The sequence below is a fragment of the Nelumbo nucifera genome, chromosome 8 (assembly GCF_055504915.1).
Source record: "Nelumbo nucifera cultivar China Antique chromosome 8, China Antique-T2T, whole genome shotgun sequence".
Taxonomy (NCBI): domain Eukaryota; kingdom Viridiplantae; phylum Streptophyta; class Magnoliopsida; order Proteales; family Nelumbonaceae; genus Nelumbo; species Nelumbo nucifera.
The window spans coordinates 19,880,185-19,951,725 of record NC_142656.1 but is presented as its reverse complement, the minus strand read 5'-3'; the positions used below and the strand labels follow the sequence as shown (position 1 = coordinate 19,951,725).

The 71,541-nt window shown below is 40.4% G+C and overlaps 5 protein-coding genes and 1 long non-coding RNA gene across 8 annotated transcripts; 1 reads left to right on the top strand and 5 right to left on the bottom strand.

Moving 5' to 3' along the window:
- Window positions 1-18,994: 18,994 nt before the first annotated feature.
- LOC148789723 (class V chitinase-like) lies at window positions 18,995-20,612 on the bottom strand. The gene is made up of 2 exons (XM_088893544.1): window positions 19,484-20,612; window positions 18,995-19,302 (listed from the first exon to the last, which is right to left on the bottom strand). The coding sequence occupies exons 1-2, from the start codon at window positions 20,502-20,504 to the stop codon at window positions 19,283-19,285; spliced, it is 1,041 nt and encodes a 346-aa protein (XP_088749670.1). The 5' UTR covers window positions 20,505-20,612; the 3' UTR covers window positions 18,995-19,282.
- A 15,298-nt stretch (window positions 20,613-35,910) lies between these two features.
- Window positions 35,911-37,467, bottom strand: LOC104610679 (class V chitinase CHIT5a-like). Its single transcript, XM_010277410.2, has 2 exons — window positions 36,234-37,467; window positions 35,911-36,132 (listed from the first exon to the last, which is right to left on the bottom strand). The coding sequence occupies exons 1-2, from the start codon at window positions 37,333-37,335 to the stop codon at window positions 36,104-36,106; spliced, it is 1,131 nt and encodes a 376-aa protein (XP_010275712.2). The 5' UTR covers window positions 37,336-37,467; the 3' UTR covers window positions 35,911-36,103.
- Window positions 37,468-40,300: 2,833 nt separating this feature from the next.
- Window positions 40,301-43,769, bottom strand: LOC148789722 (uncharacterized). The gene is made up of 2 exons (XR_016079341.1): window positions 43,366-43,769; window positions 40,301-40,912 (listed from the first exon to the last, which is right to left on the bottom strand). It is a non-coding gene; the product is annotated as an uncharacterized LOC148789722 (long non-coding RNA).
- Window positions 43,770-46,751: 2,982 nt separating this feature from the next.
- LOC148789720 (Golgi SNAP receptor complex member 1-1-like) lies at window positions 46,752-64,627 on the top strand. Of its 3 annotated transcripts, none has more exons than XM_088892721.1 (4): window positions 46,752-48,039; window positions 48,702-48,932; window positions 49,116-49,283; window positions 52,534-52,877. In XM_088892721.1, the coding sequence occupies exons 1-4, from the start codon at window positions 48,001-48,003 to the stop codon at window positions 52,633-52,635; spliced, it is 540 nt and encodes a 179-aa protein (XP_088748847.1). In that variant the 5' UTR covers window positions 46,752-48,000; the 3' UTR covers window positions 52,636-52,877. The 3 variants fall into 3 exon arrangements, with proteins under 3 accessions (XP_088748847.1, XP_088748848.1, XP_088748849.1); XM_088892722.1 differs by lacking the exon at window positions 52,534-52,877 and adding an exon at window positions 63,441-64,627 and having other exon boundaries at window positions 46,764-48,039; XM_088892723.1 differs by lacking the exon at window positions 46,752-48,039 and adding an exon at window positions 48,046-48,573 and having other exon boundaries at window positions 52,534-52,896.
- Window positions 52,993-54,605, bottom strand: LOC148789721 (class V chitinase-like). The gene is made up of 2 exons (XM_088892543.1): window positions 53,479-54,605; window positions 52,993-53,297 (listed from the first exon to the last, which is right to left on the bottom strand). Exons 1-2 carry the CDS (start codon window positions 54,497-54,499, stop codon window positions 53,278-53,280), a joined length of 1,041 nt encoding a protein of 346 aa, XP_088748669.1. The 5' UTR covers window positions 54,500-54,605; the 3' UTR covers window positions 52,993-53,277.
- Window positions 64,628-67,681: 3,054 nt separating the features above from the next.
- Window positions 67,682-69,294, bottom strand: LOC148789719 (class V chitinase-like). Its single transcript, XM_088892540.1, has 2 exons — window positions 68,168-69,294; window positions 67,682-67,986 (listed from the first exon to the last, which is right to left on the bottom strand). The coding sequence occupies exons 1-2, from the start codon at window positions 69,186-69,188 to the stop codon at window positions 67,967-67,969; spliced, it is 1,041 nt and encodes a 346-aa protein (XP_088748666.1). The 5' UTR covers window positions 69,189-69,294; the 3' UTR covers window positions 67,682-67,966.
- Between the last annotated feature and the right edge of the window lie 2,247 nt (window positions 69,295-71,541).

Here is a 71,541-nt window from a genome sequence, read left to right as displayed (position 1 = left end):
AATCCCCACAAAGCCACAGGACTTGATGGTTTCACCCCTCTCTTCTATCAACATTACTGGGACCTAATCGGAATAGACATTCACACAGTTGTACTTAAATTATTTAATTCAGAATCCTTGCCAAAAGAAATAAATGATACCAATTTGGTTTTTGTTCCAAAAAATAACAAACCAATTGACACATCAAGTTACCGTCCTATCAACCTGTGTAATGTCCTCTACAAGATCATAACTAAGTGGATGGTAACAAGACTACAACCTATATTACAGGAGATTTTATCTCCTTACCAATTCGAATTTCTCAAGGGTAGACAAATCTCAAACAACATTCTATTAGTGAAGGAGATCTTGCATAAGATGAAGTATCAACAAAGAGGCAAAAGATATATTGCCATCAAACTCGACATGTCAAAGGCATTTGATCGCATAGGCTGGTCCTTTCTATATCATGTGCTTAAAAAATGAAATTCCCAGACAAATGGTGTAATATGTTACATCAGTGCATCTCCACTACTTTATCAAATTAGCAAGTGAGTCACATGATCATTAAGCTAAAGCGGGGGGTAAGACAGGGTGGCCCTATATCTCCCTACTTATTTATAAGGCATGGAAGTCCTCTCTCAACTGCTAAACAAAGCCTCATCAGAGGGGCAACTAGAAGGAGTGCAGATTAGTCGCAATAGCTCCCCCATTACACATCTCCTATTTGCTAATGATTGCATACTTTTCCACAAAGCTGAGGTAGAACAGGTCAAGTCTTTTACCAATCTACTGAAGTCTTTCGAGATCATGTCCGAACAGAAGATAAATCATGCCAAATCCCGCCTATTCTTTAGCAGAAATGTTCCCCGCCAATATAGGAGAATCCTTTCCCACATGCTACTAGTAAATCACTGGTTGGTACCAAGTACCTTGGTACCCAAGTTGGCTTAAACTCCCACCACCTCTCATCTCACAAAGAGATAACAGACAAAATCTCCTCCAGAATCAACTCTTGGAGATCCAAACTTCTGTCCAAAGCAGGAATAACCACCCTAGTTAAATTAGTGCTTCAATCCATCCCAGTGTATTCCATGTCCATAGAAATTCTTCCCCAAGCTGTAGGCTCTCAAATTGATAAGATGACTAGAGCATTCTAGTGGGGTAACTCAAATAAAAACACAAAACACAGTTTCCTGGAGCAAGATCTATAGACCAAAGATGCAAGGTGGCCTTGGATTAAGATCCTTCAATACCATGAACAAAGTCATGTTTAGTAAGCAAGTGTGGAGACTACTAACTGACTCTAATGGGATTTGGAGCTAGCAAGTAAAAGCTAAATATTTCCCACATTCCTCTTTCTTTGTTGCCAAAAAAGGCCACCGCAATTCACCATGGTGGCAACAAGTGCATCAACTGATCAGTAAGTTACAAACAAATTTGTTATGGACTATCAAAGACGGAAACTCCATTTTAGCAATGTCAGATCCATGGATTCCCACACTACCAGGTCACATTCCGCACTTGAAAGAGTCAGCTAACGGGGATCAAGTACGAAACCTGAAGGTTTCTCACCTAAAAAATGTTGTTACATGGGATATGTAAAAGCTTCTTCAACTTTTTCACGACCACACTATTCGACACATCCTTCACATCAGCCCGGAACCAAGTCTCTCCTCAGATTTCCTAATTTGGAAGCATAATGCCATGGGTGTCTTCTTTGTGAAATCAGCCAATCAGCACTTTAAATCATTAGAGGACTCTCCTTCAAACGCCTTCTGAGTGGAAGCTCAAAGTTCCTCACAGATTCCAGGTATTTCTATGGAAGTTGTTGTCGGATGGTTTGCTCACTAAAAACAAGTGCGCGACATGGCTAAGGGAGACTGAGAGGTCTTGCACTTTCTGCAACCTCCATGTAGAAACAACCCACCACCTATTTTTCTAGTGTACCTTCGCTTGTGCAGTCTGGTGTGAAGCCCAAATTGGCTTAAACCCGACTCTCATACAAAATCAGCCCATGCATGTCATTATCAAGGACTGGTTCCAAAGCCTCAATACACGCCATGGTAAATCACAGGTAGTTCAAAGTCTAAGCTATTTCAACATCATTGCCTATCACATGTGGAAAGCACAGAACAAACGCATATTTGATAACATCGTGCAAGACACAAAGCAAGTGATCAACTCATCTTTGCATTATATACTGGACGAGAACCCAAACCCATTACAACCCCAACATAACATCAATCCATCTCGTAGATATAATGTTCCAACACTTTTTATTGATGGCTCTTTTGATCCAGATACAGGTCATGCAGGACGAGGGTTCCTCTTCCAATTTCCCAGCGAGCAACTTACCATCGCAGAAGGCACTCCCTGTTGGGCGATCAACAGTTATGATGCTGAAATCCTAGTGTTATTAGGAGGCTTAAGAGAAGCCCAGACAAATAGAGCCAAACAACTATGGGTATTTTCTCACAACAAAGCTTTGGTGGAGCTAGCAGCAAATGGTAAGGTATTGCACAAGAACCACCTTAAAAGATTTATCTCTTCTTTTGATACTATATATATTTTGTGCATATCTATAGACATATCTATAGACAGGATAACCACATGGCCCACCTTTTTGCCTATATATCATGCAAAGGACAATTAAAGTTACACTACAACTCTCATGTATATAATCATGCTTCTTGGTAGGGTAAATATTACCATCCTAGCACTTCTACTATTTCCTCTTTTTTTTTTTAAGTAAATCTGGTAAACAATATACTAGCTACAACTAGGGGTGATTATTTCAGCCTGACCCAGCCCAGCCCAGCCCGGAAAATCTGGTTTTGGGCCTAGATTTTTTGTTAAGGCCCGGCCCGCATCAGGCCCACAAAATTTAGGGTCGGGCTTGGGCCTAATTTTTTAGGCCCGGCCCGGATATTTATAAATAATATATACATATATATATATATATCTTTATGTATATATGTTATTTAAAAATATTTGATAATTGATGTTTTATATATTAAATAGAGATTTGTAGGAAATTAAAGATTTTAATCCTACAGCCTTAGATCTTACCAAATTCTAATCTAGTATTTAATGGAATATAGAAATTATTAAACCTTAATCTTCTCGGTTGTCTCTCTCTCTCTCTGTGGGAATCGCTACAAAAAGCCTTTTTCCACCATTAATCATAGAATCAAATCCATGGAATCCTCTAGAAACATTGGACAAAACAACGAAGTGAACGTCTCCGGGGGGCAGCCTCACTTTCCGCCTGTCTACATCGGTCAGTTCACCATACCGCTTACTGCGGCTGGGGTCCCAACGCTGACCATGCCTCAAGCGACTACACAGGTAAACGCGCCACTCCCCCCAGTAGTTGGCGCGACCTTCGCTGAACCGTCTATGGTTCCCCTTGGAGCCGGGCAATCCCAGCTTGACGACCTGGTACACTGTGTTCGGGCCATTCAGGTCCGAATGCAACAGGTCCAGCAGTATCAACACTATCAACATCAAGTTCTCCATCATTTCTACCAGCAACAGTATCAGCAGCAATTCCCTCCTCTGCAACAAAATTAGCAACCGGTTCCACCCCGGCACCCAGAGGTACAGTATCAATCTCGCCGGCAGAACACTCGCTCTCCCCTTCAAGGCAAGACCTCCCAAGTTCCACTTCCTCTTAGGAGTCAGGTTTCGTCCCGCGGCAGGAGGGACAGGCAAGTCACCCCGCCCGCTTCACAGGGCAACATGGCAAACAGGTTAGGAGATACTCAGCCCGCCAAAGCCATTTTACCCTGGCCCTCGCATCATGAAGGTTCGCTTGCAGGGAACCGGTTTGGGGTTCTGGCCATAGACTCAAGGCTAGGCAATTCCATCCAAGGCAGTCATGCACAACAACCAAAGCCACTCCGCGCCAGAACGGTACCCGAACACACAGAGGTCAGCAACACCAATGCGGAGCCGATCAAGAAGCAGCAACGAAGGCATCGCAAGGCACGCCGAACTACAGTTCTTAGCCAGCTCACCGGGACCAGCCAGCCAGAGCAGGTAAAAGGTAAAGAGGAGGCAAGCTCAGTAGCCACAAAGACCGCTCCTCTCCTCTCAGGGTCATCTCCTCTATCCTCCGAGCTCCTGGCGACCCCGATGCCGAAGGATTTCAAAATGCCTCTGTTGGACAAATACGATTGATCTTTTGATCCAAACAATCATGTGGACTCCTTCTAGTCCCAGATGCACCTAGCTGGGGCTGACGAGTCTTGCATGTGCGTGGCCTTCTCCACAACGTTCAAAGGAGTAGCTCACACATGGTACAGGAACCTCGCGCCAGGGACAATCAAAAGCTGGACGCATTTCGTAGAGATGTTCACCTCGCACTTCATCACCAGCAAGAAGTGCCCGAGGTCCTAAGAAAGCCGCATCAACGTAGTCCAAAGAGAAGGGGAGTCTATCAGAAGCTACATTAAACGCTTCAAGTGGCATGCAGCGAAGAAAGTTATTACCCACAGGGAATTCAAGTGGCATGTAGTGGCCAACAAGCCGAAGAACATCACCAAATTCCTCAATCTCGTCGATCACTTCATCGGGACCGAAGAAGAGATGAACCAGAAGAATGAAAATCAAGCAGAAAAGAGGAAAAGAGAAGGTGACAACACAAGTAACGGTGGCAGCAAATGAAGAAAGAGAAAGTCCCCGACTAGGGGTGGAAACAAATCCGGGAGCCGATCTCCTTCACGATCTCATAAGTCAGGTCGGTGTTCCAGAACTCCGCCGATTGAAAGGACGAGCTACATGCCCCTCAACGCGAAGCGATGAGAAATTCTTATGGCGATCAAAGACGCCTCTTACGTGAAGTGGCCACCTCGGTTGAGGGGAGATCCCGCCACTAGAAACATAAATGTATATTGTCATTTTCACAAAGACCATGGTCATAGCACCCAAAGTTGTAAAAATCTCTACAATGAGATTGAAGAGCTCATCCGTCGTAGATATTTAAAAGATTTCATATAGAAAGGAGACAAAGATCAGGCTAACCGCCAAACAGACCGACGGGGGGAGCAGAGAAAAAATGCTCCTGAATCCACCATCAGGCAGAGTGAGCAGCCACCAATGCAGTTACCAGAAGAAAGACCAATCTGCAGAGTAATCAACATGATTACTGGTGGGTCCATCATCGCGAATTGCACCTCAACAGAGGGTAAAGCCTCAGTTACAAATGGAGCCTTAGTTACAAAGAAAAAAAAAAAAGAAGGCTGGTAGGTGCATTTACTAATATTTGTTTTGTTATATTTTAATTCAAAATTCGAATCACTCAAAAGTCACATGCAAGTGTTTGGAACCGATATTGTATTCTTTAAAAAACAACGCCATGTCAGCAATACCTCATTTTTTTTTTCTTTTGCTAGCATGAATATGGTAATGCATGCTGTGGCATTGAAAAATGCCAATGTGGCAAAAACCAGCAATAGTCCCAAAAAAAAAAATAGAACAAATCATTTATTAAAAAAACGATATTGGTTCCAAACATAGCCATAGTTTACTTACTTTTTATTGTCGATGGAACAGTTAGTCGATGGCAGCACACATGTTGACCAATAGGGATTATTATTATTATTATTATTATTATTATTATTATGCAGCATGGGATGATTTCTATAATGATGCAGCATATCCACTTAACATATCTTTCAATGATGCAGCATATCTTTCAATGCAAATCCACTTAACATATTGGTTGAACCTGCAAATCAAAACACATAAATATTAGAATTATATTCAAGTATTTTAACTTAAAGATAGGAATAGTAACTAAAATTTACATGGGCTGATGGGCTGATTTCTAAGCAATTAATTGGAATATCAATAGTAGTTCAAAATATTCTATAGCATCCATAAAGACACACTACAAGAAAAATGACAACACTGTCGCTAAAGGTCATCAAAACTGCTGCTATAGCCTTTACCGGCAGTCGGAAAAGTGCTGCTAAAAGAACTGTCGCTAGACGTTCTAGCGGCAGTTTTTGCGGCTGCCGGTATAAATACTAAGATGCTGCAAAAGGTTGTTTTTAGTGGCAGTCATGACTGCCACTAATGCTCATCCGACTGCCGCTAAAGGTTGTTTTTACATCCGACTACCACTAAAGATTGTTTTTAGCGGCAATTGGCAGTTGCAACTACCGCTAAAAACCAAGTTCGACTGCCGCTATATATTTGCAGCGTGCTTTTTAGCAGTAGCCATGGACTTCTTTGGCGACAGTCGCGGCTGCCGCTAAAAGTACTTTTTTTTCCAAATAATCTATTTTATATTTAATTTTCTTCAAATTACCTATTTTTCTATATATATTCATTTAAACCGAAATAAAATACAAAAGATGAAAATACATCAATTACAAGAAAATTTAAAAAATCATTCTCCATTCAAACTATTTGAATCACAAATACATCTTAATTTCAATTTAATATTTTCTTTTGGCAGCCCGGATTTGATCTGCAAGTGAAACTTCTCTTTGCATTTTTTCTCTTCTTATAAACTCAAGATCCATATATTCTTATGAGGGACAGAAAGTCTAATGTACTCCTGGCTACTTAATGGCATCTTCCTGAATTTCTTCATGTCCTCATTGTACTGCATTATGTCATAATTTGAGATCCCATAGGAATTGTAGCCTGCTTTGCCCAGGTCTGATGCCTTCATCCATATCGGCGTGTTTTCCTGGAGAGAATAACAAAATTGAATTATTAGCTCAGTGAGCATTAAAAAAATTGCAGTCACAAAAAGATCCATGAGATAAGCCCACCAGGATGAGGTGAAATCTTCCCATCTAAAACCAGAAAATTCGCCATGTTATTGGAAGATGCTAAATATGCTTACAGTTCACATCTTATTGGATTGGAACAATCTGGTCCAAAATATTTATTAGATTGGATTGGACCTGGTCCATCCATAACAAAATTATATTGGATTGGGTTGGATTAAGCCAATATCTAGTCCATCGATATAAGATAAGAATATATGTGTCACTGGTCCAAAGTAGAAATGTATAATGACAAGAAAATCCTTCCCATAAATGACAAAATTAAAAAATCCTTCTATCAAATTTAAGTTTTGAAAAATACCAATGCCCATATATATAGATTCTACAAATTCCAATTATCACATCTAGATCCCCATTTTCAACTGTAGCCTCTCTTCAAACAAGAATAAGGTTGAAACTCAGAAGACCAATTTGTTTTCATAAAAAATAAAATTGTATTTTTGGTTCAAACAGAAAAAAAAACAGTATTTTTTTAATAATAATTGATCATTAAACTTAGCTTCCCACTATTTCTTTCTTCCTTTATTTTTCTTGTAAAAATTGATTTCTACTCCTTTTATAGACTATTTGGACTTTCTACATTTTCTCCAAACATGATTATCCTAGACCCAAATAGCATAAAGGCATTTTGATCTTGCAAAACTCTAAATTGGTAATATCAGTGTATTTTTTTATTTATGAGAATTTCCAAAAATAATATGAAGGCATTCTATTAACCCTTATGATAATATATAATGAAAGGATGTTTATATTAAGCAAACATAAGTAACAGGAATCATCTTATTATCCTCACATTAAATAGATTTCTCAGCTGCTTTTTAAGTGGCTTCTCACAAAATGGAATTAACCTGTGATCCTAATCAATGCCATTAACCTCTTGTGATCCCCAACTGCTCTCCACCGCCACCGCCCACCACCAATTTTAATCTTTCATTCCTCTACACCAGGAAGTCAGGAACCCTCCCCGTTTTAGTTTAAAACTTCTTCAGGGCTCCAGTACAAAGTGTGTGGTTAAGTTTGGAACTTGGGTTCTTAACTTTCTAAGACTAAGACATCAACCACACCAAGTTGTCTCTGATGACAACAAGATTGCAAATATAGTACCACATATCAACATACCATGTCAAAGCAACAAAATTCAAATCAAAGGAAAGTGCTCCAAATGTTACAGAATCTGGTTCGGGGGAAGATATGAGAAGCCCCAGACAAGGATTTGTTTTATAGTCATCCAACTCTTAAAGTCTTGACAACAAATCCTAATAAACACAAGTGATCATGTTATATGTTGTAATTCAGGGAAAAGATCTTCTGTATTGGCTCTTGCCTGTCTTCCACTTCATATGAGATGGACTCCCTTTTTTGGAATCACCACTCACAGGCATGAACACAGTAATCCATCAAAAGCCAATTTGCACTTTCAGTGAGACAAAAGGGAGACCAAGTGGGCTCTCCAGTAACATTTGAAAGACCATTAAAACAAGGTGGAAATGATCAGAATGCATTAATTGCTTGTTCATTTTAGACAGCAAAATTTAAGGTCATAAATAAGTTAATAAAATGAAAGTAAAAACTTTAATGGAATACCTTCTTCTAATGTTTCCTGAGTACGGAAAACAGCAGCATTGTTTTGCATTATCCGTTGCATATTCAAACGGATTTTTGAAGTAGGCAATGAACCATTTGAGTTTCTTAGTTTATCCAGCCATGCAATGGTTTTTTTCTCCAGCATCATTTTCCAATGGCCTTTGTTTATCCCATGTGAAGTTTTCAAGTAGATGACATTAATTTAGGATATAAGTCACAGGAAGAAAATTGTGTAGATGATGAAAGCTAACCTGGTTTATGGCTGCATAGAGTTGCACATCCATGTCATAACCAAGTAGTTCTCCTGAACCCACTTGGTATACATTGGGTCCTCATTGGAAGGTTCTTTCACATCTCCCAATAGGTAGCTAAGTTTTCCCCTTCCCCCAATAGCCATCATGGCCGATTGGGCCCATTCCAAGTAATTGGATCCATCAAATCTCACATTTGTAATCTGAAACGCAGTCTCAGACATATTACCAGAATTGTTGTTCCCAAAGATACCTTCCCCCTGATTTTTGAACTCCATTCTTGGTTAAGAATCAGTAATTAAGAATTATTAGGGCTACTACAATGGAAAACAACACTTAAATAACTGATCATAGTTAGAAATCTGTATGAAATCAGTTCAAACCTGATTTGAAACCAATCGACAGTCAGAATATAATCAGTCCGATAACAGTTCTCACCCCCAAAACAGGCTCGGAAGCTGAAACAGGTATAGAAACCACTTAGAAAACAACTTGTAATGCTGAAGCAGAATTAGGGTTTTAATCGTAGGGTTAGGAAAACCTTTGTAAGAACATAAACAGTGCTCAGCCGCACCTTCCAAAGGATTCACAGTCAAGTCTGGCCGTAGGGTTAATGCCAAACCCTAAAAAAAACCGATCGCCTCTAAGAAAATAAAGGAGAGTTCGGCCGCTCCTCCCAGATAGGTCCAACCTATCTTGACTGACAGCAATCTCAAGGGAAAAATAAAAACTTACCTAGAAAGCTCTGATCGCTACCTTCAATCGTGGCATGTACCCTAACCTTCTTTGATTCTTCCTGATTACCAAAACACTCTCCAAGCCTCTACAAGCCTTTGGACAACTGCGAAACCTTTCTGGTAACCTCCAAGAATCAGCCAACGAACAGTCCTTTGTAAGCTTCCAGCCCTAGACAGTTCTCATGTGGTCGGCTAGAATAGACACACATGAGAAACCCTAGATAGGCTCTGATACCAAGTAGTCGATCAAGACTACAGTCAGTCTTGGATTCCAAAAGATTTCAGATTGAGAAAAGCAGAAGGAAAGAGGGAGAAGAAGAAGAAGAAAGCAGAAGTACACAAGGGTTTTCAAAAGGATGGACAGATCGAATAAATCTGCCGACGCCACTCTCTCAATATTTATATGTTATGTTCACTAATTGTAGGAAAGGGCAGAATTGCCCTTAATGCTTACATGGCAAATAAAACAATAATAAACTGAAAAAACAACCTGTCTAAAATAACTACCAACTAACGCTGACATAACTAACAAAGATTACATGTGCTGTCATACGAACACAGTGGAGACCACAGCCGTGGGGCCCACATCAGTGTTCTCTACACCTCTCTTAAATTTATTGCTGCTTCACGATCTTCAAAGTTACATCTTGGTTCATTGAGAACTCACTTTGTAACACACCACTGTCATACATGATACATCATACCAAAAAGGCTAAGTATTATTTCATCTATTATCAACAAATGACTACTAAGTAAATACAAATGCTAAGCATATGTCCACAGCTGCATTATTCGTTTCAAAGCACAAGGATTTAAAGACATGGCCAATGCAATAACAGATGAAAGAAAACTGATCAAAAGTGGGAGTAAGAGGTTGTTCCAACTAACAATATAAAAGTAATGGAAGTCTTGAAGTTTGCAGCTTCTAGATTTATGAATTCCAGAATAAGAATGGCCACCATAACTAACCAAAAAAGAAAAAACTAATGGCCACCATAAGAAATCCAAAATATGAGTTTGTGACTTTGGGTCATAGATGGGAAAAAGGTTTTTTGGTGAAGAAGTTTAACTTGAAAATGGAAGTGATCATGTGGGTCTGACCCCATATAAACTTAGGGGGGTGGGAGCTAGCGGGTTTATTTAAAGAGTAGCCCCCTCAACCCCAAGTTAGGAAATATAATGGTTAATTTGGGCCAAAATATCAGAGTAGCTTTTCTTTTTTTTTTTTCAATTTTTGGGTAATTAAATTTGAGGGTAGGTTAGTTGACTGGAATATACCCACATGTATATAGTTTTAGGCGGTTAGCTAGGGAAATAATTAATAGGGAGGTGGTTATCAGCAGTTAAAAATTAAGCTTCATTTGAACATTATTTTGGGGTACAATAGTTCCTTTCCGAGTTTAAAAAATTTATGCACACAAATTCTTTGTAAATTGTAATGAAAAGGGAAAGAACCTAGAAAGATTGTCATGTAGAGGCTGTATTTGAAGCTGCAGTAGGAAATGCTATATCTATAATAATAATCATTTTCAAGATAATAAAACAAAACACCATGCCCTTATACTGGGTTCAAGTTAATACTAGTAGTTTGGCTTTGTCTTCAAGTTAATACCATTGCAAATTGACAAGTAAATACAAAGATTTATTATTATGTCCCCAACGCTTAATAATATATGGCCAGAAGGCTAAAGGGAAATCCATGGCATGACACTATAATTTCAAGGTTCAGCTCCCAATTACAATATTTTGGGTGTGCATTCACGTAGGTGCATACAAAACAACCCATTAACTCCTAATTGCAAGAGGGCTTATATCTAGCAAACATGATACATTTGAATGCAATGCTCAGAACAACCAACAAACATAACCATGGTAAGTTAAAGGATGTTAGATGAAAGTATGGAAATTTTGACTTGGCCCATTAGCCTCTATTTCCATGGGAACTTACCTTTCCAGATGAAAACCATTTTGTCTGAAAACCAAATGAATAAATTATTAAGTAAATAAACATAAAATGAAAAAATAAAAGATATGAAAATGTACTCTGCCTTTATACAAAAACACAAAAAAATAAAAAATAAAAAATAAAAGAAAACACTATTTTAGTCTTTGATGGAGCTTTCTAACAATAAAAACACAGTAGAAAAAAGGCCATTGAATGTGTGAAACTGTAAATGTCATTTCACTAGAAATTTTAAAATCTCCCATGTCAATAATTTTCCCTAGCTAATGTTGGTAATTGGAGCAAAATAAATAATTTGGCCCAAGCTATAATAGAAGTTCATACTAGGAAACAAAGCAATTAAAAACATGGTATCAAATAGAGGCTTCTCTACATGGTCCATCAAGTATGTGATCCCACTATAACCTAATTATTAGGAGCACAAATCAGGGTTGTTAATGCTTCAAAAAGAAAAAGTAGGGAACTAGGAGACTTTCTCATCCCAATCAAAAAGGTTTTCAGAGCAGTTAACATTGATACATCTGCAAAGAAGACCATGTACAGCACTTGTAAGAAGTGATCTCTTACAAGTTTTAGGGGCTAAAAGAGCTAGGGGCAGGCCAAAAAGGACTTGGGTTGAAGTGGTAAGGAAAGGACATGGGCAGGATTTAGGTAGCCAACTCATATAGTTTGTAACAATGAAATTATCTGCCTCTTTGTTGTCATCTATGAAATTTCCAGTGCTACTAGATCCCCAACGTTCATCTGCAAAATATGATTTCGTAGCACCACCTACATTTTCATCTCCTTCATATTTGTTTCCATCATCAATTGTTACCTCAGGCCCTCCACAGTTTATATGTAATGAGGACCAATTTGCAAATAACAAGCATGGTATATAAATGTTGATAAATATCAATAATAAAAATTAAAGCAAAATATCGTTTTTTCTCTAAGTGATAAACTATGCAATATCCACACAATAAGACAAAGAGATTTCATTACCAACTGTAAGTCATAACTTGAACCTTGGCTATAGAATTATATTTAGGAGCAAGAAGCAAAAACTTTCATATATAGTTGGCAATGTTAAACCTAGTAAGTGAGTTTGTGGGGCTAGTCACAGCTGGGTGCACATGGGACCCATTGGTGCAACATGTAACTTGCACCTCAAGGGATGCCTCATGACCAATTCAACACTACTGGATTGGCCCTAACCCTTCAAATTCATTAATTACCCTAGGCAAGGGCAGATAAGCCAATAAAAGCTTGGCTATATTCCCTTCAATGACAATGAGGAATCACGTACTGCTCTTACCTCTTAGAATTAGAAACCTTCTGTTGTTGTAGTTATTTATAGAATCTAACAATAATTAAACATGAAAGAAAAAACAAACTTACCAGTTAGGTTTCATGCTTCGAAACAAGTTTCTTGGAACAACAAGAACAAATTAAAAGGAAAGAAAAATTAGTATTACAAATAATTTCAACCTTGTTTGAAACTAAAAACTTGTTTTGATGGCAAAGTTCCTGAAAAGTTATTGGATGAAAGTGACTTGCAATCACAAAAAAAGTTATTAAACTGAACCATAGAGTAAATGAAGATTTTTGTTATAAAGAAAAAGATGTAAGCACAAACATAATAAAAGATAGATATGATAATAACATATCTTACAAATTCTTTAATTTGATTAGATCCCCAAGCTCCGGGGGAATAGCTCCAGAAAGTTAATTGGCTTCAAGGCTCCTATAAATTTAAATTTCTTTTAATTTGAGATACTCTAAGAATCAATACAGAATTCTTGAAACATAACCTATTTAAGTGGACTTAAATAAAAATAAATAAATAAATTTACAAGAAAAAAGACTCAAAACTCACAGGTATGTGAGATTGGCCATTTTTCCTATTTATTTTGGAATTTCCCCTGATATGCAGTTCCCAACAAGAGATCTATATGAATAGAACAATTCTCAATTAATTTGTAGATAAATAATCAAAAGCTAACTCTGATTTCTAAACAAAATGATATCTTACATAAGTTGTATGTTCTTCATAGAAGCCCATTCAACTGGTACTGCTCTGTTGGGGTAATTACGTGTAAAATCACTGTAAAGGAGAACAAAAATTGCTTTTGGTCATTATATTTAAGCTTTTGTTGGTCAAACATAATTTTTTATTAAAGAAACTAATAAATAAATTTATACAGTAAGAAATAAGACATTTAATGTAAATGAAATAAATTTGTAAATTTGTAAAAGTTCTTACCAAATGGTTGCATTCGGTAGATATGATTCTCAAAACCATTCTAGCCATCTCAGTATAGCATCTTCAAGAACAGAACATTCTCAGGTTAGCCCGCAGATGGCACCCTCCTGGTTTGAGCAATACGAAACCTTCAAAAACGGGCAGGTGCTGCCAAATGAATGATGCACGGAGGATTGCAAAGAGTGCTACCCAGCAGTTCTTCTTTGGAAAGCCTTCTGAAAGTTAGTTTTCCTATGTATGCTTCAACAGAGCAAGCAAATGCTGTTGGTAGTATCTGGCAAAGTACAAGCACTACCTTAGTCGCAAGTGAGCACTTGTCTCCTGCTCATTCTTGGCCACCAGATGTCGGTGAACAAACTCTGGCAGTTGTGAGGCCAAAGAAGCCTAAGAGTGTAACATCGGAGCTCCTACCCTGGCATAAAGAAGTTTCCCCTTCAGTCGCACAAAGGCATCTTTCCCCTTCTTACCCAACTTCTCCATGAACAATGATTTCAAATGAACCTTTGTCTTGCAGAAACTACGCGACAGGGAAAGGAAACTTTTGCCTCCCCGCGTTTATCCTATATCATTCATTTAACATTAAACCGGTTTAAATCTGGCCGGTTGAAAAATCTACCAAACAGATTCTTATGGGCCGCCGCGTTAGCTTCTAAAACTGATGTAGCGGCGGTCTATAGAAGACCACCACCTCAGATATTACTATGGCAGCGGTCATTAAGACCGTCGATTCTAAATCGCCGCTTTTGACTGATTTTCTTGTAGTGAACCCAACTCTTTCTAATTGACCCAGTAGGTTGCAGAACCCATATTGCAACCACATGGGTTGGCCAGACTTCACTACTTTCTTTTGCCAAAAGCTTTTATTTTTTCGATATTGAGGTCAATTCAGTTAAAAAGGATCATACTTTATAAAAATTTTGCCTAATAGACAGATTGATGGACAAATACAATACATGTATATGTATTCACATACATAAATCAAAGACAGGCTTTTTTATGGTAAGAATGTTTCCGTATATTCAAATATGATCAATGCCTCGATTTTAATTTGACCCAACCCGAAGTTAAGCCGGATCTGAATCGGAATTCGTACGAAGTCAACTCACCCTAACCCTAACTTGAACTTCAACCTTACCCAACCCAAGGTTTTTGAGTTGGTTTTGGTGCATGCGCATGCACTACAGGGTTCAAAATTTATAATCTTTGTTGCGATTGGTACGTTGAAAAGATCAATTACTGCTCAGATCAAGAACAGTTGACTGGGAAGCATTTGTGAGAGAAACAGGTACTGGTCCTCTAAGACGATTCCCAGTTAGACATGGCTAGTTCTTGAAGATTTGGAATCGAAAGCCCTATGTTTGTTGGAAAACAAAACCAATTCCATTAAATTCATCAGCAGATTACGTACCAATAAGCTCCTTTGGAATACTTGTTCGTAAGATGTTGGAAAACAAGCGAAGCCTTTCTAATTACAATGATGTAAATTGTTACTCTACCCTTGTTCATGTCTGGTCTGTGGGTTATATATATTAATTTGCAATTTGCTGAGATGGTGAACCAGAGACCTTTTAATATTATTCCCTCGGGACAATTGAAGATTGATGAACTGTTGAAGATTTTCTGATATTTGGGCCGGTGCTCCAAATGCAAAAACATGCAAGACCTCGGTTGACCCTCATTACCTAATTTCAAGTCTCTACCATTACCCAAGTGGCCTCTTGCAACAGTTGTGTCAAACTTGGAAGCAAAAGAATTATTATTTGAGGAGGAAATTCAGATTAATTCGTTGTGTTTGAACTAGACTCTCTCTCTCTCTCTGTTTAGGGTATATTTTTTTCCTTTTAATTCCTCCTTTAGACATAACAGTTAAAACAATAATTGATAGGAGATGGAGTTGTTAATTAATTAGTACTTTTTGAAAACAAATTAAGGAAAGGTTTTAGTATAAAGCATAAGCCTCAAGGGAGGTTTAATTAGTTTTTTCAAAAGTACTTCATTTATTGATATTTCATTAAACCAGCAAATTAAAATGACAGCATAACAACTAACTGAAAAGTGAAGGAACACAAACAGACTAAAGACCAAATACTATAGCACACAGGGCAGGAGACACAGTAGCAAACTAGAGATCTAAAACACTACAACTTAAGGAGGACTGTTAAAACTGGTAGCCCTGTCTTTATTTAAAATATAAAGATCAATGATCGATCCATAGCAATCACAGCATCAATCCACGTATTGAGCAATCGCATGCAGTTTAATCATTTCCACATTACTGAGGCTGCAAAAGCAAATTAAAGCAACATTAAACAATTAATAATATAATCAGTACTGCTGCATGTAAGTAACTACTAGGATTTGAGAAAGTAGTCATCTAATTTAATTTGTCTCTACAGGCGATTTTTCAAACGTCTAAGGCGTTTCCATGGGTTAGCAACTTAAACATTAGGGAGTGGCCGACCCCAACAAACGTCTAAGGCGTAAGACATTTCCATGGGTTAGCAACTTTCTACAGGCGATTTTTCAAACACTTTAGTAGTATTGTAGCTCCCATCACTGAGTGTTTGAAAAAAAGAAAGTTTCAATGGGAAGAAGAACAAGAATAGAGTTTTGCTCTCATCAAAGAAAAATTATGCACCGCTCTTGTCCTTGCATTACCAAGTTTTGACAAGCTATTTGAGTTTGAATGCGATGCCAATGGAGTTGGCATAGGGGTCGTAATGTCACAAGAAAAGAGACCAGTTGCCTTCTTTAGTGAAAATTATGCGAAGCTAGGAAGAAGTGGTCCATTTATGACAAAGAATGCTATGTTGTTGTTAAAGCACTGAAAACCTGGGAACATTATTTAATTGCTAAAGAATTTGTTCTCTACACCGACCACCAAGCTCTTAAGTATCTCTGTAAGCAAAAACAGTTGAGGAGTGACCTGCATGCAAGATGGCCTGCTTTTATTGATAAATTCCCATACAAAATTGTGTATAAGGCTGGGCAGCAAAACACAGTGGCCGATGCTCTAAGTAGGCGTGTAGCCCTCATCAAGACTCTCAGCATTGAAATAGTGGGCTTTGAATGCTTAAAAGATCTGTACGCCCAGGATGAGAACTTCAAACAGGTGTGGGAAAAGTGCATAAATCGACAGCCAGCAGATGATTTCTACATCCACAATGGGTTCCTTATGAAGGGGGAACAATTGTGCATCCCTTGCACCTCCCTGCGCAAGAAGATCATCAGGGATCTGCATGGGGGTGGATTAGTAGGACACCTCGGAAGAGACAAAATGATTGAAGCAATCAAGGGACGTTACTACTGGCCTAAATTAAGGAGGGATGTGACTACCATTGTGAGTAGATGTTATATTTGTCAGACAGCTAAGGGACAGACCCAGAATACTGGCCTCTACATGCCTCTACTTGTTCCTACTGCGATTTGGGAAGACTTGTCCATGGATTTCGTGCTAGGCTTGCCAAAAACTCCAAGGAATATGGACTCCGTCTTCGTAGTGGTTGACCGGTTCTCCAAAATGGCTCACTTCCTCCCATGCAAGAAGACCGCAGATGCAACAACGACAAATAAGCTATTTTTCAGGGAGATTGTCCGTTTACATGGGTACCTAAGACCATCACGTCGGACCGAGAAGATCCTTAAGAAGATCAATGACAATGCCTACGTAGTGGACTTGCCAGATCACATGGGTATCTCCAAAACTTTTAATGTAGCTGATCTTCATCGTTACTTACCAGAGGCCACACTTGCATATCCCAGTCATGACTCGAGGTCGAGTTCTTTCCAAGTGGGGGAGAATGATGGAGGGTCAGCTCACCAACCGACGACAGCACCCTCTAGAGTCCTTACATGATCCAACACCTATAGGATAATGGCGACAGCTCCATGCATTGGATAAGCATTGAGGGCGGTGGCTATCGAACGGTGGATATCAAGGCAGCATCAAGGAGGACTTTGATCCTAGCTAGAAGACTAAGTGTTTTAGTTGTTTTAGATCTTTACAACTTTTCTTTCCTAGTTACTCTATGAGTTTCCAGATGTATTATAAATATAATTATTTCCAAGCGAATAGACACACAAGAATTCGCCAACTTCTCTCTCTCTTCCAAAGGCTCACGCCTAGTTACAACCAGCTTCAGGACGAAGCCTCGTGTTCGCCCGGTGCTTGCATAGTCAGCCTGGTTTATTGCTTCCACGCTGCATCAAGAAATTATAATAAATTTCGAAGTAGAAGTAATCAAGTTATTTAATCAATATGGGGTGCAACATTTACAGCATATAGTGCTTTTCACAACATCAGTACTGTGATACCTGTTTCTGAATCAAAGTATTTGTATTATATATAAATGATTAAAAGAAAACTTCAACTTACACATAATTTTAACTTTATCTAAATTCCATGTATTTGAAGGGATTGTATAAAAAATATTACAATTCCTCAAAATCCTGAAATAGAAAATTAAAATTAGCCACTACATTATTCATTAGTAGAATCTCTAATCAACACAAGTTGTAAAAGGAGGAGAATTTAACATTCAATGTTTTTATTCCTTTCATTTTACCCAGATTAGGAAAAGTTGATTGATTCCCATGTATGTCACTTAATCCTCCTGTAGATCAAAATTACAGCAAGGATAACTATAAAAGTGTGAAACTTTCAACTTGTAGATTATTGAATCGCAAACTAAAGAAACTACAAATCAGTTAAATTTTGTAGTTGAAGAGATCAATTACTGCTCAGATCTAGAACAGTTAACTGGGAAGCATTTGTAGATCAATGGGTCCTGTCAATTGGTTGGAATACTTGTTCGTAAGATGTTGGAAAACAAGCGAAGCCTTTCTAGTTACAATGATGTAAATTGTTACTCTACCCTTGTTCATGTCTGGTCTGTGGGTTATATATATTAATTTGCAATTTGCTGAGATGGTGAACCAGAGACCTTTTAATATTATTCCCTCGGGACACTTGAAGATTGATGAACTGTTGAAGATTTTCTGATATTTGGGCCGGTGCTCCAAATGCAAAAACATGCAAGACCTCGGTTGACCCTCATTACCTAATTTCAACTCTCTACCATTACCCAAGTGGCCTCTTGCAACAGTTGTGTCAAACTTGGAAGCAAAAGAATTATTTCACGGAATGCACTCAAGCATGAATTAATGCTTCAAGTGCTGTGAGGTGGGTACGAGCGACCATTCTTAATTTGAGGAGGAAATTCCGATTAATTCATTGTGTTTGAACTAGACTCTCTCTCTCTCTGTCTCTCTGTTAAAGGTATATTTTTTTCCTTTTAATTCCTCCTTTAGACATAACAGTTAAAACAATATTTGATAGGAGATGGAGTTGTTAATTAATTAGTACTTTTTGAAAACAAATTAAGGAAAGGTTTTAGTATAAAGCATAAGCCTCAAGGGAGGTTTAATTAGTTTTTTCAAAAGTACTTCCTTTATTGATATTTCATTAAACCAGCAAATTAAAATGACAGCATAACAACTAACTGAAAAGTGAAGGAACACAAACAGACTAAAGACCAAATACTATAGCACACAGGGCAGATGACACGGTAGCAAACTAGAGATCTAAAACACTACAACTTAAGGAGGACTGTTAAAACTGGTAGCCCTGTCTTTATTTAAAATATAAAGATCAATGATCGATCCATAGCAATCACAGCATCAATCCACGTATTGAGCAATCGCATGCAGTTTAATCATTTCCACATTACTGAGGCTGCAAAAGCAAATTAAAGCAACATTAAACAATTAATAATATAATCAGTACTGCGGCATGTAAGTAATTACTAGGATTTGAGCAAGTAGTCATCTAATTTAATTTGTCTCTACTTTAATTTCTGATGCATATTAAAGTAAAGAAATGAAGAATTTGGATGGGTGGGACTTATAATACGTACCAACTCCCGAAAGGATCCACTCGTCGTCATCAGTGACGTTCCAGGCGAAAAATCCACGTAGTCCTTCCCTACTAGCATATTTAACCTTGGTTTTAATTGCCTTTACATCATCATAGCAAATCCAAGTTGATCCAGAATGACAGTAATTGGTCCCCATGTCTGCTTTGTATAATATTGCTGCTTCGTTTTTCTGAATGAAGGCATCGATTTCTTTGTAAGACATTTTACCGTCAGCGGTAAAGGGGCCAATTGCTGGTGCACCCAGACCATTTTTTGCAGGGTCAGCGAGCTTAAATGCGAAGCCATAGAAATTCAAACCCATAACTATTTTATCACGAGCCAACCCGGCCCTAATCCAGGATTGGATGCAGGAACTCGTGCAGAGTCGGCCATGCCGCTCGTATAGAGGGGCATGAGAACTAGTAACCTGAAACGAATACGGCATGTAATAGTCATAAGCCTTAACGTTGACCCAGTCCAGATTCTCCTTCATTGAATCAACTGGGTAAGTTATTCTTGCACGGCCTGCACGACGTTCTGGGGAGTGATAAACAGATGCCGTTAAGAGCAATTCCGCCGGCTGGCTAGCGGAAGTTGCCTTGGCTTTCACGTTAGCTCTCCACTCCTTCAAAAGTAGACCCAGGTTAGTCGTATCATCAGTTTCGGTATCGAGGAAATTCCAGTCAAGGTTGAGCCCATCGAATGAATGTTTTAGAGCAATTTCTATGGAAGAATCAATGAATTCCTTCCGAGAAGTGGCATCACTTGCCATGGAAGAAAAATAGTCAGCTGGGGTGTTTTCTCCACCAATGGAGAGAAGGGTTTTAATACTCGGGTTGCTTCGTTGCAGTGTGGTTTTGAAGGTGGACAAAGTGATTTGGTCTTGGGGAGGGATTGTAACCTGGTTCTGAGGGTCTAAGTCTGCGAATGCATAGAAGAAATGTGTAAAGAAAGATGCATCAATGTCAGACACTGGGATTCCACTGTCTGGGAGCCAGTAGCCGGCCTTAACCACTGCCATGGAATGAAGCCGAAGGAGGAGAACGAACACAAAAGAGGAAAAGAGAGACTGTCCCCTATTTTTTTTGGAAGCCTGGAAGGGATAGTTTATCTGGATAGAATGCCTTTCAGAATGAGCATATTTATAGACAAAAAAGTCAATTCCATTCCTTAGGCCTGTTAATTAATGTTCCTTACTTCCTTAATTACAAAATGAAAAAGATATAAGACCGTAGGGGCATTCATTAATAATTGTTATGTTGTATTTTAATTCAAACTTCCATTGAGTCACATGCAAGTGTAGGATTAATTGGCAAAATAACGTTATTGAGAGGTTGTTGGCATTCATTAACCATTGTTATGTTGTATTTTACGTTTTGTGGTTGTTGGCAAAATTTAATTAATGCATGTTATTGAGAGGTTTCCATAATCGAATGGATTAATTAGGTATTAATTTATAAGATGTAAGATGTGTTATCCTGATAACTACCTCAGATTTGTCCCCATTAGGGAGATTTTTCCTTTTCTTTTTTTTCTTTATTTTAAAAGTTGAATAATTTATTTTCAGTAACTACCTCAGATTTATCCTCATTTGGATTATTAATTTTAAAAGTTTAATAACCTATTTTCAATAATAACGTCAGGCTAACATTTGGATTATTAATTTTAATGTTTGGACCGGTCCAATTAGGCATCTTACAGAATCGATGCCGTATTATTACAAAAGCAGGATAAATTACAGATGAATATCCTATACTTTAGGTCCATTTCCATCAACTCACATTACAGATTATTGTCAAGTTACTGATATTCCCATATTTTTTTTTTAAATTGTTTAAATCATAAATTTTAAAAAGACCAAAATAACCATGATTAAAAGTTGGGTTCTATTCGATTTGGGCAATCGTGGGGAGAAGAAACTATTGCTGCCGCGGTTAGAAGAAATTGTTGCCGCTGCCTGAGAAGAAACTGTTGTCGCCGTGGGGAGAAGAAACCATTGCCGCCACCTGAGAAGAAACCATCCCCCTTCTCACTAGCCCTTTTACCCATTTCGACATTCCCATGAATACTACAAGCCCCAAGTAAGCTCTGCAATGCAGATAATCATGGCTTTGTTGACACCTGACGCACAAACTCCACTACCTCATCAAGCCGCCATGTCTTGCCCAACATATCCACAACACATGAATAATGTTTAGGGGATATATTGATGAGGCCGGATTTGGCATTGTGACACATGGCACCTCGGAACAAGTAGGTGACACCCGGAACCACTTAAATAACTTCTTGCCTTAGCCAAGTTGATGGTGTCCCACCTGGCGGCGTGGCCCAGGCGCGAACTGGCGACCTGGCACTGGCGCCGACCTGGCGACATGCGAAACGTGCTCGCCGACAAATTCGGCATGCATATCCTAACACTCCTACGAACCTTGGAAGTTGGCCCATGTGCCAAATGATCCGGAGGGTGGTCAACGTGCATGGTGGTTGCCTCAGGGAATCTCGGACCACTTAGACGATTTCTCAGAAATCTCAGATGCGGTGCGTGAATCCCACGCCAAACTATGCCTATATAAAGGCACCTACCCCAATGGCATAAGGGGGCAAATAAGCATATTCTATCTCTCATACTTTGTGATTTTTAGCTCGCAGTCTACTATGAGAGTACTGACTTAAGCATCGGAGCGACCTCGTTGTGTTAGCCACCCCGGGTCCTCTGACATTGGTTCCTCGCAAGTCTAAAGAACTACGAAGCTCAACATTCAATCCAGCTCGCCACCAGCCAGCTCGGCACCTAATAGGCAGATCGGCTCTCTGGTCAGCTCGTCACCTAAACTGCCCAGCTCGGACCAGTTCGGCACCTAACCTGCCCATCTTGGCTCAGTCAGCTCGACACCAAATCTGCCCCCAGTTCGGCCTGGTCAACTCGGCATCCGGGTCCTCATCCAGCAAAAGTTCTCCACTTCGGCCTCTAAGTCATCGACCACTTGAAAGCAGACCAAATAACGAAGTACTTAACACAAAAAATTGACACTTCACCAAAAATTGATTCATCATATATGGTTCAATGTGATGATCTTTGACCATTGAATCAAATACTCGACAACCCATATCTACCATCCCACGTTTGCCACTGGCAATTAGGCGAAACTGCTTTTCTTCGCATTTCCTCAAACAAACCCATAATTGGTTCATAGTCCCCATGCCTTGAATAAAAAAACTTGGCTTGGTTGATTGAGGTGATTCACTGAATATTTTCTGTCTCTTCAATGCTCCCACGCTTTGCATACATGTCGAGGAGCGCACCAGATACAACTGCGTTGGTATTTAACTCAAGTTTGATTATGCAGGAATGGCACCGTTGCTCTTGCCTCATTGATACAGATTTAACAAATCCAATTGCACTTAAAACACTACCAAAAGTGAATCATCTCGATAGGATTCTAGTATTGTTAAGGAAAATGTTTGTAAAGCTTCTTGACGCATCCCATTTTGTGCATACCTAGAAATTAAAGCATCCCATGATATGGTCTCTTTGTAACTAATCTCACCAAAGATCTTCTTTGACTCCTTTGTGGACTCAAAGCTCTCACTTTCTAGTTTCCATTTTCTAGGAACTGAAAGACTATGCAGGAAGTTGATGACCAATAGACTAAGCAGCTCTACCAACTTTATTTCAACTCGGATAAAGCCTCATCAGTCCTCATCGCGAGGTATCCTCTACAAAGATGAGCTCTTCGTGGCTTCGGCGGAGTTGGCGGCCAACAGACTGCATGGACGCCCCTGCCGGTCGAGTCTTCCAAGGCTCCCGTGCGAGCTAGTGACCTAAAGTCAGTAGTGTTGCCCCCGTAGGTCGAGCTCCTAGTAGCTTCTTGTAGGAGTGGGTAACCGATGTCACTAACGAGGCTGATGCAACGCAGCCGTAGCTCTAAGATGTCGAGTTGATAAAAGACCTCGGCACCACATAAGACCCAGTCGCCACTTCGGCATGGGTAAAATCAAAGATCAAGGAGAGTGGACTACGAGTCGCTCCTAGAGTCTAAGGGCTAAAGTGCCGAATTGGCAAAGACATTGGCACCACATAAGACCCAGTCGCCTCTTCGGCATGGGCAAAATCAAGGGTAAGGAGAGTGGACCGCGAGTCACTCCCAAAGTCTAAAGAATTGAATCGACAGTTACGAGCTCATCGAATTAGTCATTTCAGGCCAAAAGGAGCAATCTACTCCCTTCGTCGAGTTACTTTCAGCTCGGGAGTGGGGGGCAAATGATGAGGGCGGATTTGGTCCTCCAATGATATTGTGACACATGGCACCTCGGAACAACTAGGTGACACCTGGAACCACTTAGGCAACAACATGCCTTAGCCAAGTTGATGGTGTCCCACCTGGCGGCCTGGCCCAAGCGCGACCTGGCGAACTGGCCTAGGTGCCGACCTGGCGGCCTGGCATAGGCGCGAACTGAAGGCCTAGCACAGGCGCCGACCTGGCATCCTGGCGCAAGCGCCGACCAAGCGACCTGTGAGACGTGCTCGCCGACAAATTCGGCATGCATATCCTAACACTCCTACTATCCTTGGAAGTTGGCCCACATGCCGAACGATCTGGAGGGTGGTCAACATGCTTGGCGATTGCCTCAGGGAATCGCAGACCACTTAGACGACTTCTCGGAAATCTCGGATGCGGTGCGTAAAACCCACGCCAAACTATGCCTATATAAAGGCACCAACCCCAATGGCATAGGGGCAAATAAGCATATTCTATCTCTCATACTTTGTGATTTTTAGCTTACAGTCTACTATGAGAGTACTGACTTAAGCATCGGAGCGACTTAGCCACCCCGGGTCCTCTGACTTTGGTTCCTCGCAGGTCTAAAGAACTATGCCTATATTTATTGCTTGTTATATATAAGCAATAAATAAGTAAAATAACATAAACAAACAGTAAAATTTCCAATTATTTGATTAAGACATGTAAAAAATACATAAACTATCAATTATCCTTACATAAAATTCAAATTATTATTAAATCCAATATGTAATACATAAAGTTCATATGCTTTCCAACAATAAGTGGGTGGAAAGGATTGGATTTAGCCAAATACCATTCTCTATATACCTATACCTGTACAGGTTGTAGAATCCCAAAACTCGCCTCCTCCCCAAAATCTGTATCTGTCTTTCAAGCAAATAAAAAAAAAAAAAACACCCTATCAAGGCAGGTATGTGGATACCCAAGGGTAGGGCAAATATTAACATCCTAGCTCTTCTACTATTTCCTCTTTTTTTTTTTTCTTTTAAGTAAATCTCGTAAACAATATTCTAGCTACAACTAGGGGTGATTATTTCAGCCCCGCCCAGCCTAGCCCGAAAAATCTGGTTTTGGGCCTAGGTTTTTTGTTAAGGCCTGGCCCGCATCAGGCCCACAAAATTTAGGGCCGGGCTTGGGCCTAGTTTTTTAGGCCCGGCCCGGATATTTATAAATAATATAATATATATAATATATATAATATAATATAATATATATATATCTTTATGTATATATGTTATTTAAAAATATTTGATAATTAATGTTTTATATATTAAATAGAGATTTGTAAGAAATTAAAGATTTTAATCCTACAGCCTTAGATATTACCAAATTCTAATTTAGTATTTAATGGAATATAGAAATTAATAAACCTTAATCTTCTCGGCTGTCTCTCTCTCTCTCTCACACCAATTTTACAAAACCATCGCCGATTCGGGTGGAAGTGATGAACCTTATCGGTTGGCAGCGTTATCTTCCAACTAACACGGAAACACGTGCTATCGTGACGAAGATCCCAGAACTGATCCGTGAAACCCACGAGGACTCGACTATATAAAGGCTCCACGCCTAGAGGTTCAAGGTAGGCGTGATTATTCTGCTTTCTAGCTGTCTACACTCTAAAGCTTTCTAAGCTCGCAACAGTCTACTAACTTAAGCATCGGAGCGACCACGCCATGCTAGAAACCCTAGGTTCTCTGATCCTTTTGCAGATCAACTTTGTCTGTCGTCCGCCTAGAATCCAGATCACCTCTAGCAGGGAGCAGCTAGATCGTGCTACATCATTTGGCGCCGTCTGTGGGAATTGCTGCAAAAAACCTTTTTTCCACCATTAATCACATAATCAAATCCATGGAATCCTCCAGCAACGCCAGACAAAACAACGAAGCGAACATCTCCGGGGGGCAGCCTCAGTTCCCGTCTGTCTGCATCGGTCAGTTCACCATACCGCTTACTGCGGCTGGGGTCCCAACGCTGACCATGCCTCAAGCAACTACACAGGTAAACGCACCACTCCCCCCAGTAGTTGGCGCGACCTTCGCTTAACCGTCTGTGGTTCCCCATGGAGTCGGGCAATCCCAGCTTGACGACCTGCTACACTGTGTCCGGGCCATTCAGGTCCAAATGCAACAGGTCCAACAGTATCAACACTATCAACAGCAAGTCCTCCATCATTTCTACCAGCAACAGTATCAGCAGCAATTCCCTTCTCTGCAACAAAATCAGCAACCGGTTCCACCCCGGAACCCAAAGATATAGAATCAATCTCGTCGGCAGAACACCCGCTCTCCCCGTCGAAGTGAGACCTCCCAAGTTCCACTTCCTCTTAGGAGTCAGGTCTCGTCCCGCAGCAGGAGGGATAGACAAGTCACCCCGCCCGCTTCACAGGGCAACATGGTGAACAAGTCAGGAGATACACAGCCGGCTAGAGCCATTTTACCCTGGCCCTTGCATCATAAAGGTTCGTTTGCAGGGAACTGGTTCGTGGTTTTGGCCGTAGACTCAAGGCGAGGCCCTTCTGTCCAAGGCAGTCAGCCTCAGCAACTAGAGCCACTCCACTCCAGAATAGTACCCGAACACACAGAGATCAGCAGCACCAGTGTGGAGCTGATCAAGAAGCAGCAACGAAGGTGTCGCAAGGCACGCCGAACTACAGTTCTTAGCCAGCTCACCGGGCCCAGCCAGCCAAAGCAGGTAAAAGGTAAAGAGGAGGTGAGCTCAGTAGCCACAAAGACCCCTCCTCTCCTCTCTGGGTCATCCCCTCTGTCCTCCGAGCTCCTGGCGACCCCGATGCCGATGGACTTCAAAATGCCTCTGCTGGACAAATACGATGGATCTTTTGATCCAAACGATCATGTGGACTCCTTCCAGTCCCAGATGCACCTAGCTGGGGCTGACGAGTCCTGCATGTGCGTAGCCTTCTCCACAATGTTCAAAGGAGTAGCTCGCACATGGTACAGGAACCTCGTGCCAGGGACATTCAAAAGCTGGACGCAGTTCGTAGAGATGTTCACCTCGCACTTCATCACTAGCAAGAAGTGCCCGAGGTCCCAAGAAAGCCTCCTCAACATAGTCCAAAGAGAAGGGGAGTCTATCTAAAGCTACATTAAACACTTCAACGACACCTTCTTATAGATCCCCAATCTAGACCTAGTTGTGAGGCTCACGGCAGCGAAGAAAGGTATTACCCACACGGAATTCAAGTGGCATGTAGTGGCCAACATGCCGAAGGACATCACCGAATTCCTCAAGCTCGTCGATCAGTTCATCGGGACCGAAGAAGACTTGAAGGAGAAAACTCCATCTATGTCATGATTCCATTGCCTATTGAGGTTTATGTATACCCTTCGGCCAATAAACACGTTTTGTCCTTAATTATTGGCAAAACTTAAATTAATGCATGTTATTGAGAAGTTTCCATCATCCAGATGATTAATTAGGTATAATAACTTCGAAGATGTTCCTGATAACTACTCCAGATTTGTCCCCATTCGTGTAAGACTTTCTTTTTTCTTTTCTTTTTTTTTTTAATTTTGTATGTTGTATACTTTATTGATTACATCTAACCATGATTTGTCTCTTAGAGAGGGCATGTTATATACACTTCTTTATGGAAAATTCATGATGCCGAAAAGTAATTGTAAGGTTTCAATTTGTTCAAAGAAAAAGATATAAATAATAACTAATTTTAAATTATCGTGTAAAGTTATTTATTATCAAAATAAGACTAAAACAAAAGATACCTATGCTTGTTAATAGTTATCATGGTGGAGAGATGCTCCTTTTATCTATTGCTTTTATCGATTGGGGCGATCTTTTTGTCAATAAATAATGTATAATCTATTTTTATTTTATATTTAATTTGTTTTCTTATTCATTTTTATCTTTTATCTGTAAAAAACATAAAAAATTATAAATTGAGACAAAAAAGTTTTTTTTTTTTTTGTGAAAATAGTGGGGCAAGGCACCTTTGTCTTTGTCTCCTTCGGGTGCATAGATTTCTAAAAGTGACCCAAAATCAAAAATTGAATCATCCCAATTGGATATCGAAGCACAAAGTTATGGCCTCTAAAAATTTACATACATATTTAAAGTACAACCTATGACCTGGTCACCGGATTTAATAGGTCAACGGATCAACCAAAGGATTAGAGGTTTTTTTACCAAGCAACAGTTTTTTATTAAATTATCGTTTAAAGTTATTTAATATCAAAATAAGATTGAAACAAAAGATACCTATGCTTGTTGATAGTTATCATGGTGGAGAGGAGCTCCTTTTATCTATTGCTTTTATCGATTGGGGCGATCCTTTTGTCAATAAATAATGTATAATCTATTTTTATTCTATATTTAATTTTTAGATGGCCGGTCGAAGACGGTTTAAATTGCTCTGAAGCAGAAGTCACACCAAGCCTCCAGCTTAGTATTAATCAGGCAGCGGTTTTGACCGCCGGCTTAGATACCAAAAGACCGATGCCTTAGATTTCTGCCAAACTCCCTCATATTCTTAGGTGGCGGTCCGAACTGCCGGCTTAGGTGTTAAATGACCGCCACCTTTTAGGTGTTATTTGTGGTTAAACCGACAGTTTCATCACCGCTGGCATAGATCCTTTTTATTTCATTTTTATTTATACCAGGTTAATTCTAACATTTTTTGGTCATGTTGATTGCTAAGCCAGCGGACATGACCACCGATATATACCTAATTTTTTCAAAAAAGATTCATATACCCACTTAATTGCAGCATTTTTGTGATACCTGAATTGTTTATTGATTTAGCATTTTCATACCTGTTTAATACAAAAATAACCATTTGATAAAAATCATTTTAAAATGAAATCTATTAATTCAAAGACTATATATTAAAGCATCCAAAAGACATTGTTCAAAATACAATATCCAATTGAAATATAAATAGTACAAGAACTCAAAAAAAATAATCAAATTCTATAATTATGCAGGATATCTTTCAATGCAAATCCACTTAACATATTGGTTGAACCTGCAAATCAAAACACATAAATATTAGAAGTATATTCAAGTATTTTAACTTAAAGATAGGAATAGTAACTAAAATTCACATGGGCTGAATTCTAAGCAATTAATTGGAATATCAATAGTAGTTCAAAATATTCTATAGCATCCATAAAGACACACTACAAGAAAAAATGACAAAGCTGTCGCTAAAGGTCATCAAAACTGCCGCTATAGTCTTTACCGGCAGTCGGCAAAGTGCCACTAAAAGAACTGTCGCTAGACGTTCTAGCGGCGGTTTTTGCGGCTGCCGGTATAAATATTAAGGTGCTGCTAAAGGTCGTTTTTAGTGGCAGTCACGACTGCCGCTAAAGGTTGTTTTTACATCCGACTACCACTAAAGATTGTTTTTAGCGGCAATTGGCAGTTGCAACTGCCGCTAAAAACCAAGTTCGACTGCCGCTATATATTTGAAGCGTGCTTTTTAGCAGCAGCCATGGACTTCTTTGGCGACAGTCGCGGCTGCCGCTAAAAGTATACTTTTTTTTTTTCCAGATAACCTATTTTATGTTTAATTTTCTTCAAATCACCTATTTTCCATATATATTCATTTAAACCGAAATAAAATACAAAAGATGAAAAAACATCAATTACAAGAAAATTTAAAAAACCATTCTCCAGTCAAACTATTTGAATCACAAATACATCTTAATTTCAATTTAATAATTTCTTGGTTTGTACAAGAATTTCGTAGGGTCTGAACCAAAGAGTTTGTGACTGCTACACATCCCACTCTTTTGCTTTTGGCAGCCCGGATTTGATCTGCAAGTGAAACTTCTCTTTGCATTTTCTCTCTTTTTATAAACTCAAGATCCATATATTCTTATGAAGGACAGAAAGTCTAATGTACTCCTGGCTACTTAATGGCATCTTCCTGAATTTTTTCATGTCCTCATTGTACTGCATTACGTCATAATTTGAGCTCCCATAGGAATTGGCACCAGAACTGATGCACATGCGGCTTCTCCAGCAGCCATTAATCCAGGAACTACTGCATCTGGGTCATTACCTTTGGGGTCTGTGAAGAAACCCGCGAGATGGCCTTTTCCATAAAAGGAAACTAATGGCTCCATCATCCTGAGATTTTATTCAATTAATTGATCGAATAAAAAATTTGATCAGCTTAGCCAAGGATCATGTTCCATACTTGTTTATCGCAGAAAGGTAGGGTTTGAGAACGGCAAGGATGCTGGTATCTGCTGAGTCCTTCAATCCAGCCAGGAAAGGGCTCTCTACAAGTGCTCTCAATGATGCTTGGAAGGATGATGACTACTGGTACTTCTCCCCTCATGCTATTTATTGTCAGCATCTCACCCATAGCCTTGGTGAAGACATAAGTGTTTTTCCATCCATTAAGGAGAAATGGAATTTATCAGCACCTTACCTCTTTAAACCCATTTGTTTCATCTTTCTCATCAGTACTGTATAATCTTGGCAAGCCTTCTGACTACAATCAGAAGCCAATTTTGTTTCAGCTCCAACGTCCAACAGAAGAAAGGAAGTTGAAAGGGTCTCCAGCTAGAACCAATCTCTCCTTTTGCTATGCTGTCTCCCACACAAAAGGGCTTCTCCAATATTCTTCCCTCTCTCGCTGTTAACATAATCTGTTCCAGAAGAAACACCAATCTGATTGTTTCCAACTGAATTCACAGAATGTTGTTTGAGCTTGTTTAAACATTAATTAATTACTTACCAGTTGACACATGCAGAAAGAGCTTAAGGTTATTGCATCTCTTTGCCAAGGCCATAAGTCGACAGGGTCCTTGTGTGTTTGTGTCCATAGCAACATCATACCTGAATATTTTGTTTTTAAATTATGAACCCATTTGAGGACTGAATTAGATAACTAAATATTGATTTATGAATGCCATCAAAAAAAGACAAGCCAATTATATATATATTAAAACAAGACGAACCTTTCATCAGAGGTTGTATTAGCAGCTGAGTTCGATATTACATCGACTTCTTCTGCAATGTCTTCAGCTAACTTTGCTTTTATTCCAATTAGATTCACAGACGTTTCCCACAACAGGAACTAATTTGCTCAACATGAAAGCTTCATACGATTTTCCACAGGCTTGTTGAAGGCACTTGAAAAGTTGTGTTCTTAAGATCTAAGCATGTTTAATGAAGTAAAGAAAAGTTTGAGACACCATGATAATTAATAATACTAGAACTGAACTTAAAATATAGAATCCTTCAATAAACATACTTCAGCCTTCAATCTGTTCATTGCAGATTCCTTGTTCATTACATCTGGAGACATCATCAAATTTCTAACTGGAGACTTCAGATTAAGCAAAGCTCGGTCAAATGGTCTATTCTGGGAAGCTGTTTGGCCCCATTTTCTAGCAAGGGGCTGGCATTCTGAGCAGCCTAAGTCTTTCAAAAGAAACAGATGAGACAGATTCTGCTGACGTGTTGTCAAATGATCAAGCAAATACCAACACTTCCAGCCCAATGAAGGTTATCTTTGACAAGGGAGTGCACTCTGATTTGTCAGATTGTGTGCTTAGTGTTTTGGTGCAGGAGAAGCTAATGAATAACCCAGTTCCTATGAATTTCCCAGAGAATAATCACAAGGATCTGTCTGTCCATATGTCTAATAACAAACATCAGAGGAAGAACCAATTTAGCCGGAGAGTGAAACCTGGCCACTCAAACTATTTAGCTCCTGTCACAAAACGGCGGAGATTAATTGCTTGTAGTCGCAGTTTGAACAATTTCTCTGTAGCTCCAGGACAGGAGGAGCCCCATTGCCAGTCAGACTCACCTGATGGAAGTGAAAACATGGTTTCTCAAATGGGTATGTCTCTGGATAAGGCATCATCTACTAGCTCTTCTGCCAAAGACAATCCGGACAAGTGCTGCGACGCCATCTGCAAAGGCATTCCTGGTCAGAACTATTTCGGCACAGAACTACCTCATGAGAAACCAAAACCCCGGACATTGATTGACCTGAACCTACCCCATGTCCCACCGGGTTTTGAAATTGATGAGCCCTTTTTCATGGAGGTGACAGACAGCCAGGATGACCCAAGTCAAGGGGGTCATCCATTCCATCTGAAAGACAAAACATGGAGGAGTCAGAGGTGTTACAAACCTCAAACAACATTGCTACTACAGAAGAGCAGCATATTGCAAATGCTAGGAGGCATGGCACTAGAAACCGGCCATTGACCACTAGAGCCTTGGAAGTTCTTGCTTCTGGTTTCTTTAACACTAAACGGAGGAAGAGGAGCCCTGATGCTCTGTCGCATGAGAGCTCAATATCATTGTAGCCGTGTTTCATTTTCTCATCATTGACAAGAAAAATGAAGACAATGACAAAAGCTTTATTGAATTGGCATTCTAATTTTATCTTTATTTTTGCAAATTAGTTTTTTTTTTGTTTTTTATTCCCTTGATATTACCAAAATTTCCTGTGTCACTCATAATGCACGTTTTCATAGCCAAATGTCTCTAACTGTGACTATTGCCGACACTTTTAGCAGCTTCACTGAGCTTATTACAAGAATTTTATCTTCTTGATTTCCAAAGTAGATATCTATGGTTTTTCTTAAGCCTTAAGAGCAGTTTGTTATAATTTAGTCCACCTGTTCTGTTAATTGGTTTGGTAGATCGGTTCCCCCTTGTGAATATTCAGCCATTGTACCTTGCCTGCGCTCAACTGATATATATAGCATGGATTAATCCTACAAATGTTATTTCATTTGGATAAACTCCATCTTTTCTCATATCAATGAAGAGAGAAATAGCATCATTTTCATTTATAGAAATCATGGTTGTCCATGAAATTACGTACATTGCGTTCAATCATGCTCTCAAACACCATGTTAGAATCCTCAACCACCTCACAATTTTAATACATTGAGATCAGAACCTTACAAACTAAAACATGAGTCCCATACCCAGATCTCAAAACTAGACCATGCATTTGTCTCCCAAGTTCCAAGATTTTTTCATGGCCACAAGTTGAAATAATGACCCATGACTCTAAGGAAAAAATAATTCAGCCTCCATATCGCTTTTAAAAACATTTGATGTACCCATGCAAATGCATGGGGCTATCCTAATGGATGGAAATGGGGTAGATTTGGGAGGGTTTCATAAATTCTAGACCTTACCCACATCCCTAAACCTTCTAACCCGTATCTGCTCCAAAACCTGTAGCGGGTTGGATTTTTAAGAATCCAAACCCTCCACACACATATATAAATGCAAAATCCTCCCTGAACCTAACCTCCCCGCATTCAAGAGTGGGGCAGGTTGGATTTAGAACCCACATCTAATTTTCTCTTATTGCTTGTTATATATAAGCAATAAATAAGTAAAATAACATAAACAAACAGTAAAATTTCCAATTATTTGATTAAGACATGTAAAAAATACATAAACTATCAATTATCCTTACATAAAATTCAAATTATTATTAAATCCAATATCTAATACATAAAGCTCATATGCTTTCCAACAACATGTGGGTGGAAAGGATTGGATTTAGCCTATTACCATACCCTATATATCCATACCTGTACAGATTGTAGAATCCCAAAACTCGCCTCCTCCCCAAAATCTGTATCTGTCTTTCAAGCAAAAAAAAAAAAAACCACCCTATCAAGGCAGGTATGTGGATACCCATGGGTAGGGCATCCTAGCTCTTCTGCTATTTCCTCTTTTTTTAAGTAAATCTCGTAAACAATATACTAGCTACAACTAGGGGTGATTATTTTAACCCGGCCCAGCCCAGCCCGGAAAATCTAGTTTTGGGCCTAGGATTTTTGTTAAGGCCCGGCCCGCATCAGGCCCACAAAATTTAGGGCCGGGCTTGGGCCTAGTTTTTTAGGCCCGGCCTGGATATTTATAAATAATATAATATATAATATATATAATAATATAATATAATATATATATATATATATATATCTTTATGTATATATGTTATTTAAAAATATTTGATAATTGATGTTTTATATATTAAATAGAGATTTGTAGGAAATTAAAGATTTTAATCCTACAGCCTTATATCTTACCAAATTCTAATCTAGTAGTTAATGGAATATAGAAATTACTACACCTTAATCTTCTCGGTTGTCTCTCTCTCTCTCTCACCAATTTTACAAAACCATCGCCGATTCGGGGGGAAGTGATGAACCTTATCGTTTGGAAGCGTCATCTTCCAACTAACGCGGAAACGAGTCCTATCGTGACGAAGATCCCGAAACTGATCCGCGAAACCCGCGAGGACTCGACTATATAAAGGCTCCACCCTCGGAGGTTCAAGGTACGCGTGATTATTCTGCTCTCTAGCTCTCTACACTCTAAAGCTTTCTAAGCTCGCAACAGTCTACTGACTTAAGCATCGGAGCGACCTCGCCAGGCTAGCAACCCCGGGTTCTCTGATCCTTTTGCAGATCAACTTTGTCTGTCGTCCGCCTAGAAGCCAGATCACCTCTAGCAGGGAGCAGCTAGATCGCGCTACATTATTTGACGCTGTCTGTGGGAATTGCTACAAAAAACCTTTTTTCCCCCATTTATCACATAATCAAATCCATGGAATCCTCCAGCAACGCCGGACAAAACAACGAAGCGAACGTCTCCGGGGGGCAGCCTCAGTTCCCGTCTGTGTGCATCGGTTAGTTCACCATACCGCTTACTGTGGCTGGGGTCCCAACGGTGACCATGCCTCAAGTGACTACACAGGTAAACGCGCCACTCCCCCAGTTGGCGTGACCTTCGCTGAACCGTCTGTGGTTCCCTCTGGAGTCGGGCAATCCCAGCTTGACGACCTGGTACACTGTGTCCGGGCCATTCAGGTCCAAATGCAACAGGTCCAATAGTATCAACACTATCAACAGCAAGTCCTCCATCATTTCTACCAGCAACAATATCAGCAGCAATTCCCTCCTCTGCAACAAAATCAGCAACCGGTTCCACCCCGAAACCCAGAGATATAGAACCAATCTCGTCAGCAGAACACCCGCTCTCCCCGTTGAAGCGAGACCTCCCAAGTTCCACTTCCTCTTAGGAGTCAGGTCTCGTCCCGCGGCAGGAGGGACAGACAAGTCACCCCGCCCGCTTCACAGGGCAACATGGCGAACAGGTCAGGAGATACTCAGCCCGCCAGAGCCATTTTACCCCGGCCCTCGCATCATGAAGGTTCGCTTGCAAGGAACCGGTTCGGGGTTCTGGACGCAGACTCAAGGCGAGGCCCTTCCGTCCAAGGCAATCAGCCTCAGCAACCAGAGCCACTCCGCGCCAAAACGGTACCCGAACACACAGAGGTCAGTAGCACCAATGTGGAGCTGATCAAGAAGCAGCAACGAAGGCGTCGCAAGGCACGCCGAACTATAGTTCTTAGCGAGCTCACCGGGCCCAGCCAGCCAAAGCAGGTAAAAGGTAAAGAGGAGGTGAGCTCAGTAGACACAAAGACCCCTCATCTCCTCTCCGAGTCATCCCCTCTGTCCTCCGAGCTCCCGGCGACCCCGATGCCGAAGGACTTCAAAATACCTCTGTTGGACAAATACGATGGATCTTTTGATCCAAACGATCATGTGGACTTCTTCCAGTCCCAGATGCACCTAGCTGGGGCTGACGAGTCCTACATGTGCGTGGCCTTCTCCACAACGTTCAAAGGAGTAGCTCGCACATGGTACAGGAACCTCGTGCCAGGGACATTCAAAAGCCGGACGCACATATTAAGTAATCAAACTTGAGTTATCTACCCACATATTAAGTAATATTACTCACAAAAAACACTTGCATTACCAAACGGTCTTCGGGCTGCTGTGATCTTCCAACAGTTATATGAATAATCACCCTAACCAAACGGTCTTCAAACTGCATAGATCTTAATGCAAAAGCTCACATCTGTTAGATCTTCCATAAGATCTTTCAAAAAAGACTTACCAAACTGCTCATAAAATTGGTGGAATGGAACTTCTGATCCAAGGGACTGGAAGAATAAATTATGGTTTCTTCCATTTTATTCACCTCATAGATCAAAAGGATCGTCCCACCAATCCACCATGACCAAGAAAGTTAAAACAAAACAATAAATTGAATATGACTACCTATCCGACGAGCAGATGGTTTTGTTTGGGCCAGCAACAAAATTCTTATTGGATCTCAGTTAAAACACGAAATGAAGCAAGGGATTTTCAGTTGTCAGACCCTGATTTATTCATAAGACAAATCTCAAATGCTTTCAAATTACATAGAAAACAACCGATTCTTATTAAATTGGAGAACGAGTTGCACCCTGCACACAAATCCACTGTGCTTTTTAGTATCGACGGTTCCACGTCCTGGAAGCTGAAATGAAACACGTCTCATAATATTAAACTTGTATTCCATAAACATCGAACCAATCAGTTAAGTTGGTTAAATTTACAGTTAGCACACAAGAAGCTTACCTTCCTTCGTTAGAGTCCAGTCCTTATCATATCCAAGTGCCCAGAAGAAGTACCCACCAAGGCGGCGTTCTCGGGCGAACTCCACTTTGTATCTGATGGACGTGGCATTATCGTAGCCAAGCCAATTGGTTCCTGCATAGGAGTAAGTGGACACTGTCTTTTTATCAAACTCCTCTGTTGCATTATTGGCCGCATTAAATTCCACAATCTGAAAGTACAGTAACACCCCATTATCGCCAGGACCCACGCCGACTGCTGGCGCTCCAATGCCGTGTACATTCGGGTCCTTCAGCTTCCATGTGCGACCATACAAGGGTAGACCCATGACCAGCTTCTTCGGCGGGACGCCCGCTCGGATCCACGACTGAATGCCGTAACTCGTGCTGATGTTGCTTGTCGAGTCATAGAGCAGCGCCTGCGCACCCGTGGCCGACGGCTCCCATGAGCCATGGTAATCGTAGCACATGGGGCTCACAAAGTCAACGTACCGACGTATCGCATTCACCGGGTAAGCCCGCTTTACGTCAGACAAGAAAAAGCTAGAAGCGAAGTACACAGCGGCGGAGATAAGTAGGCGCGGCCGGCGGGAAGCACGTGCTTCCTTCTCGAAGGCAGTACGCCACTCGCGGAAGAGAACGGCGAGGTTCGACATGTCCTGGTCGTCTTTCGGAAATTCCCAGTCGAGATCAATGCCGTCGAAGCCATACTTGCGAGCAACCTGGATGGTGGAGGCGATGAAGGTGGCACGGTTAGAAGCGTTGGTAGCCATGTTGGAGAAGGTAGTCGGGCTGGCATTTCCTCCTCCGAGGGAGAGAAGAGCCTTTGAAGGCGGCTTCTTTCTGTGAACGGTGGACGTGAAGTTTCTCATCCATTGAGCGTCTGTCGACGTGATGGTTAGCTTATAGGTCGTCGCATTTACTCCGACGAAGGCATAGAAGAGGTGAGTGAAGTATGAAGTTGGGATGGTAGATGGAGGGTCGGTATCTGCCCGCCATGAAGGCCAGTACCCACCCTTGATTACTGGAGGAGCAGAGGTCGCACCTGCAATGAAACAGGAGAGGACGGTTACCAGAAAGAGTAAAACAAGATTCTGGGCAGCCATGTTTAGCAGTTTGGGAAGCAAGGAGGAGAAGCTTGGAGGACTTAAGCTTGTCTTGTCTGATTATATAATGAGGGTGAGGTTGACTTGGGTGATTAGTGCTTGATTAATTGTCTTTATCTTGGTGTAGCTTCGTTTGTAAACTTTGACAGAGTCATTTTTGCTGTGTGCTCAGAATTCACAGTTCAGATCAAATGATCGACCCCATGAAGTTTCTGATAAAATATTATTTGTGCTGAGGGCCGATGAAATTTGATCTAGAAACATGGTGGGTTGTTTTAATTTTGACAAGTTATGATACTATAGGCTGCCATGACTGAAAAAATGATATTCAATGGTATTGGATATGAATCTGAACTCGCACTAACCATGCTGGGTATTGGGTAATTAAGGTCAAATCTCCATTAATGGCCCTATGTGAAACAACTAAAGAATGCATTTGTAATATCATTTATGCAATTTCTATGAGCAAATTAATAGTTCAATATTGGCTGAAATAATATTACAACTAATTATTAACTTCTAGGGTTTGGTCAACAAAGGTGGCCTTCCACTTATATGGGATTGTTCATAAATGGGGGATGACGATTATGGGCATATTGGTACTGTGGTGTTAATAATTAAAAGCTAAGTGGGAATTATGTATAAATATTATTGGTTAAATGGTTTAGATATACATAGATATAATATATAGAATTATAACTTTGACAACGGTATTGGTCTTGGTGTTAGTATGAGTTGAAATTGAGATGATGAATTGATGCCTTTAGCATCAATTGAGAGAAAGGCTCTTATTAACCTTTTTCATGGTTGGCCAGGAATCACCTAGGCTACGCATTTATTCACTAGTAAAAACATTTTCCACATTGTCCATGTGTTTTAAATCCCACCATTTTTTTTTTTTTTGTCATGTGAAACTTGAGATCTCTCCATAATGGGTGATGTAGCAGCCATGTTTTGACTGGTTTAGAGAGTACATTAGACTACACCATTTGATGAATCAAATGTCCCTAAAGGCTTAATTTGGAAAGAGTATAAATACAAATTTGTATAGTATAAATACATGTAAAATAATATAAAATACAAGGTTTTTCACTCTACATATTTGTATTGGTACTTCTTTCGAGGCTTAATTTAGAAAGAGCATAAATATAAATATATATAGTATAAATACATACAAAATACAGCACTTTGCACTCTACTATTTATACCAAGGTTTTTAAAACCGACCCGGATAACGAACCGATTAGGGGTCCAATTCTCGGGTTGAATGGTCTAATCGTTCGAACCAAATGGTCGGCCCGTTCTGACAAAAAATAAAAAAATTAAAAAACAGTCAAAACTGTTGTACGATTCAAATGATTCAACTATTCAGGTCAATGATTTATTGATCAAATCAACGCTTTTTGGCAAAAATCCAATTTTGATGAAAAATAAAACCGATCAACTAATTGATTCCTGATTTTTCTGGTCCGACCATACGATCCAGTCCGATATTAAAAACCATGATTTATAGTACTTTATATGTTCAATGGAGAATAACATATGCCTTTTGGCTTTTGTAAAGGCATGTCCTGTAACATCACCATTTGCTTTTTGCTTTATGCGCTTAGCTTTTTTGAATCTTTACATAAAAACTGACCCAGACTATAGATAAGGAAAGATGAATAGTTGAATGGTTGATTTCACCCAACCCCATTACAACTTATATGATTTGGTCCACCAAATAAGTGGCCTCTTGCTTAGATAACTCTTTAATGGGAGATTGACTGAAGAAAATAGTAATACTAATTAACATGAGAGCTTTTTGTGTGGCTGTAATTCACCAAGACATTAATTAATTAATTGGGACTTGCGCTATGGCTTGATCTTGCTGTGTCGACCCTAAGAAACTGAGATAAATTGATATCTTTATAGGCTCCCATACATTTGGTTTACTCCCATAATATATAAGCTATTCTCTCAATTCTATTCTCATATATAATCATTGTTATTATTTTTTGAAACTCTTTTTCACCATTCTCTTATTTGGTCGTATTTAGAGGTGTAACTTGGGGCACGATATGTGTTATGATGCTCTTGTTTGGGATAATTTGGGAGGTCGGCCCGGTATGATTCATGGCCGGGCCTGTGCCGTGTCGCGGGTGGGGTTGGTTCATGGGCCAAGCCTTGGGACAGGTTAGGCCGTGGACTAGACCAAAGTTATTTATTTAAAAAATTTTTAAAAAAACTTAAAATTTTAATTTTATATAAATTTTGATATATACAATTGCTTATATATATAATAATTAAATAAATTAATATAATAAAATTGAAAACAATTGTTTATTTTATTAATATATTATTATATAATTATAATTTATATAAAAACATTATATATTATATATAAATATATAAAATATATATAAATAATATATATGAGTCGTGCCATAGGCCGTAGGTGGCACGGCCCGCTCGGTCGTGCCGTGCCAACCCGGCCCGTGGACCTAAAACCCCAGGCCCAACATGACCCACATGATCATGCCGGGCCTGACACAGCTCGCGTGCCATCGTATCAGGCCATGCTGGGCTAGTCCAAAATCAGACCAGGCCGTGCCAAGCCACGAGCAGCACGGCCCAATTTACACCTCTAGTCGTATTTATTGGGCCCCTCGATGTTTGGAGCTACTTCCATCCAAATTTGTTTTGCATAATTACAAAACTTAAAAATATGAATATCCTCTGGTCCTCCACATCTAGCGAAAAAGCCATCAATATTTAGATCATTCATAGGAAGTAGGGATGCAAATGGACCAGATCGGATATAAATTAACGTATATCCGAATCTAATCTGACACGGTAAAGAGCCAATTCGATTTGATCCGAAGACCTGATCGGATTTCATAATTATGAATTCGAACACATAGCTTAAGTTTGAGGAATTAACAAAATCAGATATGTTGAGAAATAAATAACAAACATGGTGAACTGAACAAAAAAATTCACTTTTTGAACTAAATTGCCCTCTCTTGTTTTACTTTTCTTTATCTTCTCATTCTTCAATATTCTATTGCTCTTCTTGTGAACTTCGAACCAAGGAACCTTGCTGAGAAAAGTACTTTAGCAAGCGTTAATAAAAATAGGAGAGAAATCCCCATTATGAGAAACTCGATAAGGAACACATAGCTCAGTATATCTGAAGCTATATAGAGCTACGGATAAAGAAGATCCCGAATGCTACTTGAAGGTGTCGCCATGGCTGGACTGGTTGGTTGTACAGATTTGAGATAAAAGAGATAGTGTCGTACATGTTTTCTTAGTACTTTCTCCTCCTTGGTGCTTCTTCACTATTTGTATGGTCCACAAGAAAACGAGATCTCCTTGACACCGACGAAAGCTCAATGGATCACAGCAAACTTTGCGGGTTAGAGAGTAATGAATAGAATATTATACAACAGCTCATATTCAACACATGATTAAGCTTTGGTTGGAAGAGATGAAGAATCATTGCAAGGAACAACCATAAAGTCTTGGATCTGAAGGTCGAGACCCACGCATCCTTGTTGATGAATAGCTTGTTCAGTTTCCGGTCTACAGGACTCTGTTTAATGCTTCCACAGGGCCATCATCGGCGTTAATGAAGGCAAGTTTGAAAACTTTGAGAAGAAACCAGAAAGTGAGCAACAGTGCAAAGAGTGATTTGATGAGAGAGAGTGTGGGAGACAAGTAATGGATGTAGCTTTTAATCAGGGGCAATTTGGTTATAAGATGGATTTTTTCATTCCCGGTTCCCGCTCACTGTTTTTACAATATTTTTTTTTCTAAATAAGCCTGGTTTTGTCAACTCATCAAATTTTATTATTTTTGTAAAAAAAACAAATATTTTTTCACCTATTTTCATCATATATACATATTTTTATAAAAAAATAATTAATATAACAAATTTATAAAAATGCAATATAAATAATATATTTATAAATAAATAAAATATACGAAAAAGTCAACAACCCACACTCTGCAGAAATCATTTGTATTATAACTTACTCTGACTTAGCGTCTGTATCACCTTCTTCCCCACTTCCGTCTAACTGCATGTAAGTTAAGCGTCGACCTTGGGTCTGTTTAGCAATTGTAACATCCTTTTTTCAGCAGTAGGCTTTCCCCTAACCCTCCCCCACACCTATGCATACCTGCATTCGAACTTAAACTCCACTTCATCCTTATTCTTTCCCTCTAGTGCAAACCCCCTCCCCCATTTGACTTCTACTCAACATCGACCTCTTAGTCTCCTTGTCTCCCCGTTCCGTTTCTTGAACTCAGGTCCCCACAGAGAACCCATTGGGGCGTGGATACAACCATTTTCTTCATGTGAGGATTAGCTTTTAGTGGGGATGACATCAAAAGGTAAAGAAGTTGCCAGCATGCCAGTCATTGCACATGACACAGAGGACATAGAATCCTTCTTCGCACATGCAGTTAATGTAGGGGTGGATGAACAACCACCCAGCTTTGATCCTATCAAGGAGGCGGAGCAAGTTATCGGGTTGACATTAAAGGGACGCATCTTCCCGTGTCAACAAGTTAATGAAGAGACTCTGGCCAACTATGTTCGTTTATAGTGGAAAACATCAGTAGTAGTGATCGTTCGTTTCTTAGAAGGAGGCAGACTCGAATTCTCATTTATAAACTATAGTGACCGTCTCATTGCACTAGAGGGGGGGTCCCTGGTTCTTTCATTCAAGCTGGATCCCCCTAGAAGAATGGAGTGGCTCACAGACAGGAACAGTAGAAAAAGTTTGGACCTACAAATCCACATGATTCCTAGAGGTACAGTTGAAGATGGTAGGGTTTGTTTTCTTGCTAGCACAGCGGGCACCATCATCCCAAACCAAGTGAAGTGAAAATCCCCACGGGCTAGCTACTGAGAGGCTTATACGTACGTAAAAAAAATCATTATTGATCTACATAAACCTCTCCTCACAAGCCACTTCATATTCTACAACGGCAAGCCAGTATGGCTTCGCTTTTGCTACGAACAGCTCCCTAGAATTTGTGCTAACTGCGATCTAATAGGGCATATTTGGAGTAATTGTAAACGTTTGGACCACTCCGTATCAAACTACAAGAGTTTTCTTGAAGGTCATACTATAGATTATCCGGGAGAATGGAAGTTGTAATCTACTAGCAGTGGTTTTCGGCAGGTCATCATCGTCAATGCAACTGGATTTCGACGAAGGCCAGCAGTGTCAGAACACTAATCAATCTCAATAGACACTTGGCAAGTTAGAACTTGCTATTGCCTTGCATGATAGCCACCCCTACCCCTGCAAACAAAGGATGTCGCATTCTATGCATGCATGCTCACCATCATCATGAGAATAACTTGACAAGTAAGCCGCACGCGCAACAACAGCGCACGATATGCCAGTATAGCGTGAAACTAGAAATTACTACCCACTATTTCACCAAAACCGGTGGTTTGGGAACCATTGATCTACTCATGGGGAAAAGGAGACGTGTCAGGACAATAAATTATCATTTGGATCAACCTACTCAATCTCTTTGGGCGGTTCGTAATGGCCAAGTTTCAGACTTTCTTACTGGACAGATTTTACCTCCTAAGATGCTATTAGCTAGGGCTATGCATTCGGTTTGTTCGATTAAAAACCAAACCGAACAAACCGAATTTTATAAAAACAATATACTGTATTCTAAAACCAAACTTCACCTAAACCGATCAAACCGAACCGAATTTTTACCATTACTTGATTATTTCTTCCTAGATTTTACATTTGTACTCTATTGAATCACAAACAGTTGAGTCTGGAAAATGGTCAACTCGAACAATGAAATAACCATGGTCAATTGAATCACAAGCCATACTCTTCTAAGTTCTAACAATGAAATAACCATGGTCAATTGCAAGGATTTATAGCAAGAAAAAATGGAAGAAATTGGGTCCCAATAAGGTGGGAAGATGAAATAGCCTCAAGAGTTCTAACTATTTAGTGTTTATTTTCTTAATGAAGAATAAAAGGTGAGAAGTTCCCTAACCTTGTCTTCACGCTCTGAACCGGTCACCGTCGTCGCCTTGCCGGAGTATCACTTGCCGCTGCCGTTGGTGAGTGACTGAGTGGTGCGGCTGGTGCTAGACTGAAGAGATTAAGAGAAGACGAAGAGAAACTCAGAAATGAAGAGAAGAGAGAAGACTGAACTTTGAAGAAGTGAAGAGTAGAAGACAAAGAGAAAAAAAGAAAGAAAGTGATGACTGAGAGTAGATTGAGCAGTGGGCAGAGAGAGGCGCAGAGGGAAAAGCCGCATAGGGAACAGGGAACTGGGAAGGTCGAAGGGAGACTGGAGACATGACACATGAGGCATCACATGTCGAGCTCGAGGGTTTTGACGTTTTGTGTTTTGGCCTAATGGCCTATAAAATTACTAATTTACCCTTAAAAGTTCGATTATTTCAGTTAACTGAACCTCTAAATATCAGAACCGAAACCAAACCCAATAATATTAAAAATCGAACTGAACCACTTAAACCGAATTAACGATCTGATCAAACCGAAACCGACATTTCGGTTTGATTGTACTATTAGCTAAAACCACACAGACATTATTAGTTCCGCCTGAATTTCAACAACACTACTCAATGCCCATAACACCACAAAGAGATATCCAACCATTAAACCTGGGTTTACTGAATTCATCTGATGCTGGTGTATCCACGTCCCCGATGTCTCTCTGTGGCGGTGACCAGTTCATCACTAACTGTTTCATTGGCCCAACCCCAAATCCCTTGTTTCATCAGGTACATCTCTTCCCCTCTTATTATTTTCACAACATTATACATAATCTTGTCCATCTCAGCCTTGTTCTTCACTACCATGAAGTTCATTTCTTGGAACATTAGGGGAGCTGGTGATAATAAGAAGATTCGTGAGCTACGAAAGCTAGTTAAACAAGAAAAGTTGGACCTTTTATTTTTAATAGAAACCAAGCTAGACTGGCAAAAAAGTTCCACCCTAGCGAAGAAGCTAAAATTTAAAAACTTTATATTCTATGAAGCTTCAGGGTTCTATAGTGGTCTTTTCTGCGATTGGCTGGATTCAAACTCATTTGACATTCTCCATGTCAGTACTCACCTAATTCATCTCCAAATCTCGAATTATCCGCCCAACAATCCTTGGCAATTATTACTATTCTATGGCCACCCTGCCCGGCATCTTCGCAAAGATATCTGGCTTCACCTCACACAATCACAACAGCTCACTAACCTACCTTGGCTCCTCATAGGAGACCTCAATGATATTTACAAGATGGATGACCGTAAATCCTTTAGAAATTCCAAACCTTACCTCTCTAAACATTTACAAAAATTTGGCCTAGTGGACTTCGATTATGTCGGACCTCCATTCACCTGGACAAAATGGCCAAAAGGGAGCGGTTAAAGTGCTTGAAAGGTTGGATCGGGCCCTAGCTAACCCCCTCTTGGTGCCAATTATTCCCAAACACCCAGTTAAACCATTCCCCAATAACCACCTCGGATCATGGGCCTATCGTCTTAAACACCTCATCTCCAACTCCTCAAAGGAAACCACATTTTCATTTTCAGCCTTTCTAGGTAGAACACCCTGCTTACAAACAAATTATTTATGCCTCATGGAGTCAACCCGTCCATGGCTCACCTGCTCATCAAGTCATCAACAAGCTAAAAACTTGCTAACTAGCCCTCAAGCAATGGAATAAAAGACATTTTGGCCTAATCCAGGACCACATCCGAAGCATAGCTGAGCAAATCTCAACCTTGCAGTTGAGAACCCTACGCAATGCAGAGCAAGACCAACTTCAATCACTGTTAAAACAATATAACTACTAGCTCTTGAAAGAAGAACAACTTTGTTGTGGCTCAAAGAGGGTGACAGAAATACCAAGTCTCTCCTCAGATTTCCTAATTTGGAAGCATAATGCCATGGGTGTCTTCTTTGTGAAATCAGCCCACCAGCACTTTAAATCATTAGAGGACTCTCCTTCAAACGCCTTCTTTGAGTGGAAGCTCAAAGTTCCTCACAGATTCCAGGTATTTCTATGGAAGTTGTTGTCGGATGGTTTGCTCACTAAAAACAAGTGCGCGGCATGGCTAAGGGAGACTAAGAGGTCTTGCACTTTCTGCAACCTCCATGTAGAAACAACCCACCACCTATTTTTCTAGTGTACCTTCGCTTGTGCAGTCTGGTGTGAAGCCCAAATTGGCTTAAACCCGACTCTCATACAAAATCAGCCCATGCATGTCATTATCAAGGACTGGTTCCAAAGCCTCAATACACACCATGGTAAATCACAGGTAGTTCAAAGTCTAAGCTATTTCAACATCATTGCCTATCACATGTGGAAAGCACAGAACAAACGCATATTTGATAACATCGTGCAAGACCCAAAGCAAGTGATCAGCTCATCTTTGCATTATATACTGGACGAGGCCCCAAACCCATCACAACCCCAACATAACATCAATCCATCTCATAGAAATAATGCTCCAACACTTTTTATTGATGACTCTTTTGATCCAGATATAGGTCATGCAGGACGAGGGTTCCTCTTCCAATTTCCCAGCGAGCAACTTACCATCGCAGAAGGCACTCCCTGTTGGGCGATCAACAGTTATGATGCTGAAATCCTAGTGTTATTAGGGGGCTTAAGAGAAGCCCAGACAAATAGAACCAAAGAACTATGGGTATTTTCTCACAACAAAGCTTTGGTGGAGCTATCAGCAAATGACAAGGTAGTTGCACAAGAACCACCTTAAAAGACTTATCTCTTCTTTTGATACTATATATATTTTGTGCATATCTATAGACAGGATAACCACATGGCCCACCTATTTGCCTATATATCATGCAAAGGACAATTAAAGTTACACTACAACTCTAACCCTGGATTGAATCGTTATTCTCCCTATATATATATATATATAAATAACATATATATTGAATTGAATCTTTTCGAATTGATAAGAGTGATCCAAATATCCGAATAGGTGAGATCTAAATCCAATAAAATAGGATCGAATCTCGAATTGGATGGAACCAGAACCTAATCATTTGCACCCTAGTAGGAAGTCTATTACTTAGAAAGAAGAAAAAAAAAAGGAAAACTTTCAATTTAAGGGGCCAATTATATTCCACTTAAAAGTCTCATGGAATTTCTATAGAGGGGCGTAATCATAGTTTTTAGTTGACATCCATAAATTTGATAAGTATGGGCATTTCAGACATTTGGCTAATATTTCGCTATAACCGTATAATATAATTTTGAAAACTTCGTGAGGTTGACTGTTATTATTAAAAACTTGTTAAGCATGTACCTGCAAATGAAAAATAAACAGGTGGCTTTATTAACTTAACAGAAATTTAAGGGGATTTTTCTGTTAAAAGTGGTCCAACTGGTTGAACCGGGCAATAGAAGACAGAAACAAAATAATAAAACCCAAACATTTGACCTTGTCTTTCTCATTCCAACTCTCAGCACGCTGAGACTAAGCCACCGGCGGTAAACTCCTCTGTTTTTCCCCTTTTCTTCTAACCACCTATAGTGAAGAATGGCGTATTGGATCCTGTCCTTTTGCTGCAGCGGTGAATCATCACATCTCCTTACATCAAAAGCCACTTGCTACACCGCTGCCATTGCAGAATGTCTTTTGCCATCAAAAGGCACTCACAATCCCACTGGCTTTTGCCTCTCTCTTCTAGCATTGCTTACTGCTGCTTGCATCGCTAGTTTCTTAGATAAATCTTCCATCATTTGTTCCTCTGTAATATTTGGGTTAGAGACTTTCACCGTATACCACCTAGGTTCCTTATCTGGCTTGTGTTACAACAACTATCAAGGATTCAGTGGCAGTGATGTTTTATGCGAACTCGAACCTTCAAGTATTTTCCCCATTTGCCTTGTTTTTAACCATCTCCATCGCACAGTACAGGCTCTACAATTTGTTCGGCTAGCTTGTTCCTAGTCAAGGTTGTCATGCACTCAGCCGGCAGATCAAGAGCCCGAACCCAGAGGAGTTCAATAACCACATCTTTTGGGTTAATGTCTGGGCTTCACCCTTTTAGCAATAGTGGATATTCTTGTGCTCAAAAAGTCGATCCTATCAACAGAAATCCCTGATAGAAGCGAAGAAGAAGAAGTTAAGAACTTACCGCCGGTTGCCGGACACCGGTCTCCGATCATCGGTTGATTCTTAACTCCGAATGTTGATTGCTGTAGTGCCGGTGGTTTGGTTACAGAATGCTGAGGCCTGAGAGACGGTGGGAGGGGGAGTTCGAATGAGAGAGAAAGCCCAAATGTTTTGAGTTTTATTGTTTTTCTTTTGTCATTTAGTGGAGGTTTCAACTGGTTGGCCCAGAGAAATCCGTTAAATCCCTGTTAAGTCAATAAAGCCACGTGGTGCACGCTTCCCGTGAACCAAAGGGATCACAGGATTTGGCCTCGGGAGGTTTTCTTTAATTTACTCTTTGCTGCATTTTTCGGAGACGATTGAGATTTGCGTTGGGCGCAGAAGAGGTTTCGTTGGCGCAATCAGATCACTTCCATGATAACGGTTGAGCACTTCCATCTCTGTGAATCTGTGCTTGGTTCAGAGGAGTACGGGAGGAATATTTCGAGAAGCAGAAGAAACAGATCGGATTCATGGAGGTGCCGATCTCATGGGACGCCCTGCGTAAACAGGTACTACGCCTTTCCCATTCCCGCCAAAATACAATCACATACTCGTGTGTGTGTGTGTGAAGATCCAGATAGGGCTCAGTTTCTCTTTTTCTCGATTTTCGAATTATTCGTCTCATAGAATTTACGAATGGGTACGAGAACCGGCGCTTCCAGAAATTTGAGCTACTTGTTGCATGATATGTGCATTTATCCTTTTTTTTTTTTTTTCCTTCGGAACTATGGTTAATTAAGTGCATTTTTAGTTTTGGATCCACGGAGTCTTTTTGAAGTTAAAAAGATCATGTGCAAGTATTTGATTGAAGAAAATATTCTAATTTAAAGGAAACAAAAGTCCCCGTTTCTGAATTTTTGACACATTTAAATTTTTTAATCCTTTCTTTTTCATTCTTTGGAACGGGGAGTGTATGAAATTCAAATCGAGATCCTACATACTGTTACTTTCTGGTGTTGCTTGTGCTGCTGGATGAATGTTGAGTGCATTGTGGATTCAAATGCGAACCAAAGCATGCATTTCGATGTAAAAGTCTGAGGCTGGTACTAGTCTAGAATTGGTTAGAGAATTGCTTTCATTAAAATTTAATTTTTTCTCCTTCTACCTGTTTATAGAGTTGAATAAATGGGGACACCTTTTATTGTTTTAACTTTTAATTATACAAATGCAGGCAAGAAAGCTTGAATCTCAGTTGGATGAGCAAATGAGTTCTTATCGTAAGTTGGTTTCTGCAAAAGTTGATGATGCAGATAACAACGATCTTGAATCTGGTATAGACCGGCTACTTAAACAGCTTCAGCAAGTGGATTCACAGATGCAAGCCTGGGTATCATCTGGTGGTTCAGAAATAGTTTCTCATACATTGACTCGTCATCAAGAAATTCTACAAGATCTTACTCAGGTATTGCTGCTTTTCATTAACGGGTCAAAGCCTGTATAAATGAAACATAAAGTAAGCCTGTTCCCTTTTATTTTGTTTTCTTTTTCTTTTTATCATAATTATGGAGCAACGGAAATGGAAACTTGTCCAATGAGTTGGTGTCTGCCAAGTGCTAACTCTGTGTCTCACATGATTGAAGTGCAGGAGTTTTATCGGCTCCTCTCTAGGCTCAGAGCTAAGAGAGAACATGCTTCACTCCTTGAGGATTTTAGAGAGAGTAATCAAACAAGAGTAGATTTGGAAGAAGGTGGTATTTCTGAAGAGCAGGCTCTTCTTAAAGAGCATGCATCCATCAGCAGAAGTGCAGGACAGGTACTTGTTTTTTTTTTTTTTTTCAGGTATTTGAATACAAGTAGTAACATATCTGCTGTTTTGGTTCATTATGCTTATCTTAAGCGCCCATAAGAACTACCTTATTGAAGACCTCTGTTCCAACAATCAATGATAAGCTGACAGCTGGCTTAAGAAAATGTTAAGCTGATAAGTGTATACCATGTACTGATTGATAAAAGAGGTGTGGTAACAATGTTCAATCCAGGAAAAGGATACCTAATTGGTCCAACCATCCAAGTAATTTAATCTCTTATGAAGGACTTGGACAATAGGAATAGGCTTGAATGTGAATGTGAACTCATTTCAGAGGAAACAGTGGTGGAGGTGGCCTGCATGATGCTGCGATTAAACATAAGTCACAAGGTTGAGGGTGAGAGAAATGAATGGAGACTATATGGAAACATATTTGGTTGTCTGAAAGAAATAGACTCAATATCAATTTTTATTTATTTTTGGATAAAAAATGGACTCCTTATCAAATTAGGAATCCAAATTCCAAAACAACTATATTTTGATTATATTGACGACATGTTAAAGAAAGGGTAGCAAAGATGTGAATGCTGAGATAGATGAGTGGAAAAACTAGAAAGGATAGGATTGGAAATGAACTTATTTCAAAGGAATGTAGGAGTCGCTCCAATAAGTGATGAAATGAGAGAATGTATATTGAGATGGTTTGGTCATCTACATAGAAGACCATCTACAACACCAGCGGGAATAAATGATCTAGAAGAGCTAGGGTAGACCAAAAAGGACATGGTAGTAAGAAATGATTTGAGGGCAGTTGGATGAATTCAGCACTTAAATCCTCAAGAAAAGTTAGGAATTAGGGTTTAGAAGAGGAGAATTAGGGATGGAACAAGAGATAAGAGAAGAAAGATAAGAAACAAGAAGAAGAATTGAGAGAAAGAGAGAATAGGATGTGGGGTTCTTGAGAATCCAACACCCCTTTTATATTCTGATTCAAAATAATAACAAGTTACAAACATATGACAGCTCTAAAACACTAAATATATGAGTCCCATTGGGTCCAACAGGACATGATATAAAAGAATATAGATAATAATAATGTAAAAGCCCAATAACTAAGGTCAGCCTGTCAATATGGCCCATAATTTAACAATGAATAAGGCACTGAGAAGAGTGGAATGGTGGAGCAGGATCAAATAGCTGACCCCATATAGTTGGGACAAGGCTTAGTTGAGTTGAATTTGGATGGGATGTTTGAATTTATTACATCCTTAATTTCTTATCTCAATTCTCAAGTTAGGCTAAAATGCTGCCAAAAAATGTTAGGCTAAAAAGCTTTGGTCCGATGGGATTATCTACAAGCACATGGATTGTATCAAGATTGGGACCTGATAATTATATAAGAAATGGGGAGTAAATTGTGTTTATTTATTTATTTATTTTGATTGGAAACAACAACTTTCATTAAATTACAAACAGTCCCGAAAAAGGTTCTGCCTACTAACTCCTTGCTTTGCTAAAGTATCAGCCATTGCATTGGCTAATCTCCTAGTCCATTTAAACCTGACTTCAAGCTCCATTGTTAGTTGCATAATCTCCCTTACAGGTTGTCTAAGGGACCAGGCACCTAAGCTGTTTGTTTGCATCAGTAGAAGTTCAGGACTGTTATCAGTCTTGAACCCTAATGGATTTCAAGTTCGAAAATAAGAAGAAAGGTAAAGAGAAAAAAGGAGGAAGACGGAAGAGAAGCAGTAGAACACAAGAGTTGAAAAGGAGGAGCAGAAGCTTAATGTTCTGCCGCCGCCACTTTAATTAATATTTATAGGTTATGCTCATTACATGGAAAGGACAGATCTGCCCTTAGTCTTTACATAACAAATAGAGCAAAAATAAGACTGAAATAAATAACAACTAAATGACCAATAGCTAACCCTAGGCAGACTAGAACACCTTCTACCCTACGAACACAGTGGGACCGTAGCTGTGGGGCCCACATACATCAGTGTTCTCTACACTCCCCCTCAAGTTGGGAATAAATGTTTATCATTCCCAACTTGGATAGATCTGCCTCTAGCTTCTTCCGTGGTACAGCTTTGGTGAGGATATCTGCCAGCTGCATGTTGGAGGTGATGTATGGGAGACACACTTCTTGTGACGAGACCCTCTCTCGTACAAAGTGTCGATCAACTTCAATATGTTTAGTCCTGTCATGCTGCACTGGGTTGTGTGCTATATTAATAGCCGCTTGATTATCACAATACAGCATCAAGGGCTTCTCATACTCAATACCCAACTCCCCAAGTAGTGATCTCAGCCAAAGAATTTCAGCCACTCCGTTAGCCATTGACCTGTACTCAGCTTCAGCACTAGATCTGGAGACAACACTCTGTTTCTTACTCCTCCAAGAGACCAGGTTACCTCCCACAAGAGCACAATATCCAGAGGTAGACCTCCTGTCATCAACACTCCCAGCCCAATCGGTGTCCGTATGGACTTCCACCTTCATGTGGCCATTGTTCTTGAACAGTATACCTCTACCCGGGCATCTGTTCAAGTATGCTAGTATTCTTTCTGCTGCTAGAAGGTGCGTGGTTCTAGGAGATGTCTGGTCTGGTAATGGTTAGGTAGTTCAGCTTGCCCAGGCAGAGAAGGAAGAGCCTGACTTCCTCGGAGGATGAGGACGAGGTGGACCCCTGAGGCTAGCGGCTCTGCTTTTCTGTTCTTCTGATTACTGGTGGCTCTCGGGTGCCAAAACCTAGTCTTGAAAAGATCTTCTTGGGCGGTTGTGCCCTTTTTTTATCTTTTGTTGAACTTTCTCGAGCTGTTTGGCTCGGTTTTTTTTTTTTATGGCATGGCAGTCAAATTTCTCTTTTCTTCTAAGTATGGTGTGCTCTTTTTATTTTTATTTTATTTATTTATTTATTTTTTTACTAAAGCGATCTCATCACTCGAGCTATTAGAGCTACATACCCAAAGTAGGATTTTTCGGTAGTCGGTGTTTTAGCCCTTAGGCTGAGGAGGTGATTTGTACTTCGGTTGGCCTTATTACCTAGCTAATATCAAGTTTACCATTATCAAGTGGCCTCCTAAGGATCTTGTAACTATTGTCCCAAACCTTGAAGCAGCTGGAGTTGATCTTCGACTCTATCATGACTACTTGAAAAGGATATTGGCGAATATGTTGATATAAGTAGTGATTCATTCAGTTTGATTGTGTGAATATTAGTGCTCTCTTTTAATTCTTTTCTTGCTTCTGCAGGTTCATGACACATCGAACCATTGCTTGAGTTTGCAGTCATGGAATTGTGGTCTCTGTTGGGATTTTCATGTCTCAAAAAAATATTATTTCTGTGTAAATTAAATGGTATTCACTTTTGATAAATGCTTCAATGCCTGTATGTGTGTCTTCAGGTTGTGTTTGAGTCCGTATTTCCTCCTCACACAGCACACACGTTGCAGAGTCAATGCACGGGTGCAAATGGGTATGAGCGACCATCCTTAATTTGAGGAGGAAATTCAGATTAATTCGTTGTGTTTGAACTAGACTCTCTGTCTCTCTGTTTAGGGTATATTTTTTTCCTTTTAATTCCTCCTTTAGACATAAGAGTTAAAACAATATTTGATAGGAGATGGAGTTGTTAATTAATTAGAACTTTTTGAAAACAAATTAAGGAAAGGTTTTAGTATAAAGCATAAGCCTCAAGGGAGGTTTAATTAGTTTTTTCAAAAGTACTTCCTTTATTGATATTTCATTAAACCAGCAAATTAAAACGACAGCAATAACAACTAACTGAAAAGTGAAGGAACACAAACAGACTAAAGACCAAATACTATAGCACACAGGGCAGGAGACACAGTAGCAAACTAGAGATCTAAAACACTACAACTTAAGGAGGACTGTTAGAACTGGTAGCCCTGTCTTTATTTAAAATATAAAGATCAATGATCGATCCATAGCAATCACAGCATCAATCCACGTATTGAGCAATCGCATGCAGTTTAATCATTTCCACATTACTGAGGCTGCAAAAGCAAATTAAAGCAACATTAAACAATTAATAATATAATCAGTACTGCTGCATGTAAGTAATTACTAGGATCTGAGCAAGTAGTCATCTAATTTAATTTGTCTCTACTTTAATTTCTGATGCATATTAAAGTAAAGAAATGAAGAGTTTGGATCGGTGGGACTTATAATACGTACCAACTCCCGAAAGGATCCACTCGTCGTCATCAGTGACGTTCCAGGCGAAAAATCCACGTAGTCCTTCCCTACTAGCATATTTAACCTTGGTTTTAATTGCCTTTACATCATCATAGCAAATCCAAGTTGATCCAGAATGACAGTAATTGGTCCCCAAGTCTGCTTTGTATAATATTGCTGCTTCGTTTTTCTGAATGAAGGCATCGATTTCTTTGTAAGACATTTTACCGTCAGCGGTAAAGGGGCCAATTGCTGGTGCACCCAGACCATTTCTTGCAGGGTCAGCGAGCTTAAATGCGAAGCCATAGAAATTCAAACCCATAACTATTTTATCACGAGCCAACCCGGCCCTAATCCAGGATTGGATGCAGGAACTCGTGCAGAGTCGGCCATGCCGCTCGTATAGAGGGGCATGAGAACTAGTAACCTGAAACGAATACGGCATGTAATAGTCATAAGCCTTAACGTTGACCCAGTCCAGATTCTCCTTCATTGAATCAACTGGGTAAGTTATTCTTGCACGGCCTGCACGACGTTCTGGGGAGTGATAAACAGATGCCGTTAAGAGCAATTCCGCCGGCTGGCTAGCGGAAGTTGCCTTGGCTTTCACGTTAGCTCTCCACTCCTTCAAAAGTAGACCCAGGTTAGTCGTATCATCAGTTTCGGTATCGAGGAAATTCCAGTCAAGGTTGAGCCCATCGAATGAATGTTTTAGAGCAATTTCTATGGAAGAATCAATGAATTCCTTCCGAGAAGTGGCATCACTTGCCATGGAAGAAAAATAGTCAGCTGGGGTGTTTTCTCCACCAATGGAGAGAAGGGTTTTAATACTCGGGTTGCTTCGTTGCAGTGTGGTTTTGAAGGTGGACAAAGTGATTTGGTCTTGGGGAGGGATTGTAACCTGGTTCTGAGGGTCTAAGTCTGCGAATGCATAGAAGAAATGTGTAAAGAAAGATGCATCAATGTCAGACACTGGGATTCCACTGTCTGGGAGCCAGTAGCCGGCCTTAACCACTGCCATGGAATGAAGCCGAAGGAGGAGAACGAACACAAAAGAGGAAAAGAGAGACTGTCCCCTATTTTTTTTGGAAGCCTGGAAGGGATAGTTTATCTGGATAGAATGCCTTTCAGAATGAGCATATTTATAGACAAAAAAGTCAATTCCATTCCTTAGGCCTGTTAATTAATGTTCCTTACTTCCTTAATTACAAAATGAAAAAGATATAAGACCGTAGGGGCATTCATTAATAATTGTTATGTTGTATTTTAATTCAAACTTCCCATAAGTCACATCACACATGCAAGTGTAGTAGGTCTCTACTTTGTCTCTCCTCACACTCACACTCACACTGGGGCGCCTCACATGCACATCGACGGTGCATTGGGAACATCTCCATCGATCTCCCGTGAATAATAACTTAAAAGTAAGTACGGGAGATGTTCTCCAGTCCCCACGCATGGTAGGATGTGCTTGTGAGGAGCAGATCCGGTCTCTGTTTGTTTGATCACATGGGAAACCAACTCTTTGCTAGTACACCTGAAGGCTTTATGCATGAAGATTTTGTAAAACCCTTGTTGGAGGAGCAAGGTGTGAAATCGATGGTGACAATTACGTTTTACGTTTTGTGGTTGTTGGCAAAATTTAATTAATGCATGTTATTGAGAGGTTTCCATAATCGAATGGATTAATTAGGTATTAATTTATAAGATGTAAGATGTGTTATAAAAATCCTGATAACTACCTCAGATTTGTCTCCATTCGGGAGACTTTTCCTTTTCTTTATTTTTTTTTTATTTTAAAAGTTGAATAATTTATTTTCAGTAACTACCTCAGATTTATCCTCATTTGGATTATTAATTTTAAAAGTTTAATAACCTATTTTCAATAATAATCAAATCAAGATTACGTCACACTAACATTTGTCTCTTCTGGACGGCATGTTCCACTTCCTTACGTTTTAGCAGCTCGCCACCAGCCAGTTCGGCACTCTGGTCAGCTCGGCACCTAATAGGCAGCTCGGCCCTTTGGTCACTTCATCACCTAATCTACCCAGTTCAGACCAATTCGGCACCTAACCTGCCCATCTTGGCTCAGTCAGCTCGACACCAAATCTTCCCCCAGTTCGGCCGAGTCAGCTCGGCATCCAGGTCCTCATCCAGCAAAAGTTCTCCACTTTGGCCTCTTAGTCATCGACCACTTGGAAGCAAACGAAATGACGAGGTATTTAGCACAAAAAATTGAGACTTGGCCAAAAAATTGATTCGTCAATTGGCGTCGTCTGTGGAACTCAAAGGCCAAAAATTTAGTTTCTCACCTTTTAGAAACTAAAAGCTCTCACATTCTAGTTTCCATTTTCTAGGAACTCAAAGGCTATGCAGGAAGTTGATGACCAATAGACTAAACAGCTCTACCAACTTTATTTCAACTCGGATAAAGCCTCATCAGTCCTCTTCGCGAGGTACCCTCTATAAATATGAGCTCTTTGTGGCTTCCGCGGGAGTAGGCGGCCAACAGACTGCATGGACGCCTTTTCCGGTCGAGCCTTCCAAGGCTCCCGTGCGAGCTGTTGACCTAAAGTCAGTAGTGTTGCCCCCGTAGGTCGAGCTCCTAGTAGCTTCTTGTAGGAGTGGGTAACCGATGTCACTAACAAGGCTAATGCAGCGCAGCCGTAGCTCTAAAATGTCGAGTTGATAAAAGACCTCGGCACCACATAAGACCTAGTCGCCTCTTCGGCATGGGCAAAATCAAAGATCAAGGAGAGTGGACTACGAGTCGCTCCCAGAGCCTAAGGGCTAAAGTGCCGAACTGGCAAAGACAATGGCACCACAAAAAACCCAGTCGCCTCTTCGGCATGGGCAAAATCAAGGGTATGGAGAGTGGACCGCGTGTCACTCACAGAGTCTAAAGAATTGAATCGACACTTATGAGCTCATCGAATTAGTCATTTCAGGCCAAAAGGAGCAATCTACTCCATTCGCCGAGTTACTTTTAGCTCGGGAGTGGGGGGCAAATGATGAGGGCGGATTTGGCCCTCCAATGATATTGTGACACATGGCACCTCGGAACAACTAGGTGACAACTGGAACCACTTAGGCAACAACTTCCCTTAGCCAAGTTGATGGTGTCCCACCTGGTGGCCTGGCCCAAGCGCGACCTGGCGAACTGGCCTAGGCGCCGACCTGGCGGCCTGGCACAGGTGCGAACTGGCAGCCTAGCACAGGCGCCGACCTAGCATCCTGGCACAGGCGCCGACCAAGCGACCTGCGAGACGTGCTCGCCGACAAATTCAGCACACATATCCTAACACTCCTACTATCCTTGGAAGTTGGCCCACGTACCGAACGATTCGGAGGGTGGTCAACATGCTTGGCGGTTGCCTCAAGGAATCACAGACCACTTAGATGACTTCTCGGAAATCTCGGATGCGGTGCATGAAACCCACGCCAAACTATGCCTATATAAAGGCACCAACCCCAATGGCATAGGGGGCAAATAAGCATATTCTATCTCTCATACTTTGTGACTTTTAGCTCGTAATCTACTATGAGATTACTCACTTAAGCATCGGAGCGACCTCGTTGGGTTAGCCACCCCGAGTCCTCTGACATTGGTTCCTCGCAGGTCTAAAGAACTATGCCTATATTTAGTGCTTGTTATATATAAGCAATAAATAAGTAAAATAACATAAACAAACTGTAAAATTTCCAATTATTTGATTAAGACATGTAAAAAATACATAAACTATCAATTATCCTTACATAAAATTCAAATTATTATTAAATCCAATATGTAATACATAAAGTTCATATGCTTTCCAACAATATATGGGTGGAAAGGATTGGATTTAGCCAAATACCATAGCCTATATACCCATACCTGTACAGGTTGTAGAATCCCAAAACTCGCCTCCTCCCCAAAATCTGTATCTGTCTTTCAAGCAAATAAAAAAAAAAAAAAAAAAAAAACACACTATCAAGGCAGGTATGTGGATACCCAAGGGTAGGGTAAATATTAACATCCTAGCTCTTCTGCTATTTCCTCTTTTTTTTTTAAGTAAATCTCGTAAACAATATTCTAGCTACAACTAGGGGTGATTATTTCAGCCCGGCCCAGCCTAGCCCGGAAAATCTGGTTTTGGGCCTAGGTTTTTTGTTAAGGCCCAGCCCGCATCAGACCCACAAAATTTAGGACCGGGCTTGGGCATTGTTTTTTAGGCCCGGACCGGATATTTAAAAATAATATAATATATATAATATAATATATATATATATATATCTTTATGTATATATGTTATTTAAAAATATTTGATAATTGATGTTTTATATATTAAATAGAGATTTGTAGGAAATTAAAGATTTTAATCCTACAGCCTTAGATATTACCAAATTCAAATTTAGTATTTAATGGAAAATAGAAATTACTAAACCTTAATCTTCTCGGCTGTCTCTCTCTCTCTCTCTCACCAATTTTACAAAACCATCGCCAATTCGGGCGGAAGTGATGAACCTTATCGGTTGGTAGCGTTATCTTCCAACTAACGCGGAAACGGGTGCTATCGTGACAAAAATCCCAGAACTGATCCGTGAAACCCACGAGGACACGACTATATAAAGGCTCCACCCGAGAGGTTCAAGGTACGCGTGATTATTCAGCTCTCTTGCTCTCTACACTCTAAAGCTTTCTAAGCTCGCAACAGTCTACTGATTTAAGCATCGGAGCGACCACGCCGTGCTAGAAACCCCGGGTTCTCTGATCATTTTGCAGATCAACTTTGTCCGTCGTCCGCCTAGAATCCAGATCACCTCCAGCAGGGAGCAGCTAGATCGCACTACATCATTTGGCGTCGTCTGTGGGAATCGCTGCAAAAAGCCTTTTTTCCACCATTAATCACAGAATCAAATCCATGGCATCATCCTCCAACAACGCCAGACAAAACAACAAAGCGAACGTCTCCGGGGGGCAGCCTCAGTTCCCGTCTGTCTGCATAGGTCAGTTCACCATACCGTTTACTGTGGCTGGGGTCCCAACACTGACCATGCCTCAAGCAACTACACAGGTAAACGCACCACTCCCCCCAGTAGTTGGCGCGACCTTTGCTTAACCATCTGTGGTTCCCCATGGAGTCGGGCAATCCCAGCTTGACGACCTGCTACACTGTGTCCGAGTCATTCAGGTCCAAATGCAACAGGTCCAACAGTATCAACACTATCAACAGCAAGTCCTCCATCATCTCTACCAGCAACAGTATCAGCAGGAATTCCCTCCTCTGCAACAAAATCAGCAACCGGTTCCACCTCGGCACCCAGAGGTACAGAACCAATCTCGTCAGCAGAACACTCGCTCTCCCCGTCGAGGCGAGACCACCCAAGTTCCACTTCCTCTTAGGAGTCAGGTCTCGTCCCGCGGCAGGAGGGATAGACAAGTCACCCCGTCCGCTTCACATGGCAACATGGTGAACAGGTCAGGAGATACACAGCCGGCTAGAGCCATTTTACCCCGGCCCTCGCATCATAAAGGTTCTTTTGCAGGGAACTGGTTCGTGGTTCTGGCCGTAGACTCAAGGCGAGGCCCTTCCGTCCAAGGCAGTCAGCCTCAGCAACCAGAGTCACTCCGCGCCAGAATGGTACCCGAACACACAAAGGTCAGCAGCACCAATGTGGAGCTGATCAAACAACAGCAACGAAGGCGTCACAAGGCACGCCGAACTACAGTTCTTAGCCAGCTCACCGGGCCTAGCCAGCCAAAGCAGGTAAAAGGTAAAGAGGAGGTGAGCTCAGTAGCCAAAAAGACCCCTCCTCTCCTCTCCGGGTCATCCCCTCTGTCCTCCGAGCTCCTGGCGACCCCGATGCCGAAGGACTTCAAAATGCCTCTGCTGGACAAATACGATGGATCTTTTGATCCAAACGATCATGTGGACTCCTTCCAGTCCCAGATGCACCTAGCTGGGGCTGATGAGTCCTGCATGTGCGTGGCCTTCTCCACAACGTTCAAAGGAGTAGCTCGCACATGGTACAGGAACCTCGTGCCAGGGACATTCAAAAGCTGGACGCAGTTCGTAGAGATGTTCACCTCGCACTTTATCACTAGCAAGAAGTGCTTGAGGTCCCAAGAAAGCCTCCTCAACATAGTCCAAAGAGAAGGGGAGTCTATCAAAAGCTACATTAAACACTTCAACGACACCTTCTTACAGATCCCCGATCTAGACCCAGCTGTGAGGCTCACGACAGCGAAAAAAGGTATTACCCACACGGAATTCAAGTGGCATGTAGTGGCCAACATGCCGAAGGACATCGCCGAATTCCTCAAGCTCGCCGATCAGTTCATCGGGACTGAAGAAGAGATGAACCAGAAAAATGAAATTCCAGCGGAAAAGAGGAAAATAGAAGGTGACAACGGTGGCAGCAAATGAAGAAAGAGCAAGTCCCCGACCAGGGGAGGAAACAAATCCGGGAGCCGATCTCCTTCACGATCTCATTAGTCAAGTCGGCATTCCAGAACTCCGCCGATTGAAAGGACGAGCTACACGCCCCTCAATGCGAAGCGATGAGAAATTCTTATGGCGATCAAAGACGCCTCCTACGTGAAGTGGCCACCTCGGTTGAGGGGAGATTCCGCCACCAGAAACAGAAATGTATATTGTCATTTTTATAAAGACCACAGTCATAGCACCAAAAGTTGTTAAAATCTCCGTGATGAGATTGAAGAGCTCATCCGTCGCGGATATCTAAAAAAATTCATACAGAAAGGAGACAGAGATCAGGCTAACCGCCAAACAAACCGGCAGGGGGAGGAAAGAAATAATGCTCCCGAATCCACCAACGGGCAGAGTGAGCAGCCGCAAAGATAGTTACTAGAAGAAAGACCGATCCACGGAGTAATCAATATGATTACTGACGGATCCATCATCGCGGACTGCACCTCAACAACGGGTAAAGCCTCATTTACAAATGGAGCCTTAGTTACAAACAAAAAAAATAAAGAAGGCTGGTAGGTGCATTTACTAATATTTGTTTTGTTATATTTTAATTCAAAATTCGAATCAGTCCGAAGTCACATGCAAGTGTTTGGAACGGATATTGTATTCTTTAAAAAACAGCGCCATGTCAGCAATACCTCATTTTTTTTCTTTTGCTAGCATCAATATGCTAATGCATGCTGTGGCATTGAAAAATGCCATTGTGGCAAAAACCAGCAATAGTCCCAAAAAAAAAATATAACAAATCATTTATTTAAAAAACGATATTGGTTCCAAATTGTTGTTGGAACCAATATCGTTGACCAATATGGAACCGTTAGTCCATGGCAGCACACATGTTGACCAATAGGGATTATTATTATTATTGAAAAGGTTTTTTATATCCCAATTGTTGTTGGAATTTGAGAAAACTCCATCTATGTCATGATTCCATTGCCTATTGAGGTTTATGTATAACCTTCGGCCAATAAACACGTTTTGTCCTTAATTATTGGCAAAACTTAAATTAATGCATGTTATTGAGAAGTTTCCATCATCCAGATGATTAATTAGGTATAATAACTTCGAAGATGTTCCTGATAACTACTCCAGATTTGTCCCCATTCGTGTAAGACTTTTTTTTTTCTTTTTTTTTTTAATTTTGTATGTTGTATACTTTATTGATTACATCTAACCATGATTTGTCTCTTAGAGAGGGCATGTTATATACACTTCTTTATGGAAAATTCATGATACCGAAAAGTAATTGTAAGGTTTCAATTTGTTCAAAGAAAAAGAAATAAATAATAACTAATTTTAAATTATCGTTTAAAGTTATTTAATATCAAAATAAGATTGAAACAAAAGATACCTATGCTTGTTAATAGTTATTGGATTGGACCAATTTGGTCCAAAATATTTATTAGATTGGATTGGACCTGGTCCATCGGTAACAAAATTATATTGAATTGGGTTGGATTAAGTCAATATCTAGTCCATTGATATAAGATAAGAATATATATGCCAATGGTCCAAAGTAGAAATGTATAATGACAAGAAAATCCTTCCCATAAATAACAAAATTAAAAGATCTTTCTATCAAATTTAAGTTTTGAAAAATACCAATGCCCAAATATATAGATTCTACAAATTCCAATTATCACATCTAGATCCCCATTTTCAACTGTAGCCTCTCTTCAAACAAGACTAGGGTTGAAACTCAGAATACCAATTTGTTTTCATAAAAAATAAAATTGTATTTTTGGTTCAAACAGAAAAAAAAAAACAATATTTTATTAATAATAATTGATCATTAAACTTAGCTTCCCACTATTTCTTTCTTCCTTTATTTTTCTTGTAAAAATTGATCTCTACTCCTTTTATAGACTATTTGGACTTTCTACATTTTCTCCAAACATGATTATCCTATTTATGGACCCAAATAGCATAAAGGCATTTTGATCTTGCAAAACTCTAAATTGGTAATATCAGTGTATTTTTGGATTTATGAGAATTTCCAAAAATAATATGATGGCATTCTATTAACCCTTATGATAATATATAATGGAAGGATGTTTGTATTAAGCAAACATAAGTAATAGGAATCATCTTATTATCCTCACATTAAATAGATTTCTCAGCTGCTTTTTAAGTGGCTTCTGACAAAATGGAATTAACCTGTGATCCTGATCAATGCCATTAACCTCTTGTGATCCCCAACTGCTCTCCACCGCCACCGCCCACCACCACTTTTAATCTTTCATTCCACTCCACCAGGAAGTCAGGAACCCTCCCCGTTTTAGTTTAAAACTTTTTCAAGGCTCCAGTACAAAGTGTGTGGTTAAGTTTGGAACTTGGGTTCTAAACTTTCTAAGACTAAGACATCAACCACACCAAGTTGTCTCTGATGACAACAAGATTGCAAATATAGTTCCACATATCAACATACCATGTCAAAGCAACAAAATTCAAATCAATGGAAAGTTCTCCAAATCTTACAGAATCTGGTTCGGGGGAAGATATGAGAAGCCCCAGACAAGGATTTGTAATATATTTATCCAACTCTTAAAGTCTTGACAACAAATCCTAATAAACACAAGTGATAAAAGATCTTCTGTATTGGCTCTTGCCTGTCTTCCACTTCATATGAGATGGCCTCACTTTTTTGGAATCACCACTCACAGGCCAATTTGCACTTTCAGTGAGACAAAAGGGAGACCAAGTGGGCTCTCCAGTAACATTTGAAAGACCATTAAAACAAGGTGGAAATGATCAGAATGCATTAATTGCTTGTTCATTTTAGACAGAATGTTCTTCCCTCACAAAAGGGCTTCTCCAATATTCTTCCCTCTCTCTCGCTGTTAACATAATCTGTTCCAGAAGAAACACCAATCTGATTGTTTCCAACTGAATTCACAGAATGTTGTTTGAGCTTGTTTAAACATTAATTAATTACTTACCAGTTGACACATGCAGAAAGAGCTTAAGGTTATTGCATGCATCTCTTTGCCAAGGCCATAAGTCGACAGGGTCCTTGTGTGTTTGTGTCCATAACAACATCATACCTGAATATTTTGTTTTTAAATTATGAACCCATTTGAGGACTGAATTAGATAACTAAATATTGATTTATGAATGCCATCAAAAAAAGACAAGCCAATTATATATATTAAAAGAAGACGAACCTTTCATCAAAGGTTGTATTAGCAGCTGAGTTCAATATTACATCGACTTCTTCTGCAATGTCTTCAGCTAACTTTGCTTTTATTCCAATTAGATTCACAGATGTTTCCCACAACAGGAACTAATTTGCTCAACATGAAAGCTTCATACGATTTTCCACGGGCATGTTGATGGCACTTGAAAAGTTGTGTTCTTAAGATCTAAACATCTTTAATGAAGTAAAGAAAAATTTGAGACACCATGATAATTGATAATACTAGAACTGAACTTAAAATATAGAATCCTTCAATAAACATACTTCAGCCTTCAATCTGTTCATTGCAGATTCCTTGTTCATTACATCTGGAGACATCATCAAATTTCTAACTGGAGACTTCAGATTAAGCAAAGCTCGGTCAAATGGTCTATTCTGGGAAGCTGTTTGGCCCCATTTTCTAGCAAGGGGCTGGCATTCTGAGCAGCCTAAGTCTTTCAAGAGAAACAGATGAGGATAGCTCTGAGGAGCCAACAGATGAGCCAGATTCTGCTGACGTGTTGTCAAATGATCAAGCAAATACCAACACTTCCAGCCCAATGAAGGTTATCTTTGACAAGGGAGTGCACTCTGATTTGTCAGATTGTGGGCTTAGTGTTTTGGTGCAGGAGAAGCTAATGAATAACCCAGTTCCTATGAATTTCCCAGAGAACAATCACAAGGATCTGTCTGTCCATATGTCTAATAACAAACATCAGAGGAAGAACCAATTTAGCCGGAGAGTGAAATCTGGCCACTCAAACTATTGAGCTCCTGTCACAAAACGGCGGAGATTAACTGCTTGTAGTCGCAGTTTGAACAATTTCTCTGTAGCTCCAGGACAGGAGGAGCCCCATTGCCAGTCAGACTCACCTGATGGAAGTGAAAACATGGTTTCTCAAATGGGTATGTCTCTGGATAAGGCATCATCTACTAGCTCTTCTGCTAAAGACAATCCGGACAAGTGCTGCGACGGCATCTGCAAAGGCATTCCTGGCCAGAACTTTTTCGGCACAGAACTACCTCATGAGAAACCAAAACCCCGGACATTGATTGACCTGAACCTACCCATGTCCCACCGGATTTTGAAATTGATGAGCCCTTTTTCATGGAGGTGACAGACAGCCAGGATGACCCAAGTCAAGGGGGTCATCCATTCCATCTGAAAGACAGCACATGGAGGAGTCAGAGGTGTTACAAACCTCAAACAACATTGCTACCACAGAAGAGCAGCATATTGCAAATGCTAGGAGGCATATTGCAAATGCTAGGAGGCATAGCACTAGAAACCGGCCATTGACCACTAGAGCCTTGGAAGCTCTTGCTTCTGGATTCTTTAACACTAAACGGAGGAAGAGGAGCCCTGATGCTCTGTCGCATGAGAGCTCAATATCATTGTAGCCGTGTTTCATTTTCTCATCATTGACAAGAAAAATGAAGAAAATGACAAAAGCTTTATTGAATTGGCATTCTAATTTTATCTTTATTTTTGTAAATTAGGAAGGCGAAGTCCAATATACATGGGAAGATAGCCTGAAAAGCTGTTCTGCATGAGATATATATACCTCTCAGACTTGAGATGTGTCGTTAAATATATTATTAAGGAATTGAATGGATCCTGTCAATTTCAATTGGTTGGAAAACAAAGCCAATTCCATTAAATTCATCAGCAGATTACGTACCAATAAGCTCCTTCGGAATACTTGTTCGTAAGATGTTGGAAAACAAGCGAAGCCTTCCTAATTACAATGATGTAAATTGTTACTCAACCCTTGTTCATGTCTGGTCTGTGGGTTATATATATTAATTTGCAATTTGCTGAGATGGTGAACCAGAGACCTTTTAATATTATTCCCTCGGGACACTTGAAGATTGATGAACTGTTCAAGATTTTCTGATATTTGGGCCGGTGCTCCAACTGCAAAAGCATGCAAGACCACGGTTGACCCTCATTACCTAATTTCAAGTCTCTACCATTACCCAAGTGGCCTCTTGCAACAGTTGTGTCAAACTTGGAAGCAAAAGAATTATTTCACGGAATGCACTCAAGCATGAATTAATGCTTCAAGTGCTGTGAGGTGGGTACGAGCGACCATCCTTAATTTGAGGAGGAAATTCAGATTAATTCGTTGTGTTTGAACTAGACTCTCTGTCTCTCTGTTTAGGGTATATTTTTTTCCTTTTAATTCCTCCTTTAGACATAAGAGTTAAAACAATATTTGATAGGAGATGGAGTTGTTAATTAATTAGTACTTTTTGAAAACAAATTAAGGAAAGGTTTTAGTATAAAGCATAAGCCTCAAGGGAGGTTTAATTAGTTTTTTCAAAAGTACTTCCTTTATTGATATTTCATTAAACCAGCAAATTAAAATGACAGCAATAACAACTAACTGAAAAGTGAAGGAACACAAACAGACTAAAGACCAAATACTATAGCACACAGGGCAGGAGACACAGTAGCAAACTAGAGATCTAAAACACTACAACTTAAGGAGGACTGTTATCAGTCTTGAACCCTAATGGATTTCAGGTTCGAAAATAAGAAGAAAGGTAAAGAGAAAAAAGGAGGAAGAGGGAAGAGAAGCAGTAGAACACAAGAGTTGAAAATGAGGAGCAGAAGCTTAATGTTCTACCGCCGCCACTTTAATTAATATTTATAAGTTATGCTCATTACATGGAAAGGACAGATCTGCCCTTAGTCTTTACATAACAAATAGAGCAAAAATAAGACTAAAATAAATAACAACTGAAACAACTAAATGACCAGTAGCTAACCCTAGGCAGACTAGAACACCTTCTACCATACGAACACAGTGGGACCGTAGCTGTGGGGCCCACATACATCAGTGTTCTCTACACTCCCCCTCAAGTTGGGAATAAATGTTTATCATTCCCAACTTGGATAGATCTGCCTCTAGCTTCTTCCGTGGTACAGCTTTGGTGAGGATATCTGCCAGCTGCATGTTGGAGGTGATGTATGGGAGACACACTTCTTGTGACGAGACCCTCTCTCGTACAAAGTGTCGATCAACTTCAATATGTTTAGTCCTGTCATGCTGCACTGGGTTGTGTGCTATATTAATAGCCGCTTGATTATCACAATACAGCATCAAGGGCTTCTCATACTCAATACCCAACTCCCCAAGTAGTGATCTCAGCCAAAGAATTTCAGCCACTCCGTTAGCCATTGACCTGTACTCAGCTTCAGCACTAGATCTGGAGACAACACTCTGTTTCTTACTCCTCCAAGAGACCAGGTTACCTCCCACAAGAGCACAATATCCAGAGGTAGACCTCCTGTCATCAACACTCCCAGCCCAATCGGCATCCGTATGGACTTCCACCTTCATGTGGCCATTGTTCTTGAACAGTATACCTCTACCCGGGCATCTCTTCAAGTATGCTAGTATTATTTCTGCTGCTACAAGGTGCGTGGTTCTAGGAGATGTCTGGTCTGGTAATGGTTAGGTAGTTCAGCTTGCCCAGGCAGAGAAGGAAGAGCCTGACTTCCCCGGAGGATGAGGACGAGGTGGACCCCTGAGGCTAGCGGCTCTGCTTTTCTGTTCTTCTGATTACTGGTGGCTCTCGGGTGCCAAAACCTAGTCTTGAAAAGATCTTCTTGGGCGGTTGTGCCCTTTTTTTATCTTTTGTTGAACTTTCTCGAGCTGTTTGGCTCGGTTTTTTTTTTATGGCATGGCAGTCAAATTTCTCTTTCCTTCTAAGTATGGTGTGCTCTTTTTATTTTTATTTTATTTATTTTTTTACTAAAGCGATCTCATCACTCGAGCTATTAGAGCTACATACCCAAAGTAGGATTTTTCGGTAGTCGGTGTTTTAGCCCTTAGGCTGAGGAGGTGATTTGTACTTCGGTTGGCCTTATTACCTAGCTAATATCAAGTTTACCATTATCAAGTGGCCTCCTAAGGATCTTGTAACTATTGTCCCAAACCTTGAAGCAGCTGGAGTTGATCTTCGACTCTATCATGACTACTTGAAAAGGATATTGGCGAATATGTTGATATAAGTAGTGATTCATTCAGTTTGATTGTGTGAATATTAGTGCTCTCTTTTAATTCTTTTCTTGCTTCTGCAGGTTCATGACACATCGAACCATTGCTTGAGTTTGCAGTCATGGAATTGTGGTCTCTGTTGGGATTTTCATGTCTCAAAAAAATATTATTTCTGTGTAAATTAAATGGTATTCACTTTTGATAAATGCTTCAATGCCTGTATGTTTGTCTTCAGGTTGTGTTTGAGTCCGTATTTCCTCCTCACACAGCACACACGTTGCAGAGTCAATGCACGGGTGCAAATGGGTATGAGCGACCATCCTTAATTTGAGGAGGAAATTCAGATTAATTCGTTGTGTTTGAACTAGACTCTCTGTCTCTCTGTTTAGGGTATATTTTTTTCCTTTTAATTCCTCCTTTAGACATAAGAGTTAAAACAATATTTGATAGGAGATGGAGTTGTTAATTAATTAGTACTTTTTGAAAACAAATTAAGGAAAGGTTTTAGTATAAAGCATAAGCCTCAAGGGAGGTTTAATTAGTTTTTTCAAAAGTACTTCCTTTATTGATATTTCATTAAACCAGCAAATTAAAACGACAGCAATAACAACTAACTGAAAAGTGAAGGAACACAAACAGACTAAAGACCAAATACTATAGCACACAGGGCAGGAGACACAGTAGCAAACTAGAGATCTAAAACACTACAACTTAAGGAGGACTGTTAGAACTGGTAGCCCTGTCTTTATTTAAAATATAAAGATCAATGATCGATCCATAGCAATCACAGCATCAATCCACGTATTGAGCAATCGCATGCAGTTTAATCATTTCCACATTACTGAGGCTGCAAAAGCAAATTAAAGCAACATTAAACAATTAATAATATAATCAGTACTGCTGCATGTAAGTAATTACTAGGATCTGAGCAAGTAGTCATCTAATTTAATTTGTCTCTACTTTAATTTCTGATGCATATTAAAGTAAAGAAATGAAGAGTTTGGATCGGTGGGACTTATAATACGTACCAACTCCCGAAAGGATCCACTCGTCGTCATCAGTGACGTTCCAGGCGAAAAATCCACGTAGTCCTTCCCTACTAGCATATTTAACCTTGGTTTTAATTGCCTTTACATCATCATAGCAAATCCAAGTTGATCCAGAATGACAGTAATTGGTCCCCAAGTCTGCTTTGTATAATATTGCTGCTTCGTTTTTCTGAATGAAGGCATCGATTTCTTTGTAAGACATTTTACCGTCAGCGGTAAAGGGGCCAATTGCTGGTGCACCCAGACCATTTCTTGCAGGGTCAGCGAGCTTAAATGCGAAGCCATAGAAATTCAAACCCATAACTATTTTATCACGAGCCAACCCGGCCCTAATCCAGGATTGGATGCAGGAACTCGTGCAGAGTCGGCCATGCCGCTCGTATAGAGGGGCATGAGAACTAGTAACCTGAAACGAATACGGCATGTAATAGTCATAAGCCTTAACGTTGACCCAGTCCAGATTCTCCTTCATTGAATCAACTGGGTAAGTTATTCTTGCACGGCCTGCACGACGTTCTGGGGAGTGATAAACAGATGCCGTTAAGAGCAATTCCGCCGGCTGGCTAGCGGAAGTTGCCTTGGCTTTCACGTTAGCTCTCCACTCCTTCAAAAGTAGACCCAGGTTAGTCGTATCATCAGTTTCGGTATCGAGGAAATTCCAGTCAAGGTTGAGCCCATCGAATGAATGTTTTAGAGCAATTTCTATGGAAGAATCAATGAATTCCTTCCGAGAAGTGGCATCACTTGCCATGGAAGAAAAATAGTCAGCTGGGGTGTTTTCTCCACCAATGGAGAGAAGGGTTTTAATACTCGGGTTGCTTCGTTGCAGTGTGGTTTTGAAGGTGGACAAAGTGATTTGGTCTTGGGGAGGGATTGTAACCTGGTTCTGAGGGTCTAAGTCTGCGAATGCATAGAAGAAATGTGTAAAGAAAGATGCATCAATGTCAGACACTGGGATTCCACTGTCTGGGAGCCAGTAGCCGGCCTTAACCACTGCCATGGAATGAAGCCGAAGGAGGAGAACGAACACAAAAGAGGAAAAGAGAGACTGTCCCCTATTTTTTTTGGAAGCCTGGAAGGGATAGTTTATCTGGATAGAATGCCTTTCAGAATGAGCATATTTATAGACAAAAAAGTCAATTCCATTCCTTAGGCCTGTTAATTAATGTTCCTTACTTCCTTAATTACAAAATGAAAAAGATATAAGACCGTAGGGGCATTCATTAATAATTGTTATGTTGTATTTTAATTCAAACTTCCCATAAGTCACATCACACATGCAAGTGTAGTAGGTCTCTACTTTGTCTCTCCTCACACTCACACTCACACTGGGGCGCCTCACATGCACATCGACGGTGCATTGGGAACATCTCCATCCATCTCCCGTGAATAATAACTTAAAAGTAAGTACGGGAGATGTTCTCCAGTCCCCACGCATGGTAGGATGTGCTTGTGAGGAGCAGATCCGGTCTCTGTTTGTTTGATCACATGGGAAACCAACTCTTTGCTAGTACACCTGAAGGCTTTATGCATGAAGATTTTGTAAAACCCTTGTTGGAGGAGCAAGGTGTGAAATCGATGGTGACAATTACGTTTTACGTTTTGTGGTTGTTGGCAAAATTTAATTAATGCATGTTATTGAGAGGTTTCCATAATCGAATGGATTAATTAGGTATTAATTTATAAGATGTAAGATGTGTTATAAAAATCCTGATAACTACCTCAGATTTGTCTCCATTCGGGAGACTTTTCCTTTTCTTTATTTTTTTTTTATTTTAAAAGTTGAATAATTTATTTTCAGTAACTACCTCAGATTTATCCTCATTTGGATTATTAATTTTAAAAGTTTAATAACCTATTTTCAATAATAATCAAATCAAGATTACGTCACACTAACATTTGTCTCTTCTGGACGGCATGTTCCACTTCCTTACGTTTTAGCAGCTCGCCACCAGCCAGTTCGGCACTCTGGTCAGCTCGGCACCTAATAGGCAGCTCGGCCCTTTGGTCACTTCATCACCTAATCTACCCAGTTCAGACCAATTCGGCACCTAACCTGCCCATCTTGCCTCAGTCAGCTCGACACCAAATCTTCCCCCAGTTCGGCCGAGTCAGCTCGGCATCCAGGTCCTCATCCAGCAAAAGTTCTCCACTTTGGCCTCTTAGTCATCGACCACTTGGAAGCAGACGAAATGACGAGGTATTTAGCACAAAAAATTGAGACTTGGCCAAAAAATTGATTCGTCAATTGACGTCGTCTGTGGAACTCAAAGGCCAAAAATTTAGTTTCTCACCTTTTAGAAACTAAAAGCTCTCACATTCTAGTTTCCATTTTCTAGGAACTCAAAGGCTATGCAGGAAGTTGATGACCAATAGACTAAGCAGCTCTACCAACTTTATTTCAACTCGGATAAAGCCTCATCAGTCCTCTTCGCGAGGTACCCTCTATAAATATGAGCTCTTTGTGGCTTCCGCGGGAGTAGGCGGCCAACAGACTGCATGGACGCCTTTTCCGGTCGAGCCTTCCAAGGCTCCCGTGCGAGCTGTTGACCTAAAGTCAGTAGTGTTGCCCCCGTAGGTCGAGCTCCTAGTAGCTTCTTGTAGGAGTGGGTAACCGATGTCACTAACAAGGCTAATGCAGCGCAGCCGTAGCTCTAAAATGTCGAGTTGATAAAAGACCTCGGCACCACATAAGACCTAGTCGCCTCTTCGGCATGGGCAAAATCAAAGATCAAGGAGAGTGGACTACGAGTCGCTCCCAGAGCCTAAGGGCTAAAGTGCCGAACTGGCAAAGACAATGGCACCACAAAAAACCCAGTCGCCTCTTCGGCATGGGCAAAATCAAGGGTATGGAGAGTGGACCGCGTGTCACTCACAGAGTCTAAAGAATTGAATCGACACTTATGAGCTCATCGAATTAGTCATTTCAGGCCAAAAGGAGCAATCTACTCCATTCGCCGAGTTACTTTCAGCTCGGGAGTGGGGGGCAAATGATGAGGGCGGATTTGGCCCTCCAATGATATTGTGACACATGGCACCTCGGAACAACTAGGTGACACCTGGAACCACTTAGGCAACAACTTCCCTTAGCCAAGTTGATGGTGTCCCACCTGGTGGCCTGGCCCAAGCGCGACCTGGCGAACTGGCCTAGGCGCCGACCTGGCGGCCTGGCACAGGTGCGAACTGGCAGCCTAGCACAGGCGCCGACCTAGCATCCTGGCACAGGCGCCGACCAAGCGACCTGCGAGACGTGCTCGCCGACAAATTCAGCACACATATCCTAACACTCCTACTCTCCTTGGAAGTTGGCCCACGTACCGAACGATTCGGAGGGTGGTCAACATGCTTGGCGG

Coding starts and splice junctions, on each gene's coding strand:
- LOC148789723 (XM_088893544.1), bottom strand. CDS start 20,504: ATGGCAGTGGTTAAGGCCGGCTACTGGCTCCCAGACAGTGGAATCCCA. Junction 19,303..19,483: donor GTGGATCCTTTCGGGAGTTG/GTACGTATTATA, acceptor TTGCTTTTGCAG/CCTCAGTAATGTGGAAATGA.
- LOC104610679 (XM_010277410.2), bottom strand. CDS start 37,335: ATGGCTGCCCAGAATCTTGTTTTACTCTTTCTGGTAACCGTCCTCTCC. Junction 36,133..36,233: donor CTGGACTCTAACGAAGGAAG/GTAAGCTTCTTG, acceptor GTTTCATTTCAG/CTTCCAGGACGTGGAACCGT.
- LOC148789720 (XM_088892721.1), top strand. CDS start 48,001: ATGGAGGTGCCGATCTCATGGGACGCCCTGCGTAAACAG. Junction 48,040..48,701: donor GGGACGCCCTGCGTAAACAG/GTACTACGCCTT, acceptor ATACAAATGCAG/GCAAGAAAGCTTGAATCTCA. Junction 48,933..49,115: donor TTCTACAAGATCTTACTCAG/GTATTGCTGCTT, acceptor ATTGAAGTGCAG/GAGTTTTATCGGCTCCTCTC.
- LOC148789721 (XM_088892543.1), bottom strand. CDS start 54,499: ATGGCAGTGGTTAAGGCCGGCTACTGGCTCCCAGACAGTGGAATCCCA. Junction 53,298..53,478: donor GTGGATCCTTTCGGGAGTTG/GTACGTATTATA, acceptor TTGCTTTTGCAG/CCTCAGTAATGTGGAAATGA.
- LOC148789719 (XM_088892540.1), bottom strand. CDS start 69,188: ATGGCAGTGGTTAAGGCCGGCTACTGGCTCCCAGACAGTGGAATCCCA. Junction 67,987..68,167: donor GTGGATCCTTTCGGGAGTTG/GTACGTATTATA, acceptor TTGCTTTTGCAG/CCTCAGTAATGTGGAAATGA.